The following is a 65352-nucleotide window of genomic DNA, read 5'->3' as shown; positions in this document are numbered from 1 at the left end:
GAGGAAACCTAAATTTTGTAAACTAATTTCGTAAACTAAATTCCCTAAACTAACCACCTAATCTAAATTCCCTAAACTACTTAGAGAGGAAAGAGAGTTACCATGTTGAGAGGAAATGGAGAGGCTGTAGAGAGGAATTAGAGAGGAAATGAAGAGGGCTGCGGTTTCGCCTATATATAGGATTAGTGTTCGTCGACAATTCGTCGCAAAATAACGAGGAAAGACAGAGGCCCGTCTTTCGTTTTGTCGCAAGGCCCAAGCAAATTAACGAGGATATACAGAGGCCCGTCTTTTATTTAACGTCGTTCTTGCGACGATTTTTGTTTTATCATCGATTTTACGTGGGCCCGTCTTTTGTTTCGTCGCAAGGCCCAAGCAAATTAACGAGGATATACAGAGGCCCGTGTTTTATTTAACGTCGTTCTTGCGACGATTTTTGTTTTTATCATCGATTTTACGTGCAAATAGCGAGGCTTTTTTTGCTAACCCCTAAAATTTTAAACCCCAAACCTCAAACCCTATCTTTCTTATCTCCAAACCTCAAACCCTATCTTCCTTATATTTCTTATCTTATACTTCATATATTTCTAACCCTTTAACTTCAATATATATATTTTTTTGAATTTGAAAGGTTTAATACGTTGGAAAACAATTTTACAAATTTTGAATTTGACATATCACACAACAAATCAAACACACTCTACAAATCATATATGAAAGGTTTAAAAACAAAAAAAAAGAGAAGAAGATATTTGAATACAAATGATGTAGATTTATGTGGGCTACACTTACGTATCTCGTCATATGTGTTTCCAATATCTTTCTTCTCTTTTTTTTTTAAGTTTATATAAAATTGAAAATTAATTTTTTTTTAGTTTATATGAAGTAGGATGGGGAGTTTTAGGGTTTGCACATTTGGGGTTTAGGGATTTGGGTTTCATTTTAGTTTAGGGTTTATATTTACCGACGAATTAACGACGAAAAGTAAAATAAAAAAGCTAACCTCGCTCATTCCACGTAAGTTAACGAGGCTCTTACGACGTTTTAGTCTTACGTGGAATAAGCGAGGTCCGCTTTTTTAATTATAAATCGTCTCTTAGTCCACGTAAGTTAACGAGGCTCTTACGACGTTTACTGTTACCGTGGAATATGCGAGGTAATGTATTATAAATCGTCGTAAAATTCCCGTGAGATAACGTGGAAAGTACGACGACTGTCTCTAAACCCCTAAAACGAAACCCCAAATCCCAAACCACATCTTCTTTATCTTCTACTTCATATATCAAACACTTCTATCCTTTAACCTCAAGCAATTCATTCTAATCCAAACCGAAAATTATAAAAACACAATTCCTTTACTTATAATTAATGTCGATATCTTATTTATAAATAAACTCCCATTATCTTTAATTATATATAATAAATCAAACTCATACAAATATGAAATACATTAATCGGATTCATCGACATTCTCGTCATCACTTGAAACATCATCATTTACATGAAACTCGTCTTCAACAGCTTCCTCCGTGGGATCTTCGGTAAGATCTTCATACTCGTGATTATGCGGATCAATGAGAAGGATGTCATCAATTTCTTGTTCAGGTTCATGAACTTCATTTATTTGTTCTTCTTGCAATGGTGGTTCTTCTCCTACGATGATTCGTCCTCGAGGTGTAACTTTGATCACGGCTAACCAATTTATACCCGACTCTCTCATCCGTGGGTATGGAAGGAAGCTAACTTGGTCTGCTTGTGAAGCTAAGATGAAGGGCTCGAATTTGTTGTACCTCCGGCCACCGTTGACATCTACTACACCGAATTTGTTCAACCGAACACCTCTATTGACGACGGGGTCGAACCATTCACACTTGAAGAGGACGCATTTTAGCTTCAATATCCCTGGGAATTCGACTTCAATAATCTCCGTCAAGATTCCGTAGAAATCTGTTTCTCCTTTCACACAAATTCCATAGTTACTGGTTGCCCGCTGTTTACCATACTCATATGTGTGAAAAGTATAGCCTCGTGTGAAATACATCTGTGATGTGGTGACCTTTACAAGTGGAGATTGAATTACTTCGTGTAACCACTTAGGATAATCTGCATCGTCGTCATAATCAACCTATTTAAAAATAAAAAGAACGTTGAAATACAAATCATTCATGTATGAAAATTTTAAAAGTATTTGATTAATACCTGATTCTTCAACCACTTAACAAAGTGTTGATCTTTTCTTTTGTCTACGTCACTTGTGGATATACCAGGAAATGTTTCTTCGACTTGTGAAACAAACATGCTGTAAATTCACATTTTACATGAATTAATCTCTCTCAATTATATAATGTATACTCAATTTAAGTTACCTTTCAAAATAACGCATCAATGGATCCTCGCAATTGAGTAGAATATAGGTGTGTGCACTATGAGCGTCTTCTTCACTCGACCACCAAACCTGTTTTGATTTCCCACCAAGTCGTCCAATCTGGCTAAAGATTTCTGGAACACCAACAACTGCATATGTGGGCGCAACGCCACCATCATCATATCTTCTTGGAGCTCTTCTTCGTGTACGTACTTTTGACGCAAAGTAGTACGATGTGAAGTGAGAAACTTCTTCTGTCAAACTTCCAGCAATTATAGAACCTTCAACTTTGGCGAGGTTCTTTGCTTTTCCCTTCAAATATTTCATGGCTCGCTCGTACTGATACATCCATCCGTAATGTACCGGTCCACGAAGCAATGCCTCATATGGGAGGTGGATAGCTAGATGCTCCATCACGTCAAAAAAGCCTGGAGGAAATATCTTCTCCAAGTTGCACAATAAGATAGGAATGTTCTCCTGAAGCTGTTCTACGACTTCTTCTTTAAGAGTGCGTGTGCTCAAATCCCTGAAAAATGCTCCAATGCCTATTCCAAAAACAATTAAACACATTGTTAGTCAAATACTATTATTGTAAACTAAACCAATTTAATATTATTGTCCTATTGTAAACTACCTGCAAGTGCTTCATGTACGTTTGTTGGAAGTAGCTCCGCAAATGCAAATGGCAGAAGTCGTTGCATAAAGACATGACAATCATGACTCTTCATCCCGGAGAACTTTTGACCCTTTTCAACACATCTTGAAAGATTTGAAACATACCCATCAGGGAACTTCACTTCTGATGCCACCCAATTGAACAAAACCGACTTTTTTTCTGAAGACAATCTAAAAATTGGAACGGGAACTTGGCCATTGCTTTTTATATGTAACTCACTTCTTGAGCAAATATCCGGCAAGTCCAACCTCGATTTTATGTTGTCTTTTGTCTTCCCTGGGACATTCAATATTGTATTCATGATGTTCTCAAAGAAATTCTTCTCTATATGCATCACATCAAGGTTGTGGCGCAGAAGGAGATCCTTCCAATATGGTAACTCCCAAAATATACTCTTCTTGTGCCAGTTGTGATGAACACCGTAAGAATCAGGCATATTACGAGGGACATGCCAATTACCACCCCAGCGAACTGTTTCGTTAGCTCCGTAGTAGTCGATTTGCGCTTCAATTTGTTCTCCAGTTAGATATGGAGGAGGAGTGTCTCTCACAACCTTTTTGTGCCTAAAAAAATTCTTGTTTCTTCGGTACGGATGGCCAACTGGAAGAAATCGACGGTGACAATCGAACCAACTTGTCTTTCTACCATTCTTCAGTTGAAATGCATCTGTCGTTCCATTACAATATGGACAAGCTAATCTCCCATGTGTAGTCCATCCAGACAACATCCCATAGGCAGGAAAGTCACTTATGGTCCACAAAAGCATAGCTCGCATCGTAAAATTCTTCTTCGTTGAGCAGTCATACGTCCTCACCCCTGTTGACCACAAATCCTTCAACTCTTTTATCAGTGGTTGTAGGAAAACATCAAGTGACCTTTTTGGATGCTTCGGACCGGGTATTAATATGGTCAAGAATAAAAACTCCCGTTGCATGCACATCTCCGGTGGCAGGTTGTATGGCGTAAGAAAGACAGGCCACAATGAATATTGTCTCCCTGACATTCCAAATGGACTAAATCCATCTGTGCATAATCCGAGGTACACATTCCGGCTATTGCTAGCGAAATTCGGATGTACTTTGTTAAAATGTTTCCAGGCTCTTGCATCTGATGGATGAGTCATCTCACCATCCGTCTGAGTATGCTCGGCATGCCACCTCATCTTTCCAGCAGTCTGCTCCGATTGGTACAATCTTTTCAATCTATCTGTAATTGGTAGGTACCACATCCTTTGGTACGGTACCCTATTACGTCCCCTTCCTTGCGGCTTGAATCGTGGTTTCTTGCAGAATCGACATTCTTCCAACTTCTCATCATCTCCCCAGTAGATCATGCAGTTGTCGATGCAAACATCTATCATCTCCGAAGGCAACCCAAGACTATAAACCAGTTTCTGAATCTCATAATAAGAATCAGCAGACTCATTGTCTTCCGGCAAATACTCTTTAAATAAATCTGCCCATTCGTTCATGCAACTTTCAGGTAGATTGTGATCAGTTTTAATATTCATCATTCTAGCAGCCAATGACAATTTAGAGAGACCTTCTCTACAACCACTGTAAAGTGGTTGATTTGCCGCATCTAACATTTCATAAAACTTTTTTGAATCTATGTTAGGTTCTTCATCTTCATCATCATGAGCTACGAATGCATCAGTTACCATATCATGAACCCTATCATAATCTACCATCGGCTGATCCTCCTGATGGTAACTATGTGCATTATGCAATTGATGATCAACCGGTTCTTCTTGAAAGTTGTTATTACTACTACTAGCTTCATTCTGATCATAACTATAACCTTCTCCATGTTGAAACCAGATATAATAATTTGGCGTGAAACCTCTATTTACTAAATGCTTCCAAACATTTTCACGATTTGCCAACTTTGAATTGTTACATTTCCTACAAGGACAGAATATTTTACCGCTTTCTTGGGCGAGCGGTGTAGAATCTGCTTGATGCATAAAACGCTCCAACCCAGCAAGATATTCTTTCGTCACTCTCCCGTTAGCATCTCTATGCATATACATCCACCTCCGCAACTCGAAAATATTTCCCAAGCCCGACATTTTTTTCACTTTTTTTTTTCTTGTTGGTGTGCTTAAAATTATGTTCAAACCTCCATATATATAGAAAATTTTCGAATCTGGTAGTTGAATTTTGCTAGGAATTTACGACGAAAAATTAGGTTGGTGGCAAAAAAAACGTGTTAAGTTGGTGGATTTCTCGTTCTTTCCTCGTAAGTTATTTCCTCGTAAAAATCATGCTAAAATTACGACGAATTTGCGACGAAACACATTTTTCTCGGAAAAACCACGTTAACTTACGACGATTTTACGAGGAAAAGCTTTACTCAGTATTTTACAAGGCCATTACGACGAAACTTTATTTCCTCGCAATTTCATCGTTAAGTCATCGTAATTTCACGAGGAATAGTTTTCCTCGTTAAATTTCCTTGCTAAAACTGTGTTTTCTTGTAGTGTTGTAAATCTCCACAATAAAGAATGAAGTCAAATCCAAATAGAACTCACTATCCAACATTGACAATTCTAGGATTTCTACATCCACGGATTCTTCTTCGCTGTTTTTGAGCTTAATCCAGTGCTTGTTTTCTGGAAACAAAACAAAAGCTTAAAGTTAACATATGTCGAGTATCACTGACAGATCCCTATTTAGCTTCCAAACTCATAATCTCACAGTCGTGTACCAATTGATACCTAATGTAGCTATTAAAGTCGAAATTCAACTGATACGGGTTTACTAACTAAATGTTTTAATTTAAATAGGTCGAACATCAATTAAGTATGCAAGGAGGGTTCTGGACTATTTTTTCAGGTTCTTACCAGTTTCAGCTTCTTTCCTTTACCACGAATCCTGTTCTTTTGAGGTTTCAGCTTGTATATCCGAACCATCCAGTGATGACTCGTGAAAACCTGATGAAAAAAAAAACAGTCAAATTTACCAAAACCAAGAATCAATGCAATCAATCCTCCGTTTGTGGTAAAGAATTAAAAACTCACCTCTTCAAAATGTGTGAGCTTGAAATTTTTCTTCCCAATCTCTGTCCGCCTGACCCGATCATAACCTTTACCATCTGTCTCTACAAACCTAGAGCAAACACACACAAAGGACTAAGGCATTGTAAACATAGTTCTTAAGGTTACACTTACAGGAAAGGTTCGTACCTGTACATAAGGCAGTTCAAAATTGTTGGTGTGGCCTCAGAATCAATCCGGTATTGGCCATCTCTCTTTGAAAATAAATTAATAGGTAAGATTCAAAGTCTTTAAAACTATTGAGCCATCACAGCTTGTTGACGTACCAGATAATCAGCTTCCTTTATATGAGGAAAGACGCCGCCTCCGATGCGCACCATCCACAGAAACTTGTTAATATCATCACTTGAGTAACCAATAACACCTGATGTAATGATTTTTCAAATCAGAGAATAATAATACACAAAGATAAACAATGTCATGAGCCAGAAAAAAACATACCACCAAAGACGACAAGAACGTATTTCACATCCAATGAGTTGAAAATCTCCCACGCCGCCTTTTCTGGAGATGACATTGCAGTGCCAACAGTTGCAATGTGAGTATTGTTCCAGGTGTTGTTGTCGACGATAACAGTTCTGTTAGCCATAGCTGTCGTCTGATAACCATAGTCCCACCATGATGCCACCTTACATGATTTTGTTTTTCCCAATTTAAACTCAGGCAACTTCATATATCAAAGACACAGCTTATACGTTTAACAAAGCAGGCTTACTAGGATATAATAAGGGGATTTACTTTGTCATCCACGTCAGTGTTATGGCTTAACCACGCATAAGACTCTCTAAAATCATCAAAGACATGTAGGCCATCGTGAGATTGCGATGTCAGAACTATTGATGGAGCTGAGTATGCTTCTGCAGCTGCCCAAACACAATGAATCTACAAAAAAGAAAGGTAATCATTTGTAGTGATTGGATCAAAACTAACAGATCGAAGAAAGTTTACATACCACATAGAAAGCACCCAACATTATGAGGAGACGAAGCGCAACTATAGAGGTTTCAAGAGGCAAAACAAGAGCCCTTTTCTTCACAATCTTGGACTTAACAGTAGGTTTATCAGCAGGTTCTCTCTCTTTCTTTTTACCCTTCTTTGACGGCCGTTCTTTGGCAACTTTTTCACCCTTAGCAGAAGAAGCATCATCTTTTGTTTCATTGTTTGTAGAAGTCTTGTCCTCTGGCTAACAGTCGAAACACAAACTATTTATTAGTCAAGAACTTGAGTACCACAAATGATTCATCAGAGAGAATAAAGTAAAGAGAGAGAAGCATATACTAACATCATCTTTGGAATTGGACATTTCACCTAACTGGTATTTGATGGAAGCCGTGAAAACATCAAAAGCTTGAGAGCGCGCAATTCCAGACATGATGCAGGCTGCTGGAGCAAGCACGAGCATAAGACGAACCTAAGAAATAAGGTGGACAGGTGAATACAGGGAAAGATGAAACTGTAATTCATAGACATGCATACTCACCATAACTCCGGAGAAGTATACTGACATTACGATATAGAGTACCACGAAAGAGCTCGCATCAGATAGAAGCGAAAAGCACGCCTACCAACAGAAGAGTAAGAAAAGAGAAAGAAAAATTAAAATTAAATCTATGGAAAAGTAATGTTCTTCCGTACAAACAATAAACGTTTGTTTTAACTCACAACGATGCCAGCTGGGACCAAGAAAGCCAAAACATTGATATCCATGAAATAGGACGGCCAAGTTGGAGGTTGATGCTCGCTGACACTTGCAATAATTGGAATATACTTGCTTGCATAAGTTCTGTTATATGATAGATAACAAGGAAGTGTCAGATATGATACCAATTACAAAATTATAAAGCAGAATTCCAGAAAATGTGGTCAAAGGCATACTCGAAATTAGCAAAGGACCTTAATTGCTAGAGACTGAAAAATTAGAACCACTCACGGATCAAGTAGACTCAAACTCCTACCACTCCATCCTCCTGTTGGACTTGAAGCCACCAATGCCATAAGAACTGCCACAACTATGAGACACACAACCCTGTAAAATAATGTATCACTAGAGGTTATTCTATCTGTACTAGCTATATACAGTTAGATTAGATGCAGATAAAGTCCTCTTATCAAGGTGTGGTAATCGCAGACTTGACAGAAAAAACAGTATGAGAAAGCTTACAAGCCGATAGACACAACAAGTGTCGCAGCAACTTTGAACATTTTAGGAGAAAGAATGCCTTTGATATAGTACACCAGTGCCACAACGTGGATGATGATGAAAACCTGCATAAGTTACCAATATAATAATTTTAACAGATGTAGATGTAAATTAAGAGAATAAGTAGTCCAATATTTTATTGCTTGCACAAACATAATAAAGCTTAAATCCAACATATCCATCTGTACACACTTTACTTCGAATATTAGTGTGTATAGTGGTCTGCAAATATTAACATATCTCACCAGAGAAAAATTAAAATTTCAAAGAGGCTTCAAATTTATAGGTTAGGAAATTTGACAGCAAAAGTAAACTCACACCCAGAGGATTGATCCATGATCAATAATGACAACTAAAAACGAATAAACTAAGCATTAAAATAAGAGGCATGTGTAAAAAAAAAATACGGGCATGAAGTAAACACTCACCAAAAATGAGGCAAAATGTTCAGACGTCAAAACCGCATTGAAGCCAACGACAGGTACCAACGCAGCTAACAGCGTGCCCAACACAACCTGCAGACGCATGCACACAGTTGGTGCCAAACTTTCAATATAGTCTCATTTCAGCTATTATTCAGTATGTTACGTGATATATACAATCACTCCACTCCAACATGGAGACAATTAATTTTTACATAACACAAATTGAGGGTTATCAATATTTGTGGTAACCATGTGAAACATTATAGGAGCTTCCTCACTAGTCACCAGAGGACGGTTCAAAATAATTGACGACTTAAAAGCTGTTATGTCTATTATAATTCTCATCAATTATTTTTTTTGTAGCAAATTCCACTAAATGATGGAACCTGCAAAAATAACCATTTAGTAAAATAAACAAAACAAAAATTCTGAAGTATCACATCAACAGACTTTTGTAGCAAATTCCACTAAATGATGCACCAATGCCAAATACATGGCAATAGAAAACAAAGCAAGAAGATATTAGAAGAAATAAACATGATGTTCTAGTGTTCAGAGCTCTTCCAAAACATCATTTGATAAAAAAAAAATTCCACGAATACGAATTGAAAAACATACCATGGCCAAAAGAGCAGCAGCTGTTAGTCCTGCACCGGATCCCTTAACTTACTGTTAGAATGCAAACAGATACTGTTGGACCAACTGGTTCTTGAATTTACTAGAGAGATCATGTGTTAGGCAAAAGAAAAACCTTGGTCAAAAGGTAAGTTGCCCATGACGCAAAAGCTGAAAACACAGGTGCAGTGAAGACACAAACAGTCTCTACAGACAGAGGAATGTTTAATGAATTCAAGACCCTGTGGCAGACAGATGTAAATATCAAAACTTTCAAACTACCCATACGTGTGTATCAAAATATTGATGTTATCAGTGAAACTACACTCACCACCAGATGGTTCCAACAGTCAATGTTAACCCAGGGTAAACAGTTCCTCCAATCACACGGCCAGGAGGATACCTAAAATCAAAAGAGACAGCAAAATAAGTATAACAGCATTGAAGATAACAAAGAAAATAGACCAAATTTCTGGTCTTAAAATTACCAGGTTCGATCATCAAACCAGTTCCAGAACTCGTATATTCCATTCTTCGATAAGAACTGAAATAAACAACAAATGATAAATTAACATGAGGATTCGCCCACAAAGCCAAAAAAAAAAAACTGATATAAGAGAAAATAGAGAGGGAACCTGAGTGACTCTATAGTTGAAGTAAGGATCAAACTCATGAATCACACTTTCATATTTTCTGACCTGAAAAAGAAATCAACCAACTTTACAAAGAAAAACAATCACTGAAAAGCATTTAAGGTCGTTAAAACTAAAAGCATATTCATTTATTTAAAGTAGATAGATACTACAAGCAAAACTATCTGAGGAATCATTGAAAGAACACCACAAAGCTAAACTATAATAATATCTCTAGTGGGATAATATGAATAATCAGCAACATCATTTGCTGATTTACTAACGCACACAGAGAGTGAGGGAGAAAAGAAGCTACAACGATCAGTCGCGGATCCAAGAGAGCTGAGAGAACGGTCCCGAAAGCATTCCTCATCGCAGACGACGTTCCGGGAGGTGGGCTCCTCTCTAGAGCCGCCATTGTTTTAACGCGGCGAAGGTGAGCTCGGATTGAAGAGAGTGAGAAGGGACACAGACAGAAACCACTTCAAAGGTCAAAGAAGACTCGGGGGTTTTTCGAAACAAAACTATCCAAACAATCTCTCTCGCTCGCACGGATATTACATGTCAAGTGTTGATTCGCTACATTCATCTAATAAAGGTCCTTATTATTTTAGCAATCAAACCAAACCGCAGTTGACTTTCCAGACCGGTAAGAATCTCGTCAACCATGTTATATCGGTTCAAATCAAGCCGGTTTAGTACCATTTAAATGCTATCCAAATCTAGAAAAATGATCATTTTTTGTTTGTTCTGTTCATTAACTTCACACTGGTAATGGAAGAACATACAGAGTGCTTTTCTCTACAAATATAAATTAGAAGCCAAAAACTTATATAACCAGTAACCAAAAAGTAGTAACATAGCAACTTTTCAATACTAAACAATCACATGAAACAAAAAAAAAGAAAGATACGAATGCCAGGGGAAAGTCAAAGTAATCAAGTTACTGTTGGTCGAAACAAAGACAACCTCAGACTACTCGGGATTACCTGTTACAGACAGAGTCCAAATACTATTTGCTTACAGACCAAAAACAAGTATTGATTTTGCTTGCAAGCTAACACTAGATACGTTTTTTTGATTGATAAAATATCGCTCCAGTGAACGGTACGGTACGATTTGCTCGTTTGCACTTCTTTATGACAAACAGAAGATGACTGCGTTTCACCTGATCTCTTGGAGTCGATACACATGCTCTAAAGTCTAAACCATGAGGAAGCAGGGCTCTCTAAAAACGAGAACACAAGAAATATTCAACTTCTTAAGCAAATAAGTTAGAGTCTATTTGCTCCACGTTGGGGAAGATTTTTCTAAGCACAGCAACATAATCAGAAGACTTGGCCTGAGAAGAGATACAAACACACATAAATGAATATACTTGAACTAGATATAGTTAGATGGATCCAAAGTGAAATGACACCTTTTCACAACTTCCCCAGCCAGAGAAACTAATAATCTAAACAAGACATTGGGTCTCAACCAAATAAATGAACACACAGATGCAGAAGACCACAACCATGTTGTGATACTCAACTTATGTTCCTTGATGCACTAGAAGACTTTTATCTAGATTAGCAATGGGATCATATGTGTATCACTAAACAGACATGCCATATCTAAAAAGCAAAACAAAGCTAGGAAATCAAGTGACTTAAAGACAATTTACTGAAAGACGTCTATTTATGGTTAAACTTACACAAGGGTTATTTTCGAGGTAGATAGTGGTAAGCTTAGCTTTAGAGCCTTCAACAGCTTCTGTGATTGCATCAAGTGATTCTATCTGGTTGTCATTAAGCCATAAATCTTCCAGCCTACAGGTAAAGGTAAAGTCAGGATGTAAACAAAAAATCACCAAAAGACAAAAAAAAAACAGTCCTGAAGCAAGGAAAGTGACATACTTTGTGAGGCTCTGAATGTCATCAACTGATGTGAGCTTGTTGTTCGACACATCCAACACCCGTAGGTTAACCAATGCACTCAAGCCTTCCATTTTTGAGATACCATTATGGCTCAGATACAACTCTTCAAGAGCAACACATTCCTGGCCACATATTTTTTCAATGCATCAGAATTAACAAAATGATGGTAAGAGTAACTGCATATAGGTAAAACAACACACACCTCAAATCCTTTCATAGAGGTCAATCTATTGCTCTGCAAGCTAATCTTTTTAATACACTTGAGCCCACACAAGTTCACAACTTTGATACGGTTTCTTCCCAGCCACAGTTCCTCTAACTTTGTCAAGGTCTCCATATTCTCCATTACCTGAATAAATCTCAAAGCTTTCATATGAAGCATTGCAAAGCAATTATAAAACATCAAAGGAGGGCGACAATTACAAAGTACAAACCCGCAATCTATTAGACCCCAGCTCAAGAATCTGCAAGTCGTGCAAATGTTCAATCTCCATAATCTTATTAACTTCATTCTTAGACACATAGAGCTCCTTGAGTGTGCTAGAGGCCTTTGATAATCCCTCCAACGAAGTGATTTCATTGAACGATACATCAAAAACCAAAAGCCTGGAGAATATGCTGACGTCTGGTACTTTCGCTAGCTTGTTATCTCTCAGAATCAGCTCCTACATATACAATGACCATCAATCTTAGGGCCTCGAGATCATATTCGTGAGATTCGCAAGATCAGAGAGTGGAGAATAATCATCACCTCAAGATCGGACAAGGCGTCCCAGCGAGATAGAGGCTCGACGGCGGAGTCTTCGATTAGGTTTTGGCGAAGAGAAAGCTTCTTGAGCATCGAGAGGTGAGCGATCCTCGAGTCCAATTCCGATAAACGGTTCGCCGTAAGGTCCAGCTCAATTAGCGTCGGAGGTAACTCGATTGAATCGAGACTGTGGAGCTGGCAGCTAGTGAGATCGAGAACATCACCTGAATCATCGATCTCCATCGGTGGTTACAAGCTCAGGACGACGACGAGGAGCTTCGTGGGGGAACTGGTCTAAGCTTATTTCTCTAAAGCTCAAAACGTCACCGTTTAAGTCACAGTAGTAACTTTGTTGCCGGTAGGGTTGTCGTGTTGGGCTAAAGCCCATGTATAGGCGCTGGATAAGTGGGCCCATGATCTGACTCGGTTTTTTTGGTCTTCTTGCAAAATCAAAATCCGATTAGGCTTAGGTTAAAAGCTAAGTTTAAAACTAAGTAGCATTTGGATGTTGAGTTCAAACCAACGGAGACAAAAACATACATCTTGTAATCATTTTTCAGCATAGAAAGATACATCTTGAAAGATACATCTTGTAACCATTTTGCTGGCATAGAAAGACACATCTTGTAACCAACTTTTAAAAAAATTCAAGATTTTAAAATTTTATCCAACACAACCAATATTTACATAGGTAGAAGAGTCACATTAGATACATCGCAAGCACATCGGAACTAATTCATCACCATAAGTATATCATCTACGCTTTGCTTGAAACACTATGTTATACCAAATAGAATGCAAAACCATCAAATGTATTATCATACATTTTTCCCTTTAAAAAAGTTTATCACACACAAACAAAAATAGTAAAATGTATTAATAGTGAACTTTAACTGAACAAAATAATAATGAGTAATAAAAATACAAATAAGAAAATATACAAGAAAAAATAAAAACTAGAGAGATAATCATTCTGCTCTTTACATATTACGAAAACTTAGAAAATTCCATGATGGTAGGGAATTCGAAAAGCTAAAAAGAACTGACTTCTGCAAGATGACAAGCATTACAAACACACATTTTCTGTCAAAATTTTCAAATTAAAATATATTTTTATTAGTTAAAACAAGTAAAGAATATACACAAAATAAAAACAGAAAGAAAAGATCAAGAAGGAAAATTCCAAACATATATTTTTGGAGTCAGCTATTCGAATAGTTTGAAGTAAAAGACGACAGATGAAAGACAAAAGACATTGCATAATGGGTAAGTAAAATGTTGTATCATCAACAATATTACGAAATATGCATATACCAAAACAAGAGAGAAAAAATAACAGATTATCTCTCCCTACCTCACAAGTCACAAGTCTCGTATGACATACACTCCTTTAATACATGAGTCTTCTTCAATAGTCATTTTCCTTATCTCTCTCACTCTCTCCATCAATATTGTCAAACATGGACAAAAGAATGAGGCTCAGGGTTCCAAGCATAGTCAGGTCATCTCTAAACTCTTGCCGATCACGAGGTCTATACGACGTCGTTGACACTTCTGCTGTTGCAAGCCACACCACCTCTTCCGAGAGATTCTTTCTTACCAAAGCTCCACGCGTGGACAGTCACAAACCTCAGCCTTATGCCTTCCCTCCAAACCCTTTCTACGAAGGAAGCCGTTCCTTTCGAGATATAAGGAAGAAGATTAAGACAAAGAGGAAGCAGCAGAGATCATCTCAGTTTGGTTCTGATCCTCTTCTTACCTCTAGTTTTAAGTCAAGTGGGTCTTGGTGCTGGTCGTGTAGCGAGGAAGAAGAAGAGAGTGACGATAGAGATACACTTGTTTCTTCTAGAAGCTTCTCCTCGGACTACTCTAAGGGGGAGAGTTTTGCGGTGGTGAAGAAGTCACATGATCCGTATAAGGATTTCAGGAAGTCAATGGTGGAGATGATTGTTGAGAGACAGATCTTTGCAGCGGTCGAGCTACAACAGCTTCTTCAGTGTTTTCTATCGTTGAACTCTCTTCAACACCAAAGTGTTATAATCCAAGTGTTCTTAGAAATATATGCCACCTTGTTCTCTACCTAATATCTATCTCTCTCTATAAAAACTTTTACTAATCACTATGTTCAAACTTAATCTTGCTTTAGTGTTTCGGCTTTTCCCCTTAAGCTTTGTATTAGCCATGTATTTATGTTATCAAACAATGATCACTTAGTAGATCATCTCTACCCATTTTTATCTTTGCCTTTTTTTTTGATCAAAACAAACATGCATTACTTAAAGGAGGGTTTACACTCCGACAAGGGAGTTGGTTACAAGCATAGAGAGAGCTGATTTTGCCACATTATCAGCCTCTCCATTAAAGTTTCTAGAGATGAAAGTAAAGGATATAACATCAAAATAAGACAAGTAGTGATAGATATCAAACATGATACCGAAAAGTTCAGGTTGAGTACCACCAGTCTTCAAGAGCTTGATGATTGATAGGGAATCAGAGAGAACTGCCAGGGATCGGACGTTTGAGTAGACCGCAGTAACGACTGCAAGACGGACAGCGATGGCTTCGGCCATTAATGCTGATGATACATGGTTTCGAGACTCGCATAGGTTTGGTAGAATGGGGGTATTCTCACCCGAAAAAATGCCTCCCAGGCCGCATGATTTTGATTTTGCATCCCAAGCAGCGTCAACCCTTGCTATCAAAATCCCCGAGGGGAAAGATGGAGGAGGACGAGGGGAGCGTGTAGCAAGAAGAACGTGTGTGGGCTCTTGAGTAGGCCTGGGTTCGCGGGTCAACCCGCCCCGCACGACCCGCCAACCCACGGATCGTTTCTTTTTTTTAGTTAAAATTTCGACCCGCTCAACCCGCAAAGAAATAAACTAATACCCGCACCCGCCCCGCTTTATTTTGCGGGTAACCCGCAGGACACGCGGGTTATATTTTTAATTAAAAAAATAATTATTTAATTAGTTTTTCTATAAAATAATATATTTATAAGTAATTTTTTATATTATTTTTTAAAAAATTAATTATTTTTTTTAAAACTTAATTATTTTTCTAAAAAAACCGAATTTTTCAGAAAAAAAAGATTTTTTTTATTTTTTATTTTATTTTGCGGGTTGGCGGGTATCCGCAAATCAAAATCCACCAACCCGCACCCGTCCCGCAAAAAATAGTCTTAACCCGCACCCGCACCCGCGACTTGATTTTTTCAAAACGCTCGACCCGCACCCGCCCCGCGGCGGGTCAAATGGGGCGGGCCCCGCGGGCCCCGCGGGCTTTGATTTAAATTCTCAGGCCTACTCTTGAGGGAAGGAGTTTGGTGATCGTTGAGATAGAGCAGAGCTCCATTCCTTGGCATCTGTTATACTTTTCAAGGCGATCTCCTGAGCTGTGAATGCTCTGTTTTCAAAGATCAAACAGTTTCTAGCTTTCCAAAGGTTCCACAAAATCCATGGCCAAATGAGAGAGGTAAGGCCTGGTGGCAGTGGAATCATTCCTTGCGCCCCTGTTATCATATCAGACATTGATGTAAGGGATGGAGACGGAGCAAAGCGCGTTGGGATGAGGTTCCAGACTTCTGCAGCCACCGGACACTTCAGGAAGACATGGAGATCATCCTCCGGATCACCACATTTTTTGCAAACAAAAGGGACCATTCCTCTTTTTTTCCAGATTTGCACTCACAGGGATCGCCTTTCTCACAACTTTCCAGATAAAGTCCTTGATCTTTGGTGGTGTGTCGATGTTCCAGATATTCTTCAGCCAGTTAAAGCTTGTGTCCTCATCACTTTTCACTCTATTTGCTAGCATTCCCAGCCCGTAACCCGTCTTAGTCGAATAGGAACCAGAGCTTTCCGGCAGCCACATTAGTGTATCCAAAGATGGGACAGAGCTAGTTTTAATCTGTAAGATAGTGTCCTCATACTGAGGAAGATGGTGTCTGATCTTGTCGAGGTCCCAGTTGTTGGTTAATGGGCATAATAGTTCGCTAACCTTCAACGACAAAGAGTGGAATGGCTGAGGTCCCATTGGTTGAGTGGGGGAGCTAAATGATAACCACGGATCGCTCCAGACCTTGATCGATTCTCCATTTCAAAGGAAAAGCTACTTCAATATATTTTTATTTTTTTCTCTATAATGAATATTAATATCATTTTAGAAATGTTGTCAAAAAAAATATCTTAGAATAAAACATTGGAGATACTCTTGTATTTTTGCACATTATTAAACCAGAGTAGGTTAAGTTTCATTTACAAGGTGAAGAGATCCTTGACTTATATTTACATGCCTATACGTGAAATATTTTAAAGCTTTAAATAGGATGAATAGTTTTTATTAATAGAAGAGAAGTAAGCAAACATTTTCTTGAACGGACTAGTTTCTTTGTTGACACAAATGAATCGGGAGATTAATTATTCAACAACAAAAATCTATTCATATGATATCCCTAACGCACACTTGATGTAAGTGCAAGATGCAACAATAATTAAGTAAAGCGGAAAATAGATCGAGAGACAATCTATCAAAAAACACATTTTGCTTTATTAGAAATCGTATTAAACAATCTATTACAAGACTTGCTTAATCAACTTTTCACAGTCTGTTAACACTCTAACAACTGGTACTAAAAGATTCGTAAGCCTATACCCAGCTTATGTCTCTCCTCCATCACGTACTATCCTCCGTTACGTACTATCAGTTGTTCGTATAGTGACCATATTAAATACTGACTGACCATATTTATAAGTTAATATGGTCAGTAAGTATATCAGTTTTCCTCTGACCATATTTATATGTTAATGGTCACTAGTCAGACGATTTGAGAAAAACGGAGTTCCTCTAATGATGACACCCTTCGGAATGAATTTCTGAGATTTTTAAAGTTGAAAGACTTTAAAGTCATAAAGTCTGACCATATTATATGCTAATATCATCAGTCAGTCAATAAGAATCAGTAATATAGTCACTAAGAATATTGATCATTGAGATTTGAGAGACATATATTAATCAATGCGAAAAATATTCTTTAAATTCTAATGTGGGTGCAACAAATTGATCTTTAACAAATTAGATTGATCATTAAATTGTGGGTGGGTGCAATTGCACTCTTATATAAGGTAGATCCGCCCCTGATCTTACAAATTCATGTTTTCAGATTAGGTGTGGATCATTGGATCTGTTGGGATTAGTTCTTAAATTCTTATTGAATCTGGTTCCGTTTGGATTAGTTTTACTTTTAATTTTTCTGAGTAGAAAGATTTGAACCAATATATGTATCTATAAATTTTTAGTTTATTTTTTTGTTAGAGTTTCTTACAAACATTTCTCAACATTTTTATTTGGTAGCACAATCACATATATTACAAGATTTCTAACCAATAGTTTTGACGTAGTGTCAGTTTAATTTGCAAACCTAAAACAAAACAAAAAAAAATATCAATGATTTTATCTTTTATGATAAGATTTTTAGCGATGCACGTCCACACTAGACCATGAATTAAACAATTATGGGAAAATATATTTACATATATGTTAATGTAAATCTGTAAAGTGATATGTACCGTTTTGATTAGGTATTAGCTTTGACTTTTGCTTCAATATACATTGTACTATTGACCCTAAAAATTACCAAATAGAATCAACAACGAGATGGACTCATCAAAGGCTTCTTATGAGTACCACTACAGATAGTATTCGTAGAATACACTTTGAACTGAAAAAGGTATAGCAAAAATGAAGAAATGGCAAGTTTATGTGGTGGTCATATCCCTATTCGTCCATTTGGCGGCGTCACGAGTGGAAACTATTATTGAGGGGAGAACGGGGGAGATTACCAATAAGCTTTTTGATGGTATTCGTGGGAGGAGAACGGTGGAGATTATCAATAAGCTTGGTGGTGGCTTAACACTAACACTCCATTGTAAGTCTAAGGATGACGATCTCGGTGTCCAAACTCTCGCACCGGATAGTAGGTGGTCATTCAAGTTTACACCAGCTTTTTTCGGCACAACACGCTTTTCTTGTAATTTTAAGTGGGGTGGAGAATCCCATTCGTTTGATATCTATGATGATGACCGAGATGTTGGTGATAAGCAATGCTATTTGTGTTCGTGGAATATATACAATGGTAGTCAGGGTGGTTTTACATGCAGATTTCAGGAGAGTACCGGTAGATATGACATATGTTATGTTTGGAATGAGTAATTTACATATATATTTTTTTTTTATTACATTTCTGAAACCTGAATTTCTTTGAAAATTCATGATTTGATTAAACTCTGGACTGTAATCATACAGAATTATCCATATTCGATGATAAATTTACTTTATATTAGAAAAAAAAATCCGAACAAAGTGAACCAAAATAAGACTGAAATACATATATATTGCAAACCTTATAAAGACTAATCCAACTTTTTTTTCCGGCAAACGGCTATTCTATTACTCAAACTTGAGGTGGTCTGGGAAGCCAGACCGGAATAGAACAACCAATAAAACATAAGGATCTATGAAACGAACCTGCATTCCTAGCTAACGAATCTGCAATCTCATTCTGCGTCCTTGGAAAGTAACTGATCTTGAAGTCCAAAAAACATAACCGAAGAGTTTGAATGATTTCCAGCTCAGTTGAGAAGTTAGACCAATCTTGTGGCTGTTCTATCATTGCAATCAGGTTCTTGCAGTCCGTCCCAAACCTCTGACAGGTCGAGTGTTGTATCATACTCTCCATTGCCCACTTTAGCGCTTCCAGTTCCGAGTGCAGCGGTGTCTCTCTTCTCCGCAAGTTCCTTGACCCCATGAACTGTATCTTCCTCATTGTATCCTTCCAAACCCATCTCATTCCACTAAACTGAGCTGTGGAGGTCCATGAACCATCCACCATACAAATATGACTAATCCAACTTTAAATGGACAATTGGGTAAATATTGATATTCAACAAAGCATTAATATAATTTTGTTTCAAAACAATGTAGTGAACCAATTATATCTATCTTGTCTATCTAGTATAGTCTAGTATAGTATCAATAAAGTAAAACAATGCTCACTTCTCACCTGCCACGTCACTTCCTATTGGACGACTTTCTTGTAAGTAGTCTAGGAAAAGTCTAATTTTTGACAGTTCAAATGCAAAATTAACATGTTTATCTTAGACAACTTACCATAAAATCTTATGTGGTATTTTCGAGATTTTTTTGTAAACAAAGAAAACCGGACGATTTCCAAAGAAGTCGTCTCTAGAAAACAGACATAAAAGTAAATTGCAAAACTAACTTTTGAATTGACCAGAAAACTTACATGGAAGTTTTCTACTACCAGAAGACTTACATGGTCTTCTTGGCGAACAGATCTGAAAAAAAAAATTGATTTCATACCTTAAATTAGTGAGATAACTTCCTTAGCACACAAAAGTCTTCACCAAGCACACAGAAGCTCAAACGAAAACGACCCACCAAGAATCGTAAGCATTAATGGCTCTTTGAACCGTAAAAATTTAGAATTAAAATCTTGGTTTTTCTGGATGAAAATAGAGAGAAAATGAAAGAGATGTTGTTTTTAGTTCATAATAAATGAGATAGAAGGAGTATAAATCGATTTTAGATGCATTAAGAGCTTCAAATTGGTTGTTCATGGTGGTTGGTGTATTGAAGGCAATGGTAATATTGTAAATACTTGAAGAAGATGAGGATGATAGAGCAAAAAACTCATTCTAAAAAAAAAAGTAATGGCATTTTCGTGAATAACCCGAACTTTTGGAGTGAATATGGCAAATGAAAAATCCAAAAAAAAATCATGGGTTAGTTTTGAGTCATATTTAATTTGTTTAAATTGCATTCTAAATTCATTGTATATCTTTCTAAAATTTAGGAACATAATATCCAGTTTTTAAAAATTAATAAAAAGGTCAAAAGATCCATTTACGCAAAAGGCTAAAATATTTTGTAGATGTATTCAAATTTTGTTTATTTTAAAATAATCTTAAAACAATGTATGCAGAAAATGAAATAAATTGAAATATATTTATATGTTTGATAAATATTTTTTTATTCAAACACCAAAAATAGTTTTAAAACTACTGAAACATATCAATGTACAAAAACTCGGCGCAAACACCTAGTTTTTTTAAATAAAAGTACAAATTATACAAGCAATCGTCTAGGTGATGGCTTAACACTAATCCTCTATTTTAAGTATAAGAATAACCATCTCGGTGTCAAAACTCTCGCACCGGATAGTTCTTGGTCATTTGATTTTAGACCAAACATTTTTGGAATAACAGTACTCTTCTATTGTCGTTTTATATGGGTCGCGAAGCACATTCGTTTGATATTTATGATGATTACATAGATGGTGTTTGTAAGAGTAATCATGCATCGACTGTATGTGGAATATATAGACCAGAATAGGCCATGCAGATTTAACCAAAAGATCAAATGTATTTGACCAAAAACACACCTTCTCGTTATTGTTTTAGTTTCATAGAGGAGGAAGATTTGCTTAGGTTCATGATTAAGGAAGAGGTTGATCTTGTGTTTCCTATGTTTGATGGTGCTGCTGAGACTGGGAAAATCACTAGAAAAGCTTTCACAGAATGGGTGGTAAGTCTCCTCAAACACTTTCTTGCTCTTTGTTCTTATAGAATAGTTATTGCCAAGACCGGCCCAGAATGCAAGTGATTGACTAAAACACATTGTTTGAGGGATATATTTTTATTTATTTCTTCATATTAATTGTTTTTGTTAGTATTTTTGTGAATATAATTTATAATTTATATTTTATTTTATTTTTAAAAAAAATAAAATTATTTATGGAATTTTAATTAATAAATATATTGAGTAATTAAATAATTATGATTTCTTAAATATTTTTTTGTATTAACATGCTAATTATAGTCAAATGTTGATGACAATATTTATTAACATTGCTATACAGCTAACTTCATGAGATTATTTTAATCAGTCATTAATAGAATAGAATTAATTTATAAAACTTTATGTAATTTATATTATATTAAATAAAAACTAAAAAATATGTTGTTGAAAATTTATTTAAGAATTCAAAAATATTGGAGCGCCACTGGTTGTTACCAGTCATAGTCTGTGTTTCTTGAGTTTAACCACTTGTCTTGTTGTTGCTAAATGATCAGGTTAGGGTATTAAAAATGAATTTGTGACAGCGATCTTGATGGTGGTCACCCTTGTCATTTCGCCACTGCTTCTAGAAGTAGCAACGACAAAGGTTTTGCTCTTTTTTTCCACTCAAATGGTGGCTCTGACTTTTATAATCGGAAATACTTGCAAAAATCTCTTCGAATCCATTATCTTTGTCTAAGTTTGCATCCTTATGATATTGGTGATCTATGCGTTGTTGACGGTATCCAGGTAAAAAACTTACCACCAGAGATCCAAACTATTTTTTTTATTTCGGTCCGGTTCAGTTTTAAATGATTTAGTTTTACGGGACTGGACATACCTAGGCTATTCTTTTAAAAAAAAATACCTAAGCTATTGTTATTTTATTGGTATTTTATGAGTTATTATGATTGTTTATAGTCTTACAGGCTTTCTTTTCGGTCTAAATATAATAAATTTTAGTTTCAAATTCAAGTTTCCTAATTAGATTATTACTGTAGAAAAAAATTGCATTACATAAATAAAACTATAAAACAAAAGAACATAATTTAATACATTGACTATCAATATGAATATTGAAGTTTATAATTTTAATTAATTTTTTTTATCTAACTTAACAATTTTAAAAATAAAAACAAACATTATGGAATTAAAAAAAAATTAGGTACATATGTCTATACTAGTATTAAAAAATAATTGTTACACTACAAGAAATAAGACATTATGTATCATTTATTTATTTTGTTAATATCATTTGTAGATTGATACAAATGAATTTGCATCAACTACCATAAAGTATTTTACTTTGATTTGGATAGTTTTACCTTAAATTAATATTAAATTACCAGAGTCGATGATACAGCACTGGAATTTGGAAGCATTATTTGTGAAGAATCAGTTCTATCTCTGGGCCATGCAAAATCTCAACTGTGTTATAATGAGCCCACTGGCCACACAGAACCAACAGTGTTAGAGAATAATTAAGGAGGGTTTTTAGCGGGATATAAGAAACCGTCTCTTAACTTTTAACTAAAAAAACTAAGAGCCGGCTCTTAAATGCCAGCTCTTAAATAAGATATTTAATAGCCGGTCCTTAGTGTTTTTAGTAAAAAGTTAAAAGGCGGTTTATTATATCCCGCTAAGAACTTTACCCTAATAACTTCTCATTAATCATGGTCTTACAATCTGACCATATTTATGAGAACATATAACATATAATTAATATTGTCAGTAATATATGACATACTTCGTTTAGCCATATGTATATGTTAATATGATCAGTAAGAATATTGATCATTGATAGACGAATACTGGCCGACTAGAATTAACCCATGAGCAAGTCAGTATGTTAGTATTCGGCCGACCAAATTTATATCTTAACATAGTAAGTAAATCTCTTATATATTAATTGAAAAATATTACATTTTTTTTGTGACCACGTGACACCATGAGAATGAATTCGGAATTCTTAGAAAAATAAGTTGGTCCATCTTAACATATATTATACTTTTTATTAAACTAACTATCAAATTGATAAATATTGTACAAAATAATATTCTCGCATTTTCTTTAAATAAAAACTATGGAATTACTTAATATGGTTAACGTATATATGACAATTAATGATTATGAATAATAAATATTTGATAACAATTTTTGTATTTTACCTCTTTTTAAGTTTATATTATTAAAATATATGAAACCATCACTTTAACCATATAATAAAAAATTAGATTTTTTCTTATATGTTATATTTTGAATTTTTAAAACTACTATAAATTACTAAATATGTTAAATGTCTCACACTAAAATTTTGTGATCAATGGTTTAATTTTTTTTGAGATAACAAGATACATATGATCATAAAATCATATGAATATGAAGTCTCATTTAATAGACATTAATATTATATATTAATATAGCTTAAAATTAAACTATATACATATAAAATACATAAATATGTTAATTTCTAAATTTGTATTGAAAAAATATTGAACCCTTAATATTTTAATTTAGAAATTTTTATTGAAAAAATCGCATATTATAAATTTTGTGTTTACCATATGACTACGAATTCTCAATAATAAATATTTATATTAAAATATACTATATATATGTACATGCCATTGAAATTTAGTTATATACCATATAAAATAAATAAAATAATTTTTTGATTTATTTATCAAAAAAGTATCGTAAATAAACGAGAGGTATTGTTTTGATTTATGTGCTTACTCTAATTTAATTATATACATGATACGTAAATAAGCACAAATAAATAATAATATATAAAAATTATTTTTATATATAACATTCATTCCGCGTAATTGCGCGGATCTTAACCTACTATGTCAGTATTCCTCTGGCCATATTTATATGTTAATGGTCAGTAGTCAGATGAATTGAAGAAAAAACGGAGTTCCTCGAGTGATGACACCCTTTAGAATGGAGTTCTAAGATTTGTAGAGTTGAGAGACTTTAAAGTCATATTGACTAGGCCTGGGACTTTTATCCGAGATCCGGATTTGATCCGAGATTCGATCCGGATCCGGATCCGATCCGAAAATCCAGATATCCGGAGGGGTCGAATCCGGATCCGCATAGTAAAATGTTGGATCCGTCAAAGTCGGATCCGTCAAAGCCGGATCCGGATCCGGATATCTTAATTTTTAAGTACGGATATCCGGATCCGTAAGTTTTATTAATAAATATTTCAAAAATAGTAATATCTATATATATAAATTAATTTTATTTAAATAGTATATATAAATTTTATGTAAATTTTGTAATATTATACATAGAAATAATTAAAGACATTATATATATTTTTATTTTAAAATTATTGTTAATATTTTATATATATTAATATTATTTTTTATTTATTTAAGGATCCAAATCCGGATCCGGATATCCGCCGGATATTATAATTTTTCGAAGGATATCCGACACCCGGATATCCGACAACCCCGGATCCGGATAAAGATAGTAAAATTATGGATCCGCCGGATAAGGATCCGAATCCGGATACCTTAAAATTGCCCGGATATCCGATCCGTCCCCGGCCTAATATTGACTTGCCATATTATAAGTTAATATTTTCAGTCAGTAAGAATCAATAAGAATATTGATCATTGAGAGTTGAGAAACATATATTAATCATTGCGAAGAATATTTTTACTGACCGTATTAACATATAATTATGGTCAGAGGAATACTGACATACTTATTGACTCAATGATTAACATTCTTCGTAATGATAGTATATTTCGCAATGATTAGTATATGTCTCTCGACTCTCAATGATCAATATTCTTATTGTTTGTAACTGGCCATATTAATATCCCTTAATCAAGAAGCATTTTTAATAAATAATCTTCCTTAGGTAAATTAATAACAACTTTGCCATTATAGCCTATGTGGTAAGCTCACAACTCTTCTCAGCCAACAAATCTAATAATCCTTAAATTACTAGAATATTTACCAGTATTGCCACTGGTACCTATTATACATATATTAAGACACATATTGAATAATAGATTAAAGATATTTGTCATACAACTTTACCTGGTTCGTAATACAATAACCGGTCGACATTGTCAATTGTTTTAACCGGTTTTATCAATCAAATTTATGTAAAATTTAAATCGTTGGCTGAAAAAAATCTTGACTTCTTCATCTTCGCATACGAAATAAACACGACCGTATTAGTATGTTTTGTAAGTGCCTTTTTATCCTTCTGTACATTCTGTTCATTCTGTTCATGACAAGTATGACATTATTAGAGACAAACTGATATTTTGGTACATGAACCTATAAAATTATTATCACGTATTGTCCTGGAATAAACTCAAGCTTGACTATGTCTATTAGACTTAAAACAATGGTTCCTGTTGTTTTAAAACCTATTGTCATGAACAAATATACGGTCCACAACAAACACCTTTGTTTCGAATCAAAATATCAATGGTTATAAAAACTAACATTCCATTGTCCAAGCATGTTACCACTAATTCTACAAGTCTAAACTGAATTTACAGGTTCTCGAGCAAACTAACATTTTGTTCATGACATTTTCTTACCTTACTATTTATATTTATAACCTCGGACAACATACTTTTGAATTATGGAATTAGATTTTTATATTTTTTTGTCATTGATTATATGAAATCAACATAAAATTTTCCAAGACAAATGGCTTGGGAAAAAACTTTTGAAAAAGGCAAATCTGCTCGATTTGCTCCAACTATATTGCCATACAGTATATGCCAAAAAAAAAAAAAATATTGCCATACGGAATAATTGCTAATAAATCCGGTTAATTAATGGTATTTATTGTAAACTTTCTGACCAACTCAAAACACCATATTAGTCAGTGATATTTTGTGTTTCTGGCCAGAATATCGTAGTGGCATCAATTTTAGTGTTGTGACTGAACAAATAAGGCAGATAGGTTAATGCGTAGTTATTATTAGTTCCCTATATTCATCCAAAATATTGATTTGTAATATATTTTCGTATTTATTATTAGTTTCCTTTCGACATTCTATATAAACAAGGTTGAAGGATTCATCATTCCCTCCAACACGAAAGATTTCATAAACCATTATACTCTATGGCAGCCATTAATTTAATATAGCATGTTCTATAAAAAAAAAATATAGTATGTTCTATAATTTATATAAAGAACATGCTGGAAAATATGTTATATAAAATGTATAGTAAATGTAATTATTTTGAAAACGTTTGTACTACGTATTTAGGCTTACAAAAAAAAAGTTGTGTGCCCTGGAATATGTACACTGTTTGGAGTTCATGGATTTTTATAAAATTTGTTTTAAAACTCGAATACCAATTTATGGACGTTTCCTATTAGTTGCTAAGTCATAACGATGGTCCATCAAATAAACTTCAATGAACGATGCAAATTATTTGTAGCTTAACCATTGTAAGTTCCATCAAATAAGCTTTACAGAATTAATACTGGCATCACACTAATGTTTATAATCAACAAATATAATTGTCATCTTAACTCACCCCGTGCCAGGCACGGGTCTTCACCTAGTATACATATGATTAGACGAATGTCTATCAATGATTAATATTCTTCTTACCGGCCATATTAACATATAAATATGGCAAAAGGAATACTGACATACTTACTGACCATATTAACATGTAAATATGGTCAGGCGAATACTGACATATTTATTGACTATATTAACATATAAAAAGACTTGAAACATACTGACTTACCATACTAACATACTGACTAGCATATTACTATGGTGCGAATACTGGCGTACTAAATCAAAGACTTTAAAGGCATATTGACTGACCATATTATATATTAATATCGTCAGTCATTAAAAATCAGTAAGATGGTCAGTAAGAATGTTGATCATTGAAAGTTGAGAGACATATTTTAATCATTGTGAAAAATATTCTTACTGGCCTTATTAATACCGACATACTTACTGACTCATGATTAATATTCTTAATTTATATTTTCAAAAGTTAAATTTCAAACTATTTTTTTTTCTAAAAGGCACTTAAAATAATTTAAGCCTCCTAAATATGGGCTTTATTGGGCTATATTGGATTAGTAGTTTACTTAGAAACTAGGCCTAAACAAAACTAGTGTATACCAACATGTCTATAAATACTACAAACAAACCACTTGAAGAGAGAGATGGCAGACGCGTTCTTTGTCTCATCTTGTCGGGAAATGCCCCTTCCAAACTCCGTCGGAGTATAATCCCGATTCAACCCAAATCTGTAAACACACAAAAAGGTTTCATCTTTACGGACAATGTCGTCGTCAAACTTCACAGTGGAATCGTGTAACATTGATTCGGAAGAAGGGGTGAAGCTTCACACGAGAATCTTCAAACCCAAAGACGCCGAGAGGCGCTGGAAAGTCCACGGGAAGGGCTACTCTTACTGGCTTCGCTGAGGTCAAGGACGTGATCGCTGTTTGTCGGTGGCTTGTTCAGGAATTTGAAGTTGATAGGATCTTGCTCGTGGGTTCTTCTGCTGGTAAGGTTTCTATGCGTTCAGTTTCTAGAACCTTTTTTCGCTTTTGAGTTGAATTTGATGATCTGGTTCGTGTTTTTATGCTCGTAATGCTTTTTACATGTTAGTTGTAACAATTCAAAATTGTGGATTAAGTTGATGGAATGCTCGTTGTGTAGGTTAAGCATATGCATTGTTCTTAATTTGCTCCACATTTGGATAGATCTCGTCTTGGGTTTGAGTTATAGATGATAAAACTCTAGGGAGTCTACATGAGAAGCAAAGAAGAAGTTTAGCATTTTTTTTTTCTAACTTAGAACAGATTCAATGTAGAGTTGTCTGGGTGACTTTGGGGTAGTGTGTTTTGTACCTTTATCAGTTGTTATATAGTTTCTCTGGTGATATAAAGTAAAATCTGGTTTGTTCTTCTTAACTACTGAGTACCAAGAGTTTATAAGATAACTCTGTTTCATGTTTGCGTCATGAAGTCATGATTTTGTTTGATGTTCCTTGTAAATAATATTACTACAATTTAAATAAATATTTTCAGGAGTTTTTTAAAGAGAAAAGACAAAAATAGCATTAAATCAAGTTTTTGTTCCCAAACTAGCACTCAAGGTCAAAAGTCACATTAATGTTTTATCAAAAGTCACAAACTTAGGGTTTAGAGTTAAAGGGTGGGGTTTAGGATTTAGGGTTTAGGGTTTAGGGTTTAGAGTTTAGGGTTTAAGGTTTAAAGTTTAGGGTTTAGGGTTTAGGATTTAGGGTTTAGGGTTTAGAATTTAGGGTTTAGGGTTTAGGGTTTAGAGTTTAGGGTTTAGGGTTTATGGTTTAGGGTTTAGAGTTTAGGGTTTAGGGTTTAGGGTTTAAGGTTTAGGGTTTAGAGTTGAGAAATGAGGTTTTGGGGATAAGATTTCAAATTTTGAAAAATAAAAAAATTAAAATTTTCAAAGGATAAACTTAAAAAGGTGATATTTTGGTCATTTTAGTTTTGGAGTGCTATTTTTGTGATATAAACTTAGAAATATGCTATTTTGGAGATTTGCCCTTTTTTAATGACGCATCACTTTTATTAATATAAGTTTGCAACTTTTATGTGTCTCAATGTGTGTTTATGTAGCCTACTATTGTGTTAGATTAATTAATTGCGTTCACTTTTTTTCTTGCTGAGCATAGAACAAATAACTTTTCTGATGGATACAAAATTGATATTCCTTGTCAATTTCTTTATATTATAAAAGGAAAAAATAATGAAGTCAAGAGACTATGGCAGGTGCACCAATCGCAGGATCAGCAGTGGAGCAAGTAGAGCAAGTGGTGGGATACGTGAGTTTAGGATACCCATTTGGTCTACTAGCCTCTGTTCTGTTTGGACGACACCACAAGGCCATTCTCTCATCCCTCAAACCCAAACTCTTCGTCATGGGAACACGAGACGGCTTCACTAGCGTTAGCCAGCTTAAGAAGAAGCTTAAATCTGCAGCGGGAAGCACAGAAACGCACCTCATTGAAGGAGTTAGCCATTTCCAGATGGAAGGACCTGAATATGATTCTCAGATGGCTGATGTCATATGCAACTTTATTTCATCCTTATAAAAGAAGTCATTATGCAACCTGATGATGAGTATCCATGTAAGAGACAAGAGTTACCCTTGATTTGCATCATTGATACATGTTATGACACAATAACAGAGTTTGTCAGCAAGATCGTTACAAAACATTCTGCTAATCTGCATCCTCAGAGTGGGTGGAAAAGCGTTATACAGCTACTTTCTTTGTGTGGAAGACATCCAGAAACCAAAGATCAAGCCGTGAATGTTCTCATTGGTCTAATGTCCACCAACGACAATAGATGACTTGCACAAGAAGCTACTAGACTACTCTGAGGCGCGAAAACGTGGAAAGAGAGATGACAAGCATGGAAGGAACGCTCAAGATAGCAATGAACGCTCAAGATAGCAATGAAAATGCTCAAGAACGTCTTCTTGAATTACCTAGAATAGATTGTATAGGAAGCGTTGAGCTTATAACCTTTTAGTTAGGAGTGTTGAGAAGAATGAACACATGTTTCTTTTGACCATAATGATTGGTACAATGAAAGAGATGTTGGTGCAAAAGGAAGATGACGATCTTTGGGATATAACTTTGATTCAGATTCAATGGATTGCCCTTTCGTTAAAGGATGAGTTATTCCCTGAAGAAGAGTTTTAACTTTTAATTTTTATAATCATAATCTCCCACTTCTTAAGGTCCTGATTTGATTCTCATAGATAATGATAAACATGTTCAATTAATACATAAGAGACAGTGGATACGCCACACATGTTTAATTTATTTATTAAATGTATTTAGTTTTCTTTTTTTATTTTATAAATTTAATTTAGACAAAAAGACATTCTCAAGCCACTCATGCAACACGTCAGCCTTTTTTTTTTGATCAAATAAAAAAAAGGAAAAATAATTAAGATGGCCTACAACATTTGTTGGCAACAAAAATAGGAAAAATAATATTTTCCCCGTATATCGTTTGTTTTCTTTTGTTAATATCGTTGTTTCTAATTATCATAAATTTACACTCCTTTTTTTTTTTTGAGAAACAGTTTACACTCAGTTTTGAAAGATGTTTTTGTCAAATTACTTACTGGCACTGTGTAAATATAGAGATACCGAATCAAATGCTGTAGAGATAAGACTAGGAGATTTATTACCAAAAGAAGACAAACACTATTTACTCATCACGTTGAATAAATCCATAACATCACTTCCCACTATCTCTGGCCATCCATCTATATATAACACAACCCATACTCTCCCATTCTCTACAAACAACTCAAAAATATAGAAAAGCAAAGACAAAGATTTTACCTCTTGCTTGCTTGTTTTTGTAACCATGGAGAGTGAAAGAACAAACTCCTCGACACCAAAGGGTCGAGGAGTAAACTTCTCATCCCCGAGAAGCTTTTTTCTTAAATTTAGTTGTAAATGTAAGGAAACTTTCTTTCCTGATGATCCGTTTAAACCAATATCACAAGAGCCAAATGGTTTGATGAAAACAAAAAAGACATTGCAGTATTTTGTTCCAATCTTTGAGTGGCTCCCAAAGTACAATCTTCAAAAGCTAAGGTATGATGTGCTTGCGGGAATAACCATCACCAGCCTTGCCGTTCCTCAGGGTATCAGTTATGCTAATCTCGCCGGTATCCCTCCCATCATTGGCCTATGTGAGATCTCTTCCTTTTTATATTTTTATTATGCAAAGTCTGTTTTATATGCAGTAGCCTCCTTTGAATATCATTTATATAGAAAAGCTGGATTTTGTGATATTAAAAATTTGGAAAACTGTCTCAAAGTGATTTTGCATAAAGGCGTAGTTTTGAATTTTGCACAATTATAAAAATAAACTAAGAAAAACGTGTCTTAAACGTGTTATTCATTTCTGTATTCTAGTTGATATTTGAATCCATATTTTCGATAAATTTATGTAAAATTAGTAATTTTCAAATCTAACAATTAAAGTTAATCAGTATTTGTATAACAGTAGATTTTCTTTTGAAATTATATCTTTGTATTTTTAGTATATATATTTTAAAATTCACTAAATTCGGCGAGTCAAGCTGTCATCAATTCGGACTAGTTAACCTCTGGAACTAATCCAGCAGCATAAATTGAATGTGGTTGGTCCAGGTTATAGTATTGGACTTTCACTTTGATAGTAATCCTGTTAGTTTAAGGTTATTCACTTTGATTTTACTTTCAACGCTTATTCTACCGTGGTGCCAATAATTTTATTCTTCTGTATATTAAAACTTGTATTTATTGTTAAATTTATATTAACACTGAATCTGATTCTGAACAGTACGAAGCCACTTAAATTGATTTCTCAAGAGTTTTTTTTTTGCCAGCCAAATTCAAGAATGTCTTTTCATTTTCTGAAACGACTAATATAAAAATACTTAAATATTACAAAAGTAACTTTTTTTTAAAAGGTGGTTTTCTTTCATGAATCATTAATGAAAACTTTTTTTTTTGTAAAAGGTTCATTTATGAAAACTTCCACCATACGTACATATATATAGTCATTTAGCCGAGAGTTTAAATCCAAATCGTAGATACAAAATTACTGAACTTGTGTAACAAAAAAAAGTTGCTCGAGGAAAATAAACATAAATCAAAACAATAATATGAGATATTCAAGGTAAAAATAGAAAGGATATTGGCAGTACGTTATACGTATGTTGTCCATACAGACTGACATACAGTGTTGCTTGTCTCAATTATATTTTTTTCTCTTATTTTTTTCTTTTTTTAACACAATTTATTTCTCTTACTAATTTGATCTTATGACACTAAACTCGCTCCAAATGATTTTTATTGGACATATATCTTATATTTCCATTTTTATTGATACAAATGATGTGAATTCAGATTCAAGCTTTGTGCCGCCATTTGTGTACGCCGTGTTAGGAAGTTCACACACTCTCGCGGTGGGTACAGTCGCAGCATGCTCTTTGCTTATCGCTGAGACATTCGGGGAGGAACTGTTGAAAACGGATCCCAACCTTTACCTTCATTTGATCTTCACATCCGCTTTCGTCACCGGTGTATTCCAATTTGCTTTGGGATTCTTCAGGTTATTTATTTTATTTTTACTAATCTATATATCAAGCTCTATCTCCCTTTTTTTTTTTAACCAGAATGTCATAATGGAAATTTTAACTATAATTTCTAATGGATGTAAAAAAAAAACTATAATTTCTATCATATAGTGGCTTTAGTTATGCTAATCTTTATTACGTTAAAAAGTTAACTTTTAGTTACTTGAAAATTAATTAACGAAATGCATGTGTATATAGGTTGGGGATGTTGGTGGATTTCTTGTCACACTCGACCATAACAGGCTTCATGGGAGGGACAGCTATCATTATTCTCCTCCAACAACTAAAGGGCGTCTTTGGCATAGTCCATTTTACGCACAAAACCGACGTCGTTTCAGTTCTCCACTCAGTCTTCAGCCACCGTGAAGAGGTCTCACTTTCAATTCTTTTTCTTTGTTAAACAGTATCCAATAAGAACTATATGGTGGCTGATTGTATTTAACCTGGGAGGGTGTTACTTGGTGCAGTGGAAATGGCAAAGTGCACTTGCTGGGGTCTGCTTTCTTATTTTCCTCCAATCTACTCGATACATCGTATACTTTCTTCTTCTCTTTAGCTTATTTCTTTAAATGCTTTATCGGTTTACTTGAGACAAAATCATTGGTCCCTCACAAATCTTCCACTATTGTATTTTTTTGTTTTTCTTTTGTAATCATTCCTTGCCTTTTTTACATACCCAATTTGACTTGGAATTTATGGAAAACCATAGTAATTTGAATAATTTTTGTTGACCATAAAAACCTATATTTTCTTATTTATCCACATGCTATATCCTTTTTATTCTGAAATGTATATTTGAATAGTAAAAATCAACTGTTTTCTCAATTGTCTCACAAGAATATAATATGTTTGTAACTATTGCAGAAGAAGATAAAACCAAAGCTATTTTGGGTGTCAGCAATGGGTCCAATGGTGGTCGTCCTTGTGGGTTGCCTAGTTGCTTATTTGGTGAAGGGAACAGAACACGGGATCAAAACTGTGAGCACATTTCTTTGCGTTGTTGCACACTAGCAATGCATATAATGTATACAATAACAAACAAAGATAGAGTTCGCGGAATGGTTACAAGATTTACAGCAACTAGGGTTTCTATTAATAGTATGTTTCTGCATGCAGGTTGGGCCTTTAAAGAAAGGACTAAACCCCCCTTCTATTCAATATTTGACCTTCGATGCCAAGTATCTGCCGCTGGTTTTGAAGGCCGGAATCGTTACTGGGCTCATCGCTTTGGCTGTAAATAATTATTTTCTTCACCATGGTTTCTTTATAGCTGATGTTTGACCTATATTTAACCTATATGTGTGATTTTTATGAGAAGATAAATGGTTAATTTCAGGAAGGGATTGCGATCGGAAGAAGCTTTGCTGTAATGAAGAACGAACAAACGGACGGTAACAAAGAGATGATAGCATTTGGTCTTATGAACATAATCGGCTCCTTTACGTCTTGCTATTTGACAACCGGTAATTAATTAATTTTAATTAACTTTAATATAACAGTTTGTGATGCTAAAATCTTGGTTGAACTTTCAGGGCCATTTTCAAAAACAGCAGTGAACTACAACGCGGGGACAAAGACACCAATGTCTAACATAGTGATGGGCTTTTGCATGATGCTCGTGCTTCTCTTCCTAGCGCCTGTATTCAGCTACACACCACTAGTTGCTCTCGCGGCCATCATTATGTCAGCCATGTTGGGCCTCATCGACTACGAGGAGATGTACCACCTCTTCAAAGTTGACAAGTTTGATTTCCTCGTCTGCATGTCTGCTTTCTTCGGCGTCTCCTTCATTAGCATGGACTACGGTCTCATCATTTCCGTTGGATTCTCCGTCCTAAGAGCGTTGTTGTACGTTGCACGGCCCTCGACTTGTAAGTTGGGAAGAATACCAAACTCGGTTATGTTTCGAGACATAGAACAGTACCCTGGTGCTGAGGAGATGCTTGGTTATGTCATTCTTCAAATGGGTTCTCCTATCTTCTTTGCCAACAGTACTTACGTCCGTGAAAGGATTTTGAGGTGGATTCGTGATGAACCTGAAGGCGTTGAGTTTCTTCTGCTTGATCTCTCTGGTGATTTTAGTTTATTTTTTCACACTATCAAACATATATATCTTGATAGATTTTGTCACTACATATACGTTATTTTTTTCTCATTTTTAACTGCTAATTATAATAGTGTTGTCTTTTAGGGGTTTCAAGCGTTGACATGACTGGGATGGAAACACTACTCGAAGTGCGGAGAATACTTGTATCAAAAGGCATCAAGGTTTATACCCTTCTTCATTTTTTTAAAAGCGTCCTTATAATATTTTACAAAAACTCAAAAAGAGTATATAATTTTTTTGATTGCAGATGGTGATAATTAACCCAAGATTTGAAGTCTTGGAAAAGATGATGTTATCACATTTTGTAGAGAAGATAGGAAAAGAGTATGTGTTCCTATCCATTGACGATGCGGTTCAAGCGTGCAGATTTAATCTTTCCACCACCGCCAAACCCGAACCCTGACACTGTTTATTAGTGGAAGGTTCTATAAGTTAAAGTCGTATTTTAGCTAGGTTGTGTGCTCAAATAAACAATAACTAGCTAGTCTCTTCTGGACTACCATGAATGCTTTGTGTGTATGCGATTTGTAACATAAAGAAACCAAGTTAGGAGAAATGGAGATTTCAATATCATTTGAATTAAGCAAAAAAAAATTCAACATAACAGTGTACAAAATGTCTTATATATGTTTTACCTCCAAGGAATATTGAACCCGAGTGGCGGAATGCGTTCCAGGCACTCTTTTGCCATTAAACCAACAGCTTGTTGGTTATGTCTTATATACACCTTAAGCTTAAATCAGCCATTAAGCAACTTAAACATCTTACGCACCTAACAAAATTTTTTAAGGTTAGGCGAAAGCTCAACACCAATGAAGGAAGAACACAAACATGAAATAATAAGAACAAAACTTTAAATTCACCTCTCATTCCAACACCAATCAAAGTGTCATATAGATAATTAATTAAAAATTATTAAATTTATTTAAAAATATTTTTTTAAAAAATAATGCTAATTTTAACAACGCTGACGCCGGCGGCTAAACAGTAAATCCGAAATCTTAAATTCTCAACCCTAAACCGTAAATCTTAAACCCAAACCATATACTCTAAACTCAAATCCTAGACCCTAAACCCAAACCGTATCTCTAGACCCAAATCATAGACCCTAAACCCAAATCGTAAACCTTAAATCCAAACCCTATACCCTAAACCAAATCCTAGAACCTAAACCCAAACCGTATACCCTAACCCCAAATCTTAGACTTAAAACCCATACCATAAACCCTAAATCCAACCATAAACCTAGACGCTATAAGGTTTGAGTTTAGGGTATAGGATTTAGATTTAGGGTATATGGTTTGAGTTTAGGGTTTATGGTTTGGGTTTAGGGTATACAGTTTGAGTTTAGGGTATACAATTTGGGTTTAGGGTCTAGGGTTTAGGGTTTGGATTTAAGATTTAAGGTTTAGGGTTTAGAATTTAAGATTTAGGGTTTACGGTTTAGCTAGCGGCGTCATCATCGTTAAAATTGGCGTTATTTTTTTAAATTATTTTTAAATAAGTTTAATAATTTTTAATTAATTATCTATGTGACACTTTGATTATCGTTCGAAAGAGAGGTGAATTTAAAAGTTCAAATAATAAACCTTGGTCCTTAATTGTTTATGCAATAATGTTTATCCAGTCAGCCGTTTAGAAAAAACACAGTAAGATTTTACTTGCATTTGTCACGGTTTTTTTTATCTCAAAAGCAGTATACATTAATTATGTAAGGTGAAAATTCGTTATGCTTGGAATGATAGATCAAGTTTAACTTGGAAAATTCAAAAAAACAAACTTTTGTGAAAATAGTTACAAACAAAAAATATATATGTCCTAACTTTTTTTTTTTGTTCAAATATATGTCCTCGAACTTAATTAGAGGATCATCTCATAATTAACCTTTCCAATTAAAAATCTGTGTAGATTATAAAAATTATTTTCACAAAATTTAATAGTGCTGTATATATATAAACAAGGTTTAAAAAGTCAACAAAAACGACAAAACCAAGTTTCCGAAACTGAAAAGTCAATTAAAAACAGATAACTCTGCAACACTTCTACGGTTTGGAAGCTTTGTTTTCTCCGTAGCGAACGAACATGAAAATATCTCTCTTCCTTCTCTCTTTCCTCATCCTCTTACCTCTCTCCCTACAAGATCCAAGCCCCAAAGCACCGACTCAAGCTCACGCGGAGCTCACTCATCACGGTTTCCCGATTGGTCTCCTCCCTCTATCCGTCAAGGACTACTACATCAACAAAACCTCCGGCGACTTCTCCCTCTTCCTCCACGGCACATGCAAAATCACGCTTCCTCCCGACAACTACCTAGCCACTTACTCAAACAAGGTAACGGGTCGGATCACCAAGGGTCAGATCGCGGAGCTCCGTGGGATTCGGGTCAGGGCGTTTTTCCAGTGGTGGTCCATCACCGGGATTCGATCCTCCGGTGATAACCTCGTCTTCGAGGTCGGCGTCGTTACCGCTAAATACCCTTCGAAGAATTTCGACGAGAGTCTTGATTGTGAAGGGAAACGGTCTTCTTCTTGATTCAGTTTCAAGAGGTTAAAGGTTATAACTTTCTTTATTTGTTTTTGTATTTTTATGAGTTTAGGACATTTAAAAGTGAGCTAGGTAATGATAATCTAGTTGCTAGTTTGGTAATGTATACAAATGTTGGATCCTCTTCTTGATTCAATTCATGAGGTAAAGGTTATAACTTTCTTCGACTGTTGTAAAGTTAAGATCCTTTAGTTGTTACGGTCTTGTTAGAAACTAAATGTTTATGTAGTTTGCTTTCACTAGGTCTCAAACATTTTCAGTGCTTGCATGGTTTGCTTTTGTTATTAAATAGTGGTTCTTGTCTACATTGCGTGCAGATCTGTGAAGCCAGAAGCAACCAGTGAAAGCTAGTTTGTAATATATTTATCTCCATCCGAAAAATAAAGCTTGTAATGTTAAACTGCGTCTAAACCACGAATCTATTCTTGTTTTATCTGCAAACTAAAGGCTTCATGGAAGCTTGTAAGTTGTGAACCAAATATGGGTTAATATGTAACATGAGACTTCAAAACAAGCAAGAACCATTTTATTTCTTGCCCGCCAGTGTCTCATTTACTTCCAATTTGGGTACAAAGTACAAACTTTCGTTAAAGAAAGATGAATCTTTCGTTTCATTGTGTTTTAGTCTCAGAAATTATATTTAACATCATTCTTTACAATACTCATAAAAGAACCCACACTTGCACACATGAGTACGAGTTGCATGTATCCGTGTTCCCTATCATAGTAACACGGTCATATTCTTTCACTAGGGTGAGTAGATGTTAATTTATAGGGTGATATATTTTCACATTGAATACACGAGTAGAAGTTACTGAAATGAATCGGCATGATACATGTTTGACACTGCTTGTTGTCGTCGTAATCTCCGCTTAAGTTGTCATCAAAGACTCAAATAATATTGTTAATGACTGCATGACCACGTCAAAGACCAAAAGAGGTAATATGAAACCTAAATCTTTCTTTTATCAAAGACTCTCCACAAAACTAGAATTTGATTGATGTAGAGTCTTCTTACCACACACATAAAAATAGCAATAGCTAAAAATAAACTCAAGTAAAATAAACCTATAAAATACGTTTACACCAGAGCTGATTACTCCGACATTCATAATCCAAATAAGCATCAAACTTCTCATCTCCACAACCAAAAAAAAAAAAGAATTAAAAATCTAAAAATTACAAAACTTACAAAAAAAATGAGAGCCTCTACAAGACTCATATGGACAGTAACTGTCCTCGTACTCGCAGCTGTATCAGAAGCCGTCTTTCCTCTACCATTTAATCCCTTCCTACCTGGATCGCACAACCGTAAGCTTGGGAAACAAGGGGGAGGTAGAAAAGGCGGAGGAAGAAGACGAGGCGGCGCAGAAGCTCAGACAAACTGGCCTGGTAAATGGGAGTTATTCTTGCCAAACTCGGGTGTGTCAGCGATGCATGCCATTTTGATGCCAGTCATCAACCAAGTCCAGTTCTATGACGCAACCATCTGGAGAATCTCACAGATTAAGCTGCCTCCAGGTGTAGCATGTCACGTGGTCGACCCCAAGATTAACAAGGTCGATTGTTGGGCTCATTCGGTTCTCGTTGATATCAACACCGGTGTCATTAAGCCTCTATCCGTATGTTATCATCCCTACTCACATGCATGCATATATTAACAGAGCCGGTCATGTACATAACTAAAGTGAAATATTTGCCTTGAACTTCCAAAATTTTTGAATTAATATATATATAAACTTAGATCTCCAAATTATTTTTTAATAGTATTAAATTTTTACTAAATTGTTTATAACTTTCAAAATTTCAAAGCCGGCTATGCATACGTGATGCTTGGACTTGTATTAAATATCTTCATTCACATTTTTGATGATAGCTTACTACTGATACGTGGTGCTCATCGGGAGGTCTGACAATCAACGGGACACTGGTGAGCACTGGAGGATACGGAGGAGGAGCCAACACGGCGAGGTACCTAGCCGCTTGTCCAAGCTGTGTATGGATTGAATACCCTCAAGCCCTAGCTGCAAAGAGATGGTACTCAACGCAAGCCTCACTTCCTGACGGAAAGTTCTTCGTGATTGGAGGACGTGACGCCTTGAACTACGAATACATCCCCGAGGAAGGACAAAACAACAAGAAGCTATTCGACTCGTTGCTCCTAAAACAAACAGACGACCCGGACGAGAACAACCTCTACCCTTTCGTGTGGCTCAACACTGATGGTAACCTCTTCATTTTCGCAAACAACCGTTCCATCCTTTTAAACCCCAAATCAAACCAAGTCATCAAAGAGTTCCCTCAGCTCCCGGGTGGTACCCGTAACTACCCCGGGTCAGGCTCCTCGGCGCTCCTCCCCATCCAACTTTACATGAACAACGCCAAAGTCATCCCAGCTGATGTCCTCGTCTGCGGCGGTTCCAAACAAGACGCGTATAACCGTGCGGGTAAAAAGGACTTTGAACCAGCATTGAAGGATTGCGCAAGGATAAGCATCAACAGCGGTAAGCCGCGGTGGAAGATCGAGATGATGCCTACGCCACGAGTCATGAGCGACACCGTCATCCTCCCTAACGGAGACGTGATACTAGTCAACGGAGCTAAACGTGGATGTTCGGGCTGGGGGTACGGCAAGGACCCTGCCTTTGTTCCCATCTTGTACAAGCCTCGTGTTAAACGCGGCACGCGTTTCAAGGAGCTCGCCGCCTCTGCCATCCCACGTATGTACCACTCCATCGCCATCGCTCTACCTGATGGTAAAGTTCTTGTCGGCGGCAGCAACACCAACGATGGCTACAGGTACAACGTCGAGTTCCCGACGGAGCTTCGCGTTGAGAAATTCTCCCCGCCTTACCTCGACCCGGCTCTAGCCAACATGAGGCCGAAGATAGTCAACAACGCGACGCCGAAACAGATCAAATACGGGAAAGTCTTTAAGGTGAAGGTCGAGCTTAACCAAAAGGACGTGACCAAGGAGAATCTCAAGGCTCACATGTTAGCACCTTCCTTTACAACGCATAGTATCTCGATGAACATGAGGATGCTCCTCTTGGGTGTGGCTAGTGTCAACCCTTCTGGTGGCAACTCTTTTGAAATCCAAGCCGCCGCACCACCCAATGGAAACCTAGCACCACCGGGTTACTATCTTTTATTTGCCGTCTACAAAGGTGTCCCCAGCATTGGTGAATGGATTCAGATCGTCTAATGGGGAATTTTTTTTACCAATTTTGTCTTATGCCAGTAGCATCTTTACGTGAAAATAAATCTTAGAGCATTGTTGAATGAATTCAGATCGTCAAATCACCAATTTTGTCTTATGCCAGTAGCATCTTTAAGTGAAAATAAATCTTAGTAATAATCAGTATTTTTTTTTCTTTTTCTTATATATTTTGGTATATGCCATGATTAATGTATCCAAATTCCTTAGTGTTATCAATGATTCCTTGGCTCGTCCTAATTTTTCATCATAACTTTAGCCTCTTTTCCTTCTTAATCAGAACAACCCACTGGATGGTTCAATGAGTAGTCTAATGTCTATGTCGCCCTTTTAGATCTAATCCTACTGGGAAAAATATAGACTAAGAAATTGATTCTGAATCATTTGTTGCATACCATAATGGTATCACCATTGCAACTTACACAATGCCTAAATTCATTTTTGTGTAGGTATCTTTTAGTATCAACACATGCTTTTATCATTTTTAAGTTTCATCAACTATTCACGGGTCTGGCATTGCGCATAAATCTTAAATTTTAAGTCGCTAAATTTTCATCTATATAGAGAAGTAACTACTTGGGATTACTTTGCGCGACATCAAAATTGAACAAAGTTGCACACTGCAGCGACCATGCAAACGAAGCAAGCCATATTCAGTTTAATAAGCACTATCACTATCTATCTCTGCTAGAACAAAGAATGAAAGCATTCTAAATCTCAAAGGAAACAGAGTGACGCTTCTAGAATGTTCCAATCACACAGATCAGATCAGATCAGATCAGTATCAGTATCGATCTGATCAATGACCAACGCAAAGCCAGATTCCAAATACAATAAAGCTCGTACCTACCAAAGCAAGTCCGATTTGAGTTTCCTCCCCCAAAAGAACCCCGAACGCGGCGGTTGCCGCGAAGGTCGTGGCGTTGGTGACCGGGACGGCGATAGAGATCGGGGAGTCTCCGAGGAGGGCGAAGAACGCGGCGGAGGCGGAGAGGTTTACGAGGAAAGGAACGGAGTATTGCCAGAAGAGGAGGAGGTTGATCCAGTCGCGGAGAGCGGCGAGGATTTTGCGGCGGAAGTTGGATGGGATCTGAAGAGGAGGAGACTCTGTTGTCGAAGATTTTTTGTCCCAGGCGAGTGCTCCGCGGCGGATCAGGGCGTTGGTGGCTCCCCACACGAGCCCAACGGCCACCATTTTCTGTATGTCTTCCTTCATTTTGATAACCGCCGGCGATCGCCTCTCTGCTCGTTTTGTTCGTATACCATTAATACGTCGAATATCCCCGTTATTACAAGTTAAAGATGGAAAATAAAATAAAAACACTGATTGACCAAAAAAAACAATAATGTATGGTTGATTATTAATTCTATTTATCTAAATAAAAATAAAATTTAATGTGATATTTTAGGTAACGTTAATTTTTTCTTGAGTAAATTTGTATATTCTTAGGAAATTTTGAGAAATCATAGAGTTTAATTTTTCTTTTTTAAAAAAAATTAGGTAGATAATTTGGATATTTTGTTATGTCCAATGCTTTTTCATATCCACTTTTTAGAACTGTTTTGAATAAAATAAACAGTACTTTTGAATTGATAATTTTTTTTTTTGAAATCTAAAAGCTATTCTATCACTTACCCAATAGAATAACCAATAAAACATAGATCTCTATAGAAAGATCTCACAGTCCTCTAGTTAAAAAATCCAAAATCTGATTTTGCGTTCGTGGAATATGAATGATATTGAAGTACGAAAAGCATATTTGCACAGTCTCAACCCTCTCAATTTATGTTGTGAAACTTGGCCAAGCATTGGGCTCCTTAATCATGGCGATTAAATCCTTGCAATCCATCTCAAAGCTCTGATATGTCGAATTCTGGAGCATACTCTCTATCGTCCATCGTAGTACTTCTACTTCAGAATGCAAAGCAGACTCTCACGTTGATAATTACGTGTCCCCATAAGTTGAACCTTTCCCACACTATCCATCCAAACTCATTCACACCCATTGAACTGTGATGCATAGAATTGATAATTATTTAAACGGAGATCAGAAATGGATTTGAAATTTTAAGGATGAATAGATATATATGACAACACTTGTAACAGGACTGTATTGATAATTTTAATTTGATAGGATGGGCAACACCAGCAAGTCAAATACACAAATCATCCAACTGAGCTTTAAAATCCATCATGAATCAATGTTATACACATTACAATGTTAGCTTCATAATACAATACAATGTTGTTAGCTTCAAAATAACCAAAATACGGTACACAACAGGAAGCAATAGTTAAACAAGCAAAACCAAACATGATCAACCAGGTAGGTACCACAAATGTCATCAAACACCAAAAACTCATGTCCAAATCCTAAACCAGTGCCTTCATTATATTTACACACACTTTAACCCCTCCCCTACTCTCTCTCTCTCGCTCCCTCTTTTTGTTTTTTTCTTCTTCTATATACATATTGCTCTCGTCTACACTTACCTGTTATCATTATCAGTGTCTCTCACTCGTGCTTCTCATGTTCTCTAACTTTGATAGATATGAAAGTTTCTTGGGTAGAGCTCTTGGAGATTTCATCATCGGCTTCTCCTGCTCAGTTCTATGGAAGAACTCTATATCACTCATCGAACTATGCTTCTTTGTATCTGATGACAATCTCCACCCTATGAAGTCTGATAGTTTTCTCGAGTTTGGCGTTTCTGCTGATAGCCCCTTTTCGCTTTCTTCGTATTCATATCCCCCCTCGCTTTCTGACCTTCTCTCTGCCTCTGCCATCATTTGTCTTTGAACTAACAAATCAGCTTCAACAACATCATCTATTCTTGACAATATCTTTGAAGCCAGATTTTCTAATACTCTTGAATAGCTCTCCAAAATAGCCTGTCCCACGTCCTGTAAAAGCCATCATATGAAATTCTTGTTCAGTTTCAGTAAGTTTTGATGTTTGTTTTGTCTTTGTTGTTTGTTACTTGGCATGAGCGTACCAGCCCTGTTCGAGTGGGTGGGTTTTTTTTCGTATTTTCGATACCACGTTCATAAGTCATATTCAAGGTTTTCTACGGTTCTTTCTTCGGTTCGGATCGGTTTATAACCAATTACGAAATTACCCAAACATCTTCAAAATTACTGAAAATTAACCAAAAATAATTGAGAATCTAAATTATCCAATAAAATCCAACAAAATACTAACCTTGTTGTTTCTGATCTTGGAGATCTCAAGTGAGGACTGTGGGATCCTAGGGAACTGCTGCTTAAGCATAACCAGAATGGTCTCAGCTCGGACCTCGAAAAGCTCCCTCTTCTCTAAGCTAACAGAGGATCCCCACTGCGATTTCCCGTCTTTCTCTTTCTGGTTCATCTTCCTCTTCCAGATCACCATGGAAGCCTCAATCCTGTTCTTTAGATCAAGAACTTTGTGTTCCGTTGACAATTCCAAGAAAGAGATGAAGTAGTCAGGATCAAAGTACTCATCCGTTATGTTCTTGTAAAGGAAATCTCCCAGGCTCGTCTTCCCATTCTACAAGACACAATAACTATAGACATCAGTTTCTTATCTTAGCGTTAGTAGAAAACAATAATTAAGAACATTCATCAAGAAGAAGTAAAATAACCTTTGGAAGAGAGTCAATGTAGTTGTCAGGAATATGCATTTCTGACAATACTACAGCATTGATGGCTGTTGCAGCTTTAAGGACCTGTGACACAGAATCTTTCTGACTATACAACAGTTTGCGTGATTCCTCAGACAAACCATCCGATGGAACCTTAACAACTGGTAACCACCAGTTCTCATCCCTTCTCAAGTCTCCATTGTTCTCTGTATCCTCAACATCTCTTGGGACATACCAAAAGTCCTTCTGGTCCTTGAAGTTGTCCAAACTCTCCTGCCAAAAGATATATTTCATTAATAAGATGGCACCGCAATAGAAGAGTTATAACAAAGAGATATAACTTGGTTATCAAAAAAAGAAAAACAAAGAGATATAACTAAATTTATGCATGGAAAGCTATTATTTCTCAATGCCAAAATATTACTCCTTCCATTTTTTATTATTTAACATTTTAGCATTGTTGATGTTATAAAAAACGATTTAGCATTGTCATAAAGATTAAAAAATATTTAATTTTACACTTCGAAGTAAAAACAATATTAATTGTCTGTTTAACAAGAATTCAGTCAATGATAAAACAAACGGCATAGTACAAAAATCGTATAACATAAAATGTTGAAAATGTCAAATAATTGGAACGAATAAAATCCGTTTTAATATTAAAAACTAGGGAGTATAATATATGGTTACAACTCATCTAAATCTATGCTTGAGTCTGTTATCTTCCTAAAATAAACAAAAGTTTATGTTTATCCGTATTTTACCAGGTGTAAGTGTGAATATATATCATGATCATATATACTCTTTGACGTTTTCATTTATGTTTATTATTTACAAACCGTGTGGTGTTTGATAAAAATGAAATATAATATGTTATGTTATTCCTTTCGCAAACGTTAAAACCTTGGTTGAAACAATCAAGTGGTATTCGATGCGGTTGCAGTTAAAAACTCACGAGAAGAACCGAGTCAAGCTTGCGTAAGGCTGGAATGTTCATCAGCAGATCATCTCTTTGTTTCGTCACCATGATCTACAAAAGAAAAAAGGGTTGATAAGATAAATAGCACAAGGAGTTTTTGGTTATGTACGTATAATGACTAATAATATGTGCATTCAACCTCAGTGATTGCCCCATTTTTGGCCATTTGTTTTGAAGGAACAAACTGAACAATGTGATCAACCACAGATAATAACCAGTCCAATTCTTTCCTCCAAATCTCTTTTGTCTCCGGATACATAGGCTGCAATTTCATCTGCTCACCAAACATGGAGTCTGCCAATACCAAAAGCCACATAGTTTGTGAATCATTCAACAGTTCAAATACTGAACTAGACATTAAAGTTTTATAATGGTAATATTAGATATCTACCAGCGAGGTTGGTGATGGCATTTGACAAAGCTAACGCAGAGGACACCCCTTCATTACCGCCTGACATGTCCTCTCCAAGCAGCAGTCTTGCGAATCTTTCCTTCATCACTTCCATATCTGAAACAAATAAATGTAAGGAATTGAACATAGAAAAAGAAGCTAATACAATCGATAGTAAGGTGGTGTAATATACCTGATATCCTATTTTGGTTGCCTCTACTAGTCCCCTGGGCCGAGGGTGTAGCATGTACGGCAAGTTCGTGGTCAGGTGTTTGCCTGCCGTCCCCACGAGAAGAGAAGGATGAATTTCCAGAGTTCAGACCATCTAACATCTTTCTAAAACTGAAAGATCTTGGCCAACTTAGTTTACGTCCAAATGTCTGCACCATCCCCAAGTATTCCTTTCAGTTTATCTCTCCCCACACACACTTTTATTTCTCTATTTTTGTTTTTTTTTTCTCAGATCATAAGAAAATGTAATCCACTAAATGGAAGAGAAGAATGCAAAAGAGAACTAGTCGTTTCGCTCCTTTGTCTTTGCTCTTTAACATAACAAAAGAAAAAAGATACTTTGTGTTCTACATGTATTTTTCCAGCTTTTTTAAATTTGTTTTTGAGTTGGTGCACATGAATGGAACAGAGAAACGTTGATGCAGTTTTTGTAGGGCTGGAGAGACAACGTGCGGTGCATGTTGTAAGAAAACAAGAATATAACTATGGAAGGGCGGTTAAAGATACTGGGACTTATTCATTTCTTATTTTATCTTTATAACTAGCCATAGAATCTACCTCAAGGTACTCAGGTTAGTGGCTTAAGAGAATAAGAGGCATAAAGCATGCTGCTTAACATGTCTTATGTAAGGGCTAGCGCTCACTAATCGAGAGTACTAAACAATTAGGCGATCAATATTATAATAGTTGAATTTTTGCTCACTTCTCGGCGTGTCATGTCAGCGTTTTGTGGGTTACACTTTTAAAAAGTGTAAAAAAATGTCAAGTTCATGGCTCGAACCCGGGTTATTGAGATATAAACACACATTTATATCACTAAACTAAATAATACTTTGTACATTGATGGTCGAATCTAATATATATTTATGAAGGTCGAAAGCCCTTGCTTCTTCGGCTTCCTCTAAGGGTCGGGCCTACAAGTGTATTATGGGTTTTATTTTTAAATGGAATACATCACGTTATATGAAAAAAGCTCAAGTTTGCAACAATTATAGTTTTTCCATATTGTAACATGTTGTCGTTTAACATGAGTTTGGGTTCCTTTCATCATTGTCTCTAACAAGTCTGAGTTATAGAGTTGCGCCATGTGTCTGTTCGTAATTTATTTTGTCACCGGTGAACTCTTCATGTCCCCATCTTAAATTGCTTGATCATAAATGTTCCTGATTTGTAGCTCCTCTGTAAACCCTATATATATGACTCTCATCTTTGATGAACTCAATCTGCATCTCCACAAAACTCATTGGTTCCTCTTAACTTTAACCATCTTCTAGAAAATGTTTCTTTCTGCCTCTCCAGTTCCTCAAACCGGCATCCCGGCGTCCGTCACTCAACCTTCGAGTCTCGCTGTCTTGGTCGTAGTAGTCAGAGCATAGCCTATGGCTTCCTCCGCTTCTGGGATACCCTGAACTTCAAGAAAGACATAGAGTTTGTGGGAATCACGGTTCTCTTCCTTGATAAAAATGTAAGTTAATCTTCGATCTATCACACTTATTTAACATAATTGTTTTAATTGATTTCCTGATTCTTTGTTGAATAATATTATTTGCAGATTCCGTGATTCATGGGTTTACTCCCGTCGGACGTGCTAATCATTACATGCCATCTTTGAAAGCAGATTCCATTGTGAAAGTCAATCGTTTTGAGGTTGCTATGTGCTCAAGCATGTACAAGATAACTGATCATACCATTCCTCATTCGTTTCATCTCACTAGCCCTTATTGATGAAGTCATCACGGGTGCTCCTGAGATCATTCTCCTATCAAGATTAGACTGTTCGAAATCTCCAAGTGATTGCGAACACAAACCTAAAACTCTCAGGTATATTATCATATTGCATCTGGGTTTATATTATGTTTTGATATCATAACTGATATTTAAACTCGCAGATGTGGTTGAGAAAATTCGTTATGTTCAGGGCTCTGACCTCACCAAAGAAACAACTTGAGTCGTTATTCGTCTCCACATTGATCCGTAAGAAACAAACAACACATAATTTCCTTTATATTAATGTCTATATTGTGCTAACATAAATAATCAAAAATATTTCATATCCAAGATTCGTGGTCGTCTATTTATCTCTCTTACTTATCAATCTAATTTTACATAAATCTTTATTTTACAGCTTAAAAGAAACCACAATAACCCAAACAATCAAAACACCAAAAACTAGAATCCCAAAAAAAGACGAATCATTAATGATCACCTCTCTTTTTGTCTAATCTTACAAATAAACTTCAAAACAAATATACCAAACCAATCAACTCAACTAAAACTCAACGACACATACATTGAGCCAGCTAAACAAATACAAACTACATGGCCAGATATTTAACAATTACAAACTTACTCGCAAATGCTTATGAAGAAGACGAAGACGACAACCAAGATCAGTGAAATTACCTAAACAAAAAAAGCAGAGTAAGTTACAAACTCTGATAAATACAACTAACAATGATTTTTATTTACATATTACCCATCAAATAAAAGAGAAACAAACACAACCACACCAGCGGATACAAGAGACAATCCCAACAGATACAAAGGCGGCAACAACATCTCCACCTGCTCATTCCTCTTGTCTTATGAAAATAGTTTACATGCTCAATGTCAACATGTCAATGCTATTGTCTTCTTATGAGAAATACATATATTCGTTTTAAGGCTCAAATACTAATTGTCACTCATTTTATAGTTATTTCTACAAGTCTTCATGTATTTGTTTTAAATGTCTGGTAAAAGCAACAAGTTTAAAAATAAAAAAAATATATAACCAACATAATAAGAATAAAAAAAATATATTACTTAATACACACAACTTACACAACTAAACTGGAGAAAAAATATCCAGAAACAAAAGGTACTCTCAACAACCTTAATATAATTTATGTAATCTCAACAATACAAGTAACAAATTAAAAAGACAAACAAACAAACAATAAGTATCAGTAACACAACAAGCAACACCATGAACTATATCAATCACATTACTAACACAGTTTAATCCTTCATAAGTGGAGAACAGTGCATACACAGTTCATCATCACAACTCTAACCCTATAACAATAAAAAACTTAAAAAAATGATCAACCCAAAACACAAAATTAACAGCTACAATAACCCTAACAAATATTGAGATGAAATAAAAATTATGTCCACGACTCCGCGCTTGTGCGGAGGCAATGCCTCTAGTTATAATGAAGCCTTGGATCATAGAGAATAAAGAGAAATGCATCAGAATATATGTAAAATACGTTTCTGTTCCAAAGATAGTATACATTAGAAAAAAATAGAATTATCATTAAATAAAAGTTAAAAAAACTTTATTTATATTTGAGTTTGGATTTAATGTGGTTTATGATTTATTATTTTGTAGTGGTGTTAGGATAAAAGTTTAAGGTTTATAGTAGTTTAATCATTCTATCATCTAACTAATGCTATTTTGCGAAAAAAAAGAAGCCGTATATGCTATTTTGTCATAAATTTTTTTGTACTATCTAAGAGATTTCTCCAAAGCATAAAGTTATTTAGAAACAAGCATCAATTCTTTTTATTTTTGTCAACAAAATGCATTTTTTGGATTTGAATATGAATATCATGGTCAATCACTTTCAAAATTGACTTGCTAGTTTCAAATGTAACTTCAAGTTTCAATTAAAAAAAATGAATAGAATCAATAGAGAGTCAACTGATAATAAAAGGGATGAAAGTAGATTAGTGGAGAGCATGTAAGACGCCGACCCTTAACCAAGTCTAAACATATCTGTATATCCGATATGGTTAATTAACATCCGATATGTGGTTTAATCGTTTACTCACGTTGTTTGTAACTTATCATTCTGAAAAGTCGCGTTTATGATCATTGTTTTTACAGCCCATCACAGGATGAGATGTATATATATTGCATCGACATTTTTAGAAAGTGCTTTAACAAATAAGCCAAACCATAATTAAGTGAACTTTGATATTACATATGTCATTATTAGATTGCAAGTAGTTATACTAATAACCAATATTTTCCTTCAACATTGAAGATTTCAGTGTCCCAATACTCGGTTTGTTTGGTTCAAACATCCTTAGCCAAAAAGATACGAGGAAACATATGATACCAATGGGAAAAATCCTTAGTCTATAAACCAAGGAAGATGTTTTTTTTTTTTGTTTTTGAAAATTTCATTTTATTCTACGAAACAAGAAAAATATCGTCTCGATTTAGTTTAGGCGACGCGGGTAACTGCAGCATGTATAGCTTCAACCAGGTGAGGCACCGTCTTCGAACTGAGACCTGCCATGCTTATCCTCCTGCAATACACAAGATTACCCTTCAATTTCTCAAAGCTCAGAACCTTTAGCAACTTAAAATTCATCATGTTATATACAGATCTAGTATTTTCTATTTTCCTTTATTTCATGCAACTATAATAATTCCAATAGCGACAGTGAATATTCGAGAACTTATAAGCATCTATCTTGGTTCACGTACCTAATAATATAATATCTGGTTATTAACTTATTACTGCTAAACCTCTTAGTATCTTACAAAAGAATCAGAGATAAGCTTGGCCTCACCCGTCAGATGTCATGTAAATGTGAAACTCTTTGGTCATGAAGGCAACTTGCTCCTTGTTCAATCCAGTAAAAGTGAACATCCCAATCTGTTTGATAATGTGACTCCAATCACCAGGTGTGCCTGCAAGCCAGAAAAACTGTTAACAACAACACGTTGCAGAGTAGGACCTACTAGTGATAACGCAAGTGCAAACCCTGAAAAGAGATAAAAATGAACCTTTAGCTTGTAGAGCTTCAAATAACTGTTGGCGCATGCTAATAATGCGGTCAGCCATTCCTTTCAGCTCGATGGTCCAGTCGTTGTACATATCACTACCAAGATGAATTCAAGAAAACTTAGAAACATAAAGCAGTAAAACCTTATTACATCAACAGATTTATTTAGAAACTTTGATAATACAAAGGAAAATGTTGGTGACTTAAGCATTGATTCCAGAGTTTAAAACTTGGCATAACAATCTCAACACAGTATAAAGTATAAACTATCATATTACGGCGTAGGAAGAACTGGTAGTATGTAATTGCAAACCACAGCATGGGTTTCTTAGTTTGCTCTCCCTTTTCATGATAAACATTTACCTGCTTTTCAGAATGGTGGCAACAATTGATGCTCCATGAATAGGTGGGCTCGAATACATGGGTCGCACAACAAGTTTCACCTGGCTCTCAACCTTACTAGCCACATCTGATGACTTGCAGACCTTCACATTAGATCAAAAATATAAGATGACTTTTTGGATACTGTATTCTTGTACTATACCATTGTTAAACATCTGAGACATGCATGATTTAATTCTTATGAAGAAAAGATGCAAAAGTATGCCTAACAATAATGTCAGATGGAAAGAAGCAAAGATGAATCGGAGAAGTCTTGTTTCTTACAATGCTAAGGGCACCAACACGCTCCCCATAGAGTCCCATATTTTTGGCATAACTTTGAGCTATCAAGCATTCACCGCCATCAGCAACAAAGGTGCGGACTGAATGTGCATCTGTGTCAAGGCTACCACTAGCAAAACCCTGCAAATGCGTTAGGAAAAAGAAGTCAAGCTTAACTTTTTCTACATCTGATCAGACTCAAACATATATTACAATGGGTTTCATGTGTTCGTAAAAAACCGTTGCAACAAAGCAAGACTACTTGTATGAGTTACCTGATATGCACTATCAAAAAACGGTAACAAGCTTTTAGATCTTATTAGTTGCCGAATCTGTTCCCACTGTTCGGAGGTTGGGTCAACTCCAGTGGGATTGTGAGCACATGCATGAAGTAAGACAATCGCTCCAGATGGTGCAGCGCCCAGATCCTCGAGCAAGCCTGTTTATTTTTGTTTTTTATTTTTTTTTTGCATCGAGGGTCAAGTCTTATATCAAATGCCTTGGAAGACAAAATTTAAGGAATAATAAAAAAAAACGGACCGTGGAAGCCAAGTCCACGGGTTGCAGGATCATAGTAACGGTAGTACTCCACAGACAAGCCAGCCAGGTTGAAAACTTTGGGATGGTTCCCCCAAGTTGGTTTTGGAATGAAAATGACACTCTGGAAGAATGAGAAGCAACATATCTTTGGTTACCTAATTCTATAACCGTAAAAAAAAAAAAACTAAACAGAGAGAAGTTGTACTTGGTGGTAGTGTTTTTTGAGAAACTCAGCACCAACTCTCAAAGAACCAGTACCAGACAAGCACTGGATTGTAGCAACTCTACTCTCTTGAATTGCAGGACTGCCCAGGAAAAAAGAAATGTTTAGAAAATACTAAAGGGGACGTTATGTCACAAACAAAGACAGAGCAAAATGAATATATGTTACCTATCAGCACCTAAGATGAGTTTGGCGCTGAGTTTATTAAAATCAGCAAGTCCAGCAATAGGAATATATTCCTTGACCCGGGACCTTAAGAGAAAAGTGTGTAGGCATTAGCAAAAGAAGCAAATAATACAAAAAGAGAAAACTTCACACGAGCTAGTCCCTAATAATGTTCAACAACTCACGGATCGTTCACAAGCTGTTGCTCTGCCCTTCGAACCACGTCAAGAACAAGTGGCTTACCTTCCTTTGAAAAGTCAAAAAGGAAAAAGAAACAAACGAATCAAAACTGCGACCAATAAAGATGCTTAGTAAAAGAAAACAACCTCAGTTCGATAGGCACCGACACCCAAATTGAGCTTAGCTGGGCTTGGATCATTGTTGTAAGCAACCGTCACCTGTTTTACAAACAAAATCATAAAACCTCAAACGTTAAAACTCTCAATACATTGAGATCTAATCATAAAGCCTGTTTCCAAAGTATCATAAACCTCAAACATTAATGATCTAATCCGTATATTCAAAACGGACTATCGATTAGATCACTGATCATTGATGAATGCTAAGCAGATTATCGATTCATGAGCCTAAATTAATATTCTCAGCAACCAGATAAGTATCTAATCCAAACGAGTGCTAATCTACAAACACAATATGGATCCAAACTCCATAAACGAAACGACGCAAGAAAAAAAGGAAGGTAAAAGCGATGTAGATAGAGAGCGTTGGAAGTGGAAGAAGAGTGACGTACACCGAGAATAGGATCTTCGGGAGCACGAACGACGTTTGAGAATACGGAGTCCATTACAGCAGGTATCGTAAAAAAGATGAATCTGGATGAAGAGAGTTTATTAGCGTCGATTGCCTTTTTTCCTCACGAAGCCTTTTCGAGAGTATCGAAGTTAAACACTGTGTGATGCGTTTTTTCTCAACTGTCTGTGGGCGCAGCTTTAGATACCAGAGAACTTGTTCACCAAGTCGTGACTTTACTTATTTTCTTTATACAAAATATCAAGTAATTATTTATGTTTTCAACAAGTAATTACTTTCCCATAAATGCTTTGAAATCTAAAAAAACATTAGTTAATTTTCTTGTTCTGTTTTTCTTTCTTTTTCTTGGTGGTGTGTTTATGACCACCCCCCCCCCTACCATTGTTTAATTTTTGTACAAGATTCGTTTAGTTTGTGTAAGATTGTTTGCTAAAGATTAAAACTCGGATAGACCGGTGACCATTTGAAAAACACTAGAAATAAAAAAAATAAAATTAAAAAAAATGACTGGGAATGATTGTTCCTCCTAAAAAAAATAATGATAAGAAATATAAAAAAAAATTAATTCTGAATGATGTATTTTTATGGGATCCATAAAAAATTGAATGTTTCTTCTCGTTATTTTAGTCACCAATCACACCCTTAGAACATTTTCTCATTGATATTCAAACACCGAATACGAGATAATAACAACAAATGAAGTGAATCTTAGATCAAGATTTTATGACCATCTTAACTATTCAATTATGATCTTATGGTCAGATCATGACCATGAGACTCATGGCCTCTCACACTTCGCAACATCAAACACAAAGTAGGATCTTATTTAAAGAAGAAACACTTCAACAGCAAAGTCTGGGATAAGTATTTTCTCTTCCCTTGACACGTCACTATAGTCAATGGAAGCGTTGACTTCCTCTGCATTTGTTTATTCTCTTTTTGCCTCTCCACATGTTCATGCTTCGTCTTCGATAAGTCAAACATATGGAAGTCTACCATGATATGGAACGTATCAGAGTAGGCTTAGCTTGTTTAAATACTATTAAGTTATTGTTTGTACATCATTGTGTGAATTTACAAATAGCTGTCACACAAGCTTTGTGTTATCTACAAACCGATACAACTCTGCTGCAATCTGTGAACCCCAATCAATGGTCGAATCCAAGAACAGCTCCCAAAAGCAAAGATCCAACGCAAGAACAGTTGAAAAAATTAGCAACGCCAAGGTCTGGTATCGGTTCAGCGGCCAACGCAGAGCATCCGCCAACGTCCTCAGAAACGGAAACGAAGTCATCTCCAAGTCCCCTGGGTTACTGATAGACCAAGCCGTTACCCATCTCACTTCAGAAGGAACAAGATCAAACTCTTCTCTAAGCCTTCTCCCCAAGTCAGGCATGTGTCCTCCTCCGTATAGAATCGCAACTCTTTTGCTTCCTTGCTCTATTGCTCTTTTCAAAGCTTCGGTCGCTGCTCGGTTTCTCTCGCCGATGATTACTGATTTCTCCTCTATCTCTGATGTCCCTTGCGTTAGCCTTCACCACACAAAAAAGAAGAAGTTATTACACAACTGCTAAAACTACTCACTAGCCATGAAGAGATGTGTACTTACTCGGATGTTAATCTCTTAGCGAGGAAGACCTTCATGGCAGCACCAATATCAAGCCGTGAGAGTGCTTCTAGCTCTGGATAGTCTTCCGTCTGATTCTCGAAGTCAGCACAAAAGGCCACAATAAGGAAAAGACCCACAAGAGGCATGGGGAAGACACGTGACACCCATAGAAGCTTTGACCTCCAAGTATCAAGACCTTCGGTTACCAAAGCTGGTTGTATCATTGCTTTCGTTGATCTAATAGTCATGTCCCTTGCAAATGAGTAGAAGCTTTCCCCTTTCTCCTTCTGTTACCACATATGAATCAGCACCAATGCTTATCAAGAAAATGACTGGTGGGTTTCTTGAGATAGTTTTAAAGAAACAAACCTGAAGCAAGGTGAAGGTCTCGAAATCGAGATCAGCGTGGTACCAGTTCTTAGCTTCGTAATCAAGACAGTCAAGCTGAAAATCGAGAGCCAGCACCCTAGCCATCTGCCGCTGAATGAAGCCGAGGATACTGAAGCCTCTTGAACGTGAAGTCTTGAGCCTCTTGGCAGCAATTGGGTTTCTTCGGTTTTGTAAAGTCTCTTTACTAGCCACCATCTCATACAAGATAGAGTCATATGGTTCAAGCTCTTTTTGAAGAGCTGTGAAGTACCTACACACACACCCAACCCCAGAACCACATATCAATAACAACATGTCATCACAAGAAACCAAACAAAAACCTTTATCAGACCCAATAGTATTGTAAAACAAAAACAAAAAACATCATCAATCAGTACCAATGTTCAAGAAATCGCTAGCTAGCAATTAGGCTGAATATTCAGGCCTAGAGGGGGTATAAGCATTAACGAATATTTGAATTATTTTATATATATTTTACATTTATATAAGATATTTAAGTTTTTGGGTTTAATTAGTATATTATTTTGATGAATTATCAGTATAAAAACAAAATAAATTAGACAAATTTAAGAATATGTAATAATAACATTATTGCTTGATTTTACATATTAAGACTAACTTAGATCGATTTAAACAAATTTAGAACGATTTAAACGCAGCCTAAACCATTATTAGTACTAAGCTATGAACCTTAACGTCATAGTGGAAACACAAGAGGAAGCAACAATTCAACTATTTATATTCCCACCAAAAGCTACATAACGAACAAATAAAGAGAAGAAAGGCTCACTCTTTATCAGCAATATGAATCGTTGAGACCAAATCTACCTGCAACAACACATGGAAAGTATGTTACTTTGCTCTCGATTTTACGCGGACAAAACTGCAAGTAAGAGTGGCGTTACCTGAAGAAAAGGGTTGAGGAGAATCCAAGGGAAACGTTTCTTGTAACTGACGATCGCTGTCTGCAGCTCGCTAGAGCCGTTGTCGCCGTCGTCGGAGCGGCGCTTGAACCGCATGTAATCAGCGATTGAGTTGGATTCTAGGAAAAGCGCGGCGTCGGAGGATTCGTCATCATCTGCCAGTTGGTTCAATGACAAGGAGACAAGAACCTGTGGAGAACGAGGGTTTGAGTGTCTGGAAGACCGGTGTTTCGATTTGGGGAGGTTGAAGAAGCGAATCGAAGATGAGTAAGAGGAAGAGGATCTATTGGTCGTGGAGCTATTATAGTTAAGCAGAGGAAGGACGGCGAAGGAGCTTGACGCCATGGGTTATCCTCTGGCTTGAGAGACTGAGAAGAAGTTGAGGGAAGATATTTTGCCATTTTACAACCAGAGGTAGTTTACACGTTTCTACTTCGGAAAATGGATAACACAAAAATTTTATTTATTTATTTTCTAATTTCTTTCATTTATTTGCAATTTTTGAAACCAGTTTTTTTTTACGATTTTACAATATCTTTTCTTTTTCCAGAATTCTTGTTCGATTCAAACCTCAAGCTACTGCGTCCTTCGTTTTGTTTGCTGTCCGAGTTCCTTGGATTAAAGCAAAATATGCATTTGTGATTCTTGATTGTTTCTTATATATTCCAAATCTTTATTAATAACCAGAACCAAAGGATGCCAAAAAAAAAAAAAAAAAGAAAAGACCAGAACCCAAGTTCTAAAAATTGTTTTAGGTCGGTTATAGTCGAAATAAAATCTGATTTAATTGTTTAAATTTGTTAAATTAAGTAACAGTAAAATGAATTACGACTAATTTAATTATATTATTTTCACCATATAGACAATAGATGGTTTTCTCTCTCTCCAATTTTATTTATTTTAGTATATTTAATTTTAAACATTTTGTCAAAGAAATTTTTTAATTAAATACAACTTTTTGAAAAATATATAATATTAATATTAGTATTAATTATATAATACATAAAAAAATGATTAGTTTACTAGGTTCTGAATAATCCGTTTAGATAGTATTTTCTTACGAAATATTTAACTGCCCCCTAGCAATTTCTTAGATATTGATCGGAGCAGTTTATATTCAAATATTTTTTCCATTGCCATTATGGCCCATGACATGCATCATTTCATATGGTATATATTCAGGGCCGGCTTAGATAGTGGGCCGAGCGGTGTGACTGCCTCGGGCTCAATTTGTTGTCTCCCTATTTCTTAATAGATAAGGGTCTTATTTTTTTTAAAAAAACATGTATTTTTATATTAAAGAGACCTACTTTTTTTATATGAAAATATTTTTTTTTATTTCTATAGATTTATTTTTAAAAATATAGAAAAGAAAAATAATAGTTTGGAAATTTAAAAAAAAAAATTGCTCCAAAGCCTATGACCAGTAGCGGCCTTGAGGGGAAGCAATGGAAGCATGTGCTTCCGGCCTGATAAATGTTAAGTAAATTTCCGGCCGTAGAATAACAAAATCTTGTGTAGCTCTGTTGGTATATGTCTTGCACTTATCCTACGAGGTCACAGGTTCGATGAGATCAGGCTACATTTTTAGCTTTCAATATTTTTGAGCTTCTGGTCCAAAATATTTCAGGGCCGGGCCTGCCTATGACACCATTGAGACCCTGTATATATTTGTATTACCTCCCCCGGTTTGGTTTAGGTAAAGAGAATTTGTACTCCTTACACACAACATTTACTCTATTTGCACTCCATTCCTTATTTCCCCCCAATTTTCTTTTCTCCATCGTTACCATTTTTCCCCCATCCTATGGTATCCCACTTTGTTTAGTATATATCGCTAATCTGCTCTTAGGTAAACAAGTGATGCGCAAAGAGATTGATTTGGTCATGTGCTTTCTACGATTATAGCTCACAAACCAGCATTTTAAGTTGTTAATCGCCCCTTGGCCCAACTTACTACTCGACAACCAAACATTCTTTCCGTTTTCTGATTAGTGCATGTGCATGTAACATGTTTTTGTCTAACTTGAAGAACTAACTAGATTCGGATCTGCTCGCACAGGTATTTACTTATCTTTTATATAAATAAATTTGTTGTAAGTAAACAGTGTTATATATTTTATATTAAATGTTATTTTTTTCTTATAAGTATAATATAATATTCCATATATTACTTTTTTCAAAAATATGTTGCTATTTATTTTTCATGTCACAATTATATATCATATATGTGTCATCGTATAATTAATGTATTTTATACGTACCATCATATAAGTATTCATATAATTAATTGTATTTTATACGTATCATCATATAAATAATCATATATATTATATTTTTAAAACTTAATATGAAATATAAAACCATAATTTAAGTTGGCGTTTGAAATTGGACTTTTTATTTTATTTTTCTTATATATATATATATATATATATATATATTTAAAACATTTTTTATAATGGTTATTGAAAAATATTTTAGTAAAAATCAATTTTTGAATATATGTATATTTTTGAATCAATTTTGATATAATTCAATTTTAAATTACTATTTTGATTTGAAATATGTACAAAAAGTTTAAATTTTGTTTTATGATTATTTTAGACAAAAGATATTTTTAGGTAATTAGTTTGGGTCATTTTTCGTATATTTTAAAGCTGGCCAGATATATAGTTTTTCGTAATAAAATGGACTTCCAAATTTTCTAAATAACATAAGTCCTTCACTCTTTTTTTCTTAATATATTGTTATCTCTGTTTTCAAACAATATTTTATTTTACTGCTATTTATGTTTTCAAATACTTGCTAAAGTTATTTCTATTTTAATAAGATAAATGTTTTGATGGTATTGGGAAAAACCACATTGCATTAAGAGATGCTTTAGATAGTTTGTTCATCTTGTGCAGTTTCATTTGCTCCTCGGTATTTAAACAAGCTCCGATTAAAATGTTTTCCAAACAATATATAATTATCTGATGTTCACAAAGTGATGCGACTTAGACCATGAGCAATAAGGATGTTAAAATCCACTTTCAACGGTTGAATAGCATGCAGTGAGGGTGTTAAATTTTTATGTTAATCTACGGGTATTCAACGAGCGTTGGAAAGTTTCAGCTGTTGAATATTTTTTTTGTGGCCCCCGATAGCTACGTGTCGCAACGTGAATGGCCGCGCGGGCAGACACATTTTTTTTAAGATTCAAATGATGTCTTCTAATTGGCTGTGCATATTTCCTTTTATTTTATCCTCACCCAATAATTCAAACTCATTTATTTTATAATAAAACTATTTTTACAAAAATAAAATTATATCAAAATTCAAAAAAAATTTTAATCTATAAATATAGACTACTCTCATTTCGTTTAGATACAGAAAAAAACATCATTTTTCACTATAATCAATTATTTTAATGTTTTAAATTTTTTTTTTTGTTAAATGGATCCCAATAATAATTCTTTCAGCAACCAAAACTCTTCTAATTTTCCTTTTAACTTCCAAAATCACAACAATTATCAATTTCAAAACCAAACTTCTAACCATCCCCAAAATATACCAAATTATGGGTTTTCACCAAATTTCTTCATGTTGTCATCTGTTCCGAATTATCCTCCAAATTACGGATCAATGATGCAATATTTTTATCAAACACCTCCTCTTTCTTCTACTCCAACGGGTGATGAAAATGTTCTGAGAGCAACTGAATTTCCTGAAAAATATGTATGTGCTTTAAGAGTTTTAATGTATTTTATTTTGTGTGCTTTGTATCATGTGTGTTTAAAATTTCTTAATAATAATTGTTTGTATCGTATGTATTTAAAGTTTCTAATTTTAGTTGTTTTAATAATAATAAGTTTCATATTTTTGAAAATAAAATTTGGTAAATATCTTACTTAAAAATATGTTTTTAATTTTGATTATTTTTGTTAATACAGATTTTGGTTTTATTTAAAAATTAAGCTAAGTATAATAATTCAAAATAAATATTATTAAAAATTATGTTATTTTAGTTTTTAAGTTAATTGTAAAAAGCAAAAATATGAATTAAGAGTTGTGGGGTAGAGTGTTGAATTTTTTAAAACAAACCATTGTACATGTGTAGATTGAAGTGAGTATTGAATAAATGCGGTGGAAGAGAAAAAAGATGATGTGGAATGTTAAAGGAGAAAAATAGGGTGTTAAATATGGAGAGGATCTTGAAACCATCGTAGATGGTCTTACGATGATGAATGTATCCAGCAAAGGCGGCTGTATACTTGTTAAAATTATGTAGTCAGTGAAAAACTATCCAGCTAAGATTCAATTTTATGCCTTTCCATCTAGGAAATTAGCCTTAACGATACAAGTTCAATCTTTTAGCTCAATTTCTATTTCAAAATGTAGCTTTCAAGACATAATTTAACATTTTCCGGTGTGAAACCATTTTCATTTCTGAGGTCAGAAAAGAAACATTGATAATTGAAAAGTAATTCGTAAAATGAAATAATATTATAGTATAGAAAATAGAAGCAGTCGTCTAGTCTTTTTATCCAACCTCTAGAAATTGAAATGAGGCTGCTATACAATGAAAATAGTGAAGACAACTCGAACCGCTAGGCAATCAAATTAAGATCAACGTCGTCTGAACTGAAGTTTTTTTTTAATGAGTTATTCAAATATGTTACAAGCTTCAAAGTCCGAAAAAGATCTAATAGGGTGTATCAATATAGAAACATGCAATGCATAGTTGGAGTGTGGTCGGGTAAGTCATAAGTGGAACCACTTTTACCACGTATATGTTGGAGGAAAGTTAGGCACGCTTTGACATCATTCTAAAGTCAGCTTTCACGCAATCCTTATTGGTCTTTTTGACCTAAGATGTATACTCACATCATCGGTAATTATATATGTTAATTGTTTTTTAAATGACCTATTCGTAACATATACAAGTATGATATAATATTAAGTGTGGAGGACAACCCGTCGGCAAGCTATTCATTGGGCAGCCCACTTTCGAAGACACGAATAAAAGTGGTTGTCCTTTTTAGTGTACATAGTAGCCCATTTCTAATGTCCCACTTATTTTTATTTTTTTGCTTCTCCACCATGCTATATACAAAGGGTGTCTCGAGGAGAATTGGTTTCACTTCAAGATCTTATGTACGCAAAATACATGAGAATCGTATTAACGTTAGTTAATTATCGATGATGATGGTTATCAGGTTATGAATAATAACTTATGATGGTGATGTTGATGATAAGTGATATTTTGTTTCAACCAAAGGACTTAAACTCGACAAAGATTAAAAGTTATTCTTTAGGGGCAAAAGAGAAGTAAACAAAAAAGGTTATAGTATATAGAGTGGAGTCTCCAACAAAGATATCATTCACTTTTGAGTGGATTAGCTCCACGCTTAATCAAGAGTGCATATCCATACCACATACGTGGGTCCCAATCTAATTCTTATGTTTCTTCAAATATATTTACGATTCCGTGTAGTATACGTAATCAGGACTATTGTTCCTCTAATTAATTCATATGTTTATTTGATCGTTAATTGGGACTATTGTTTTGCTTACGATGATGGTATATATACAAACTTCAAATTTCATTCAAACGTCATCCAGCTATACAGTCTACGCCCGGATGGCTATGAGACTTGGGAATGTGTTACAACACACTCTAGAATTTAAATTTCTCTCGACACAATTAGTCACAGCGATAAGAAGTTTGAGTTTGGTCCAAACAATTTATAAGGTAGTCTGGTAACAGATGATCCGGTTATTCCTGATACAAGTCGGAAGACATTCCAAATTTTGTGGTAACCATTCATTCTTTATGAAACTGATCACATTAGCCGATAGAGCATAAATATAAGAAATATCTATACAGTCTACCTCTAACTTTTCGTTACAAAACACAAAGTATCAAATTATATGGGCTCATGTGTTAGAAAACTTTTATAGTGTGTCGAACCATCGTCCAAAGCGTCCATGGGGGAACACACAAGTGTACATTTGTAGCGCGTGTATCTGGGTGGACCCAGCGATAATGACAGTGTGGAAATATTGTGATGAAAGAGACTGCGCGTGTTGTTTCATGATGTGTCGCAGTGAGAGACTGATGTGTATTTCATATTTGCACAATCCACTTGGTAACGGTGCATCGTATTTTTTGCTGCACTCCTTCACCATCCTCTCCGTCCTATAATCATATAATATAGATCATGGGTTTTTGAATAGTGGCTACCAAAAGATGAAGAGGGAGCTAGTTACATTTATTTTATTTTCTCAACCAATTTAATCTATTTATTTTTTATTTTGAACTGGATTTAATCTATTTTGTAACATCCATATGATATATATGATTCACCAATTGCATGTTTTAATAGTAGCGGTCCTAGCGGTTCAACAAACATCCATACATATCTTGGGACTAGAGTGAGAGTAGCTCAAGACTCATTCTAAAGAGCATTTGAACTTGAGGAGCACACTTTTTTATATTACTATATTATATATATTTTTGTCAATAAAGAGTGTACTAGGGTTTTTTCAATCTTTTTCGGTGAGTTTTTCAATCGGATTGCCATTCTTAAAAATCTTTACAAGATGCAAGAGTAAACCATATTATGCTGCTACTGCAAGAGTAAACCATATTACTTCTAGTAACACTAAAATTTTGATACTGTAGATGATTATATAATTGAAAAGAAAAACAGAATATTGATCAAAGTAATACTATAAATTATACTTATGATGTCACCATGAGGAAGTGATAAAAACGTTAAAATGCAAAATATAAGCATGCCGCAGAATCATGGCAGTGGATATCTGTCGCAATCATTACTCATGCTAACGAGATGGATAATTTGTACAAAGAAACTTCATTATCCCATTCAAAACGAGATGGTATGTGTTTCAAAAAAAAAAAAAAACGAGATGGTATATAGATATTTGCGTTTCTTTTGTTTCCATCGTAACTAGTGAACATTAGGAGGGACCTAACGAATCGTATAATTCTTTTTTTTTTTTGAAAACGAGATGGTATATAGATATTTTCTTTTCTTTTTTTTGCCATCGTAAATAGTGAACATTAGGAGGGACCTTGCGAATCGTATAATTAAAAAAAACAAAAAAAAAACACAACGAATCGTATAATTCATATAAAAGTACTTCCAGTTGCACCCTCTATAAAAGGGCAAAGGCTGGCTTCTCTATGACCATATCTCACCACGAATCATTATCACTCCTTCTCTCTTTTATTCCCTCTATATCTATCTCTCTGTTTTCTTTACTTGTTGGATATGGGAGAAGCCGTAGAGATCATGTTTGGAAATGGGTTCCCGGAGATTCACAAAGACACCTCACCCATTCAAACCCTCCTCTCTAACCAGCAGGACTGCCACTGGTACGAAGAAACCATCGATGATGATCTCAAGTGGTCTTTTGCTCTCAACAGTGTACTCCATACAGGAACTAGTGAGTACCAAGAAATTGCTCTTCTGGACACCAAACATTTCGGCAAGGTACTTTTTCGTCTATTAGTATCTATATTGTATAGCTTTTATTAATAACAAATATCAAAAAAATTAATAATAAATATCTTATAGCATCGTTATATGTTACTGGAGACTAGATAGTATGAAGTCATATGTTACTTAATTAAAACAGGTGCTTGTGATTGACGGGAAAATGCAAAGTGCAGAGAGAGATGAGTTTATCTACCATGAATGTTTGATCCACCCTGCCCTCCTTTTCCACCCCAAGTATGGTGTACTTCTATTTTTTAACAAAACTAGTTAAACTTGATTAACTAATATTGGAACAAATGTTCATTAATGCTGTAAATAAGTACAATTGGATTAGTTATTTGCTTTACCCTTGTGTGCTCTCTAAATAGCCCCAAGACAGTGTTCATAATGGGAGGAGGTGAAGGCTCTGCTGCAAGAGAAATACTAAAACACAAGACGATCGAGAAAGTGGTCATGTGTGATATTGATCAGGTTAACTTCTTATCTCTCTATGTATATATTTGATCAGTTTTTATAGCAGAGACATAATAAACTCATTGCTAACACATAAATGTATTTCTTTTCAGGAAGTTGTTGATTTTTGTAGGAGATTTCTGACCGTTAATAGTGAAGCTTTTTGTAGCAAGAAGCTTGAACTTGTAATCAAAGATGCAAAGTAAGGACACTGGAGCAAATTTAAAACAAGATTTATGATGATTTCCTATTATTTTTTATATATTAAAAGACTTCGAATTCTCACAATTATAATAACTTATTAACTTGAATGTGAAAAGGGCTGAACTGGAGAAGAGGGAAGAGAAGTTTGATATCATAGTGGGAGATTTAGCAGACCCAGTAGAAGGTGGACCTTGTTACCAGCTCTACACCAAATCCTTCTACCAAAACATCCTCAAACCCAAGCTTACCCCTAATGGCATTTTTGTGACTCAGGTCTTTCATCCATTTCTTTGTTGTTTATAACTTAGAAGAAAGATAATCAAACACTTTATTTTAATATACATTTTTCAAATTTAAAATTATAGGCTGGACCAGCAGGAATATTCACTCATAAAGAAGTCTTTACATCAATCTACAACACCATGAAGCAAGTCTTCAAACGTAAGCAAGCCTTTTTGTGTGTGTTTTGGTGTGTAGAAACATGGTGGGTTCATTGTAATGATGTTTTTTTTTTGTAATGTAAACAGACGTGAAGGCTTACACAGCACATGTACCGTCATTTGCCGACACTTGGGGATGGGTGATGGCATCAGACCAAGAGTTTGAGGTCCAAGTGAATGAAATAGATCAAAGAATCGAAGAGAGAGTGAAAGGAGAGTTGATGTATCTAAACGCTCCTTCGTTCCTCTCTGCTGCTACTCTCAACAAAACCATCTCTCTCGCGTAACTTCCTTTTCTCCTTTGTTTATATTTGTTTATTAATCAAGCCTTTTACTAACAAAACTGAAATATGAAATTGAGCAGGCTGGAGAAGGAGACGGAAGTTTATAGCGAAGAGAACGCAAGATTCATTCATGGTCATGGTGTGGCGTACCGGCATACCTGAAGAAGAACCGGTTTCAATTTCAAGATTAATACCATGCCCATGTTCACACACACCAAAAAAAAAACCGGTTTTGTTTCTCCGCGCATAACCGGGCGTATGTTGTCTTGATTAATTTAGTTGGGGGTGTCTCTTTTTCTACTTTTCTTGTTCCTCAAGTTATTTCGGTTTTGCTTACTAAGAAAAACCCCTTCGTCATCATTAATATCTTCACTTTGGTATTAGTAAATTGTCCACACCAAATCTAGAAATCAAATTAGTTCATTTAATAGTATGGGCGCCCGCCTATCCTCAAAATCAGTCTTGGCCGAAACAATTTTCTTAAAATCCTTTAAATCAGTTTAAATCGATTAAAATAGTCTAAATCTGCTAAATTAATCAATAATGTTAGTGCAAATCAGTGTAATGTATTTTGTATATCTAATTTTGTTAATTCATCAAAATAATTTTATAATTAAAGCCAAAAAACTAAAATATCGTATATAGATTAATATATATAAAATAAATCAATAATTCTTAGTATGTGTAGATGCCTTTTCATGGTGACCCACTTACTTATCTCTTACCTTAGGCCTGATTGAGTCTCCATCTTCTTCTTCCGTCTTCACTTGGCCTTCACCATCTTCTCTCTTTTGAACTATGCCTCACCTAGACTCAAAATAATCCGATTAGATGTTTTCCCCTTTAAATGCCTAGATACCG

The 65352-nt window shown here is 35.3% G+C and overlaps 12 protein-coding genes across 14 annotated transcripts; 6 read left to right on the top strand and 6 right to left on the bottom strand.

Moving 5' to 3' along the window:
* Positions 1–5442: 5442 nt before the first annotated feature.
* On the bottom strand, positions 5443–10575 carry LOC106380744 (dolichyl-diphosphooligosaccharide--protein glycosyltransferase subunit STT3A). Its single transcript, XM_013820571.3, is given in 20 exon segments — positions 5443–5655; positions 5887–5976; positions 6064–6151; positions 6229–6293; positions 6366–6463; positions 6541–6727; positions 6838–6981; positions 7052–7282; positions 7382–7510; positions 7580–7660; positions 7762–7882; positions 8030–8125; positions 8261–8364; positions 8728–8814; positions 9343–9393; positions 9476–9581; positions 9671–9742; positions 9828–9883; positions 9975–10037; positions 10288–10575. Coding segments are annotated over 20 exon segments (2025 nt in total). The 5' UTR covers positions 10390–10575; the 3' UTR covers positions 5443–5601.
* Positions 10576–10785: 210 nt separating this feature from the next.
* On the bottom strand, positions 10786–12963 carry LOC106380746 (protein phosphatase 1 regulatory inhibitor subunit PPP1R7 homolog). Of its 2 annotated transcripts, none has more exons than XM_013820572.3 (6): positions 12642–12963; positions 12325–12555; positions 12093–12239; positions 11870–12012; positions 11668–11782; positions 10786–11313 (listed from the first exon to the last, which is right to left on the bottom strand). In XM_013820572.3, the coding sequence occupies exons 1-6, from the start codon at positions 12879–12881 to the stop codon at positions 11233–11235; spliced, it is 957 nt and encodes a 318-aa protein (XP_013676026.1). In that variant the 5' UTR covers positions 12882–12963; the 3' UTR covers positions 10786–11232. The 2 variants fall into 2 exon arrangements, with proteins under 2 accessions (XP_013676026.1, XP_048602433.1); XM_048746476.1 differs by having other exon boundaries at positions 10786–11199.
* Positions 12964–13545: 582 nt separating this feature from the next.
* LOC106379210 (transcription repressor OFP8) lies at positions 13546–14869 on the top strand. The gene has a single exon (XM_013819217.3). The coding sequence runs from the start codon at positions 14099–14101 to the stop codon at positions 14720–14722; it is 624 nt and encodes a 207-aa protein (XP_013674671.1). The 5' UTR covers positions 13546–14098; the 3' UTR covers positions 14723–14869.
* Positions 14870–27314: 12445 nt separating this feature from the next.
* Positions 27315–29975, top strand: LOC106377782. Its single transcript, XM_022695362.2, is given in 3 exon segments — positions 27315–27671; positions 27673–27809; positions 29059–29975. Coding segments are annotated over 3 exon segments (549 nt in total). The 5' UTR covers positions 27315–27582; the 3' UTR covers positions 29382–29975.
* Positions 29976–30609: 634 nt separating this feature from the next.
* LOC106380747 (probable sulfate transporter 3.5) lies at positions 30610–35120 on the top strand. The gene is made up of 10 exons (XM_013820573.3): positions 30610–31006; positions 32211–32415; positions 32639–32810; positions 32908–32973; positions 33305–33418; positions 33557–33673; positions 33777–33903; positions 33973–34512; positions 34632–34708; positions 34795–35120. The coding sequence occupies exons 1-10, from the start codon at positions 30676–30678 to the stop codon at positions 34948–34950; spliced, it is 1905 nt and encodes a 634-aa protein (XP_013676027.2). The 5' UTR covers positions 30610–30675; the 3' UTR covers positions 34951–35120.
* Positions 35121–36528: 1408 nt separating this feature from the next.
* On the top strand, positions 36529–37629 carry LOC106380748. Of its 2 annotated transcripts, none has more exons than XM_013820574.3 (2): positions 36529–37100; positions 37409–37629. In XM_013820574.3, exon 1 carries the CDS (start codon positions 36630–36632, stop codon positions 37077–37079), a length of 450 nt encoding a protein of 149 aa, XP_013676028.1. In that variant the 5' UTR covers positions 36529–36629; the 3' UTR covers positions 37080–37100; positions 37409–37629. The 2 variants fall into 2 exon arrangements, with proteins under 2 accessions (XP_013676028.1, XP_013676030.1); XM_013820576.3 differs by having other exon boundaries at positions 36535–37093.
* A 233-nt stretch (positions 37630–37862) lies between these two features.
* On the top strand, positions 37863–40296 carry LOC106380751 (aldehyde oxidase GLOX1). The gene is made up of 2 exons (XM_013820579.3): positions 37863–38713; positions 38968–40296. The coding sequence occupies exons 1-2, from the start codon at positions 38291–38293 to the stop codon at positions 40294–40296; spliced, it is 1752 nt and encodes a 583-aa protein (XP_013676033.1). The 5' UTR covers positions 37863–38290.
* Positions 40297–40869: 573 nt separating this feature from the next.
* LOC106380750 (transmembrane protein 234 homolog) lies at positions 40870–41625 on the bottom strand. Its single transcript, XM_013820578.3, has one exon. It carries the CDS (start codon positions 41522–41524, stop codon positions 41108–41110), a length of 417 nt encoding a protein of 138 aa, XP_013676032.1. The 5' UTR covers positions 41525–41625; the 3' UTR covers positions 40870–41107.
* A 221-nt stretch (positions 41626–41846) lies between these two features.
* LOC106379611 (rop guanine nucleotide exchange factor 10-like) lies at positions 41847–46730 on the bottom strand. The gene is made up of 6 exons (XM_048746475.1): positions 45303–46730; positions 45051–45205; positions 44888–44962; positions 43933–44205; positions 43512–43838; positions 41847–43213 (listed from the first exon to the last, which is right to left on the bottom strand). The coding sequence occupies exons 1-6, from the start codon at positions 45547–45549 to the stop codon at positions 42815–42817; spliced, it is 1476 nt and encodes a 491-aa protein (XP_048602432.1). The 5' UTR covers positions 45550–46730; the 3' UTR covers positions 41847–42814.
* Positions 46731–49533: 2803 nt separating this feature from the next.
* Positions 49534–52975, bottom strand: LOC106380752 (aspartate aminotransferase, cytoplasmic isozyme 1). Its single transcript, XM_013820580.3, has 12 exons — positions 52661–52975; positions 52236–52307; positions 52095–52156; positions 51913–51996; positions 51727–51826; positions 51522–51642; positions 51257–51420; positions 50985–51122; positions 50682–50803; positions 50320–50414; positions 50103–50223; positions 49534–49835 (listed from the first exon to the last, which is right to left on the bottom strand). The coding sequence occupies exons 1-12, from the start codon at positions 52712–52714 to the stop codon at positions 49751–49753; spliced, it is 1218 nt and encodes a 405-aa protein (XP_013676034.1). The 5' UTR covers positions 52715–52975; the 3' UTR covers positions 49534–49750.
* Positions 52976–53698: 723 nt separating this feature from the next.
* On the bottom strand, positions 53699–56028 carry BNAC02G08810D. Its single transcript, XM_013820581.3, has 5 exons — positions 55585–56028; positions 55470–55507; positions 54659–54929; positions 54290–54576; positions 53699–54212 (listed from the first exon to the last, which is right to left on the bottom strand). The coding sequence occupies exons 1-5, from the start codon at positions 55945–55947 to the stop codon at positions 53768–53770; spliced, it is 1404 nt and encodes a 467-aa protein (XP_013676035.1). The 5' UTR covers positions 55948–56028; the 3' UTR covers positions 53699–53767.
* Positions 56029–62494: 6466 nt separating this feature from the next.
* On the top strand, positions 62495–64851 carry LOC106380754 (thermospermine synthase ACAULIS5). Its single transcript, XM_048746473.1, has 8 exons — positions 62495–63104; positions 63250–63344; positions 63479–63581; positions 63677–63765; positions 63884–64040; positions 64133–64208; positions 64295–64490; positions 64572–64851. Exons 1-8 carry the CDS (start codon positions 62883–62885, stop codon positions 64651–64653), a joined length of 1020 nt encoding a protein of 339 aa, XP_048602430.1. The 5' UTR covers positions 62495–62882; the 3' UTR covers positions 64654–64851.
* The last annotated feature ends 501 nt before the right edge of the window (positions 64852–65352 follow it).

The sequence above is a fragment of the Brassica napus genome, chromosome C2 (genome assembly GCF_020379485.1).
Source record: "Brassica napus cultivar Da-Ae chromosome C2, Da-Ae, whole genome shotgun sequence".
Lineage (NCBI taxonomy): Eukaryota > Viridiplantae > Streptophyta > Magnoliopsida > Brassicales > Brassicaceae > Brassica > Brassica napus.
The sequence above is the reverse complement of the archived record's forward strand: the minus strand, read 5'-3'. Positions and strand labels throughout refer to the sequence as shown.

Excerpts from the sequence above, each read along its gene's own strand:
- BNAC02G08810D (XM_013820581.3), bottom strand. The coding sequence starts at position 55,947 with ATGGCGTCAAGCTCCTTCGCCGTCCTTCCTCTGCTTAACTATAATAGC. Across the intron at positions 55,508-55,584 it reads TCCTCAACCCTTTTCTTCAG|GTAGATTTGGTCTCAACGAT; the intron begins GTAACGCCACTC and ends GTGTTGTTGCAG. Across the intron at positions 54,577-54,658 it reads AGACCTTCACCTTGCTTCAG|AAGGAGAAAGGGGAAAGCTT; the intron begins GTTTGTTTCTTT and ends ATGTGGTAACAG.
- LOC106379210 (XM_013819217.3), top strand. The coding sequence starts at position 14,099 with ATGGACAAAAGAATGAGGCTCAGGGTTCCAAGCATAGTCAGGTCATCT.
- LOC106380754 (XM_048746473.1), top strand. The coding sequence starts at position 62,883 with ATGGGAGAAGCCGTAGAGATCATGTTTGGAAATGGGTTCCCGGAGATT. Across the intron at positions 64,041-64,132 it reads ATGGCATTTTTGTGACTCAG|GCTGGACCAGCAGGAATATT; the intron begins GTCTTTCATCCA and ends TTAAAATTATAG. Across the intron at positions 64,209-64,294 it reads CATGAAGCAAGTCTTCAAAC|ACGTGAAGGCTTACACAGCA; the intron begins GTAAGCAAGCCT and ends TAATGTAAACAG.
- LOC106379611 (XM_048746475.1), bottom strand. The coding sequence starts at position 45,549 with ATGCTACACCCTCGGCCCAGGGGACTAGTAGAGGCAACCAAAATAGGA. Across the intron at positions 45,206-45,302 it reads TGCCATCACCAACCTCGCTG|ACTCCATGTTTGGTGAGCAG; the intron begins GTAGATATCTAA and ends TGGTATTGGCAG. Across the intron at positions 43,214-43,511 it reads CCAAGATCAGAAACAACAAG|GACGTGGGACAGGCTATTTT; the intron begins GTTAGTATTTTG and ends TGGCTTTTACAG.
- LOC106380750 (XM_013820578.3), bottom strand. The coding sequence starts at position 41,524 with ATGAAGGAAGACATACAGAAAATGGTGGCCGTTGGGCTCGTGTGGGGA.
- LOC106380748 (XM_013820574.3), top strand. The coding sequence starts at position 36,630 with ATGAAAATATCTCTCTTCCTTCTCTCTTTCCTCATCCTCTTACCTCTC.
- LOC106380746 (XM_048746476.1), bottom strand. The coding sequence starts at position 12,881 with ATGGAGATCGATGATTCAGGTGATGTTCTCGATCTCACTAGCTGCCAG. Across the intron at positions 12,013-12,092 it reads CCTCTATGAAAGGATTTGAG|GAATGTGTTGCTCTTGAAGA; the intron begins GTGTGTGTTGTT and ends ATATGTGGCCAG. Across the intron at positions 11,200-11,667 it reads ACCTCGAAAATAACCCTTGT|AGAGCCCTGCTTCCTCATGG; the intron begins GTAAGTTTAACC and ends TCTCGTTTTTAG.
- LOC106380751 (XM_013820579.3), top strand. The coding sequence starts at position 38,291 with ATGAGAGCCTCTACAAGACTCATATGGACAGTAACTGTCCTCGTACTC. Across the intron at positions 38,714-38,967 it reads GTGTCATTAAGCCTCTATCC|CTTACTACTGATACGTGGTG; the intron begins GTATGTTATCAT and ends TTTTGATGATAG.
- LOC106380747 (XM_013820573.3), top strand. The coding sequence starts at position 30,676 with ATGGAGAGTGAAAGAACAAACTCCTCGACACCAAAGGGTCGAGGAGTA. Across the intron at positions 31,007-32,210 it reads CCCTCCCATCATTGGCCTAT|ATTCAAGCTTTGTGCCGCCA; the intron begins GTGAGATCTCTT and ends ATGTGAATTCAG. Across the intron at positions 32,811-32,907 it reads TCTTCAGCCACCGTGAAGAG|TGGAAATGGCAAAGTGCACT; the intron begins GTCTCACTTTCA and ends TACTTGGTGCAG.
- LOC106380752 (XM_013820580.3), bottom strand. The coding sequence starts at position 52,714 with ATGGACTCCGTATTCTCAAACGTCGTTCGTGCTCCCGAAGATCCTATT. Across the intron at positions 51,827-51,912 it reads CTCATCTTAGGTGCTGATAG|TCCTGCAATTCAAGAGAGTA; the intron begins GTAACATATATT and ends TTTCCTGGGCAG. Across the intron at positions 49,836-50,102 it reads ATTTACATGACATCTGACGG|GAGGATAAGCATGGCAGGTC; the intron begins GTGAGGCCAAGC and ends TGTGTATTGCAG.